We start from the raw sequence: 72089 nt of genomic DNA, 5'->3' as shown, positions 1-72089 counted from the left end.
AGTGTTGTAGACTATGTAAAGTAGGCCTTATGCCTCAATTGAAGTGTATCTTATAGATGTAGGTCTACATGGCAAGCCATGGGTTTATTATAGGCTAGACATATCTGGTGTGTGGTTGAAGCATTTCATTCCCTTATGATTATGGTATGTATGCGATGTTACAGTAAGTGTAACCTGATGCAGATGTAGCCTGATGCAGATGTAAGACCTGTTGTGTTTGTAATGTATTGTGTGTTATACTGTAGGTATAACTGTCTGAGTGTCTGTGACTGTGCCAAAATGCAGTTTTCTATGCATTTCAGGCGTGTTGAGTCTGTTGACCCCCATCAAAACACATTTTTTTTTCGGCCACCCGCCTTTGGCGGGCGGCCAGAAGGTGTCCCTTATTTGAGTCTCTGGGAGTTGGCAACCCTAGTTCTTAGCCCGACACTACACTACACGACACGACACCGCACCGCACCGCATTTTCATATGTAGGTTTTCCACTAAAGTACAATACCCCCCCCCCCCCCCACTACCCTCCTCCCCTCCGATCCCGAAAGAAAACGACGCCCCTTTCTTCAACATATGGATAGGATCTTTCTCTGTAAACACAACGGAGACGCTAACTTGCGCTAATTATTTTTAGAGATGTGGTGGACAATGTTTTAGATGCCACACACTCACACAGGTCTTCATCGAGTCTTTATAACTATAGCGACGACTAAAGTCGGGATGTACATGGTCAAATAATAACTTTATTGGCCAAACTACACAAAGAAGTAAGCTACAATGTAGATGCTAGTTGCGCTAGCATACACGCTAGCGCAGCTACAGTACAGTACATGTACTGTAGATTCTTTTCCTCATTCAACACACGCAGTTACAAATACAAACAGGAGACATCTCACTGAGAAGATCTATATAAAATATAGATTATTATTTTGACTCGCGACGATATGTCCGCTGTTTGTGTTGGTTAATATGTTCTTGGTGCTTCGTGGTATCTCAACTGCAGGGCTGGGGAACACAATTCTGCCTAATCGACCTCTTTATAAACAGATATATAAAACAAACAGGCTTTGCTTTTATATTTGATTTGCAGCCGTGACTGCAAACTAAAATCTGTCTCAAGTTGTTGTGTTGAAAGACACAGCTCAGCCGTGAGACAGATTCTCCGACCAATCAGTATCAGCAGCGTGTATACGTCATGATTTGGCCTCACTTCGCCCAGCCCGGACCCACTCTAGAGTGGAGCCGTTTTAGTACCCCATTTTGTACCCCTTTCACACCTGCACTATACCCAGTTCCTTGTAGTGGAAAACCTGACACAAGTGTGTGGTGTGGGGTGGAGTGGAGTGGGGCCATATCATGCATATGGAAAACCGGCTTTAATGGAGTAAGGAGAATCATCCAGGCCCTTGGTCCTCAACCCTGATGTCAGGCTGTTTGCACGCCCCAGCTGACCTGTCCCGATCCTTCTCCCTTTTAATTTATTTTAGTTTAGGCCTCAATCAGTAGAGTTTTAACAGTATGATTGTATTAAATGTTTGATGGATAATACTTCATGTGCTGTGTCTTATCATCATCCAAAATCCATCATCTATTTTTAGCTATTTCCGCCTATAATGAGGCCTTATTTAAAAGCCAAATGATTCATAATGGAATCAAATATTGGCATTCTAGCTGTTCAGGGATGTCAAGACACTACCTGTAGACACCCTGTGCAAGTATGATGTAAAAACTAGCAGAAGGAGGTCACATGGCAAGAATTAACCCTCTTTTAGTATAGGCGTTTTTTGCAGTTTTTGATCAAGATAACTTTTGTGCACTATAGGGGTATTTTGAATATGTATGTTTGTTTACCCATCTAAAATCCTTCAGTAGGTCATAAAGAAGGCCCATAAAAAAATTGGCGCTTTTATCCGCTCCGTATCGGTACGCTTATAAACGTGCGCTAAGCCACTGCACTATATTGAAGGCCTCGTCTTGTGCTGCATCCCAGATCCACTCGGCCTCGCACTTCAGCAGGTCGTTGAGTGGTTTGATCACTTCTGACAGGTTAGGCAGGAAGCGTCCGAGATAATGGACCATACCTAGGAACCTCCTCAGGCCAGGCACGTCACTTGGTGGCTGTAGCTCTGTGATGGCGCTCACCTTTGCGGGGTCAGGCTGGATGCCCTCACTGTTGATTTGATGTCCCAAGTAGTTCAGCTGCCTTTGGCGCAGGAAGCACTTCTGGTCATTGAGCTTCAGGCCCACGTTCCCGAGGATATGCAGAACATTCTGGAGTCTCTGCTCGTGCTCCATGTCGTCTCTTCCATGGACTAGGATGTCGTCCATGTACACCTCGACTCCCTCTTGGCCTCGAAACAGAACTGACATTTCTCTCTGAAAGATCTCCGGTGCACTGGAGATCCCGAAAGGAAGACGTTTGAAAAAGAACCTACCCACTGGGGTGATGAACGTGGTCAGTTTAGCAGTGTCTTTCTCTAGTGGAATTTGCCAGAAACCGCTCGCCGCATCGAGCAGGGAAAACACTCGAGACTCTGCTAGCTTTGGCAATATGTCATCTATGGTGGGCAGAACAAATCTCTCTCTTTTCACAGCAGTGTTTAATTGCTTGAGATCAACACAGATCCTCACCTCACCACTTTTCTTGGGGACTGGAACCATTGGGGCGCACCACTCAGTTGGCTCCGTGATCTCCTCTATGACATCACATTTGAGCATCCTTGCGAGCTCCGCCTTGACTTTGGGAAGCAGAGGAGCCGACACCCTCCTTGCCGTGGTGACACTGTACGGGACGGCATCCTCCTGCAGGCATATTTTCACAGGCTTTATTTTTAAGAGGCCCAGATCCGCCCCAAACGTGCTTTGTACCTCCTCCAATCTCTTCACCAGTCCCATGGCTACTGCAACTTCACGGCCCAACAGGTTGCTGCCATGAGCCGTCTTGATCACATGGATGTTGAACTTAAACTGCTTGCCCTTGCGCTTAGACACAGCAGTGAACAGACCTAGACAGTCAAGCCTACCTCCAGGGCTATCGAAAGCTGTGCGATCACTAGATAACAAGGGCGGGTATTTGAGCTGGCGATAAGTATCATCTGAAATCACACTGGCGTCTGCACCAGTGTCAATTTTGAAAGTGACAGGAGTGTCACAGATCTTCAGTTTAACAGTCCAAGGCCTATTAGAATCTGCCACATAGAGGTATTTTGTTTTTATCTCACCAATGATCTGCAATCCACCGTAGCCATCATCCTGCTGCTCCATTGTTGCCAGTTCATTCACTCTCGCAGAGCGGCACACAGCGGCAAAATGTCCAATCTTTTGGCAGTTTCTACATTTCGCCTGCCTGGCCGCACACTGTACGCTGTTAGGGTGGTTCCGCCCACACCTGAAGCACCTTGTCTCTGTGGCACCCCCATCGCAATGCCCTGCTGCTGCCGCTGCTGCTCCCTGGAAACCGCCGCTGCCTCGTGTCCTTCCCCGTCCTCTTTGTTGTAGGAAAGGTGCAGCGCGTGCGTTGTGTCTGACTTCACTCAGGGAAGTTACGAAAGGTAACGTTACGAAAGGTAACGTGTTGAAAACTTGCTCAGCCTCCTTTCCGAGCGCATACAGCAAAGTGCTAACCTGTACGACCCCATCTTCCAGGTTTAGCTTCGTGGCTAGCCGGTAGCGCTGGAACCGTTGGCGCCACTCCGGCCACCGATCCGGGCGGGTAAAATCAAAGTTGTCGGGAGGGTTAAACTTGGCCATCTTCACCGCTTGACTTCTGACACCATGTGCAGGTTATGACCGATATAATAACTCACTATTGACAACGTAACTTTAACTACAGAGGTTGTTTATTAACGCTTCCCTCATCACACATGTTGCATCCTTTGTGTACGTGCAACAACTAACTCTTCCGGTGTGTGTACCGCCTATACAGTCCGGTCTCTTAAAGAGACATACACACACACACACACTTGTATCTGCAATACAGTAATTCACATGACAGTCATGTCCTGTCAGATCTTGTGACGACCAGCAGACCCTCAGTTGGAGAGCTGCACTGAGATACTGCAGACTTCTTCTAGACACTATGTAGGTAAGAACTGCTTGTCATTGGAATGAAAACATGGAATCCATTCAGAACTGGAGTCATATTTATATTCAACCTGGCTTGTGTATTGTTGTAATTATCATCATCATCACCTTTATTTATACTCTAAGTACAGTTGAGGGCAAGCCCTCATTTTCAATGTAGCCGAGGTTACAATACAGAACATTAACATTATGTGTGAATGTGTTGGAGTTGAGCCGAAAATTTGGTTTGGTTTGGGTTTCCAGGTCAGTTCTGGTGCGTGACAATGAGTTATAGCACACAGCGCAGCATGTACATATTTGTGCGCACACACACACACACACACACACACACACACACACACACACACACACACTAGGACAGTGTTAATACCAGTAAGACTCCCTAATCGGGAGATAAGCGACCGTTGGTCGCTTATCTCCACAAATAGGCCAAAAGTTTGTTTTACCAATTATCAAGACATACGGGCAGTTGACAGTTTGCCATGGTTACTCATTGAAGTTGAATCTCCATATATGGAGATAACCTACGCATCACACTAAGTCTGACCTCACCAGCCCATATTTGGGCATGAGCAACTTATGTCTCCATATATGGAGATATGATGACATCACACAGTCCTCAGCCGATGATGTGGCGTGATGTCATACAATACACAAACGAGCCCTACAGTATAAAGGGGCAATTCTTGCCAGGAAAGAAGCATTTCTTCGACTCAGACCTTATCGCCAGGGTTGGCTTATAGCAGCTGTCGGTAGGACCATATATGGATTCTGTTAGTGTGGATCTCCTAACAGGGCATCATCTGGGATACAATCCCTTTTGCCCATATATGGAGATCCCTAACAGAATCCCTTTCATGCCCATATATGGAGATCCCTAACAGAATCCCTTTTATGCCCATATATGGAGATCCCTAACAGCATCCCTTTTATGCCCATATATGGAGATCACTAACAGCTAACAGAATCCCTTTTATGCCCATATATGGAGATCCCTAACAGAATCCCTTTTATGCCCATATATGGAGATCCCTAACAGAATCCCTTTTATGCCCATATATGGAGATCCCTAACAGAATCCCTTTTATGCCCATATATGGAGATCCCTAACAGAATCCCTTGTATGCCCATATATGGAGATCCCTAACAGAATCCCATATATGGAGATCCCTAACAGAATCCCTTTTATGCCCATATATTATGGAGAAATCCCTGCTCTGAGTATCTGACATCAGTGTGATGTCACCTGTTTATGCCCATATATGGAGATCCCTGCTCTGCGTATCTGGTAGTTGGTTGCTAGGGTAAAAAAACATGGTTGCTATGGTAAACAGTTGGTTGCTAGGGTAAACAGTTGGTTGCTAGGGTAAAACCATGGTTGCTAAGGTGGTTGCTAACGTACACTAACAGACCAGCAACAACAGACTGTTGCCACAGCAATGTACACAAAGGTTTGTGTACACATGTGGTGTGATGTCATACTGATGCGGAGATATGAGCAGGGCAAAGGTGTGACGTGTGACGGACGGACGGACGGACGAACAGACAAATCACCAACAGCATGTATTGGATTTTACAGGGCTGTTTGTATTGGAACTCAAAAGCAACAACACAGCAACACTAGACATTCAATGACACACGCATACATTTTAAAACACCATAAAGCCACAAATAAGCCTCAGAGTCAGTTACAAACCTATTGCACATATGGAATGGATACTGAGTCCGTATCCATGACCATGATCAGCCCAGCACGCTGTCATTAAATACATGTCGAATACGTCTTTGAATGTGGATGTATTCCATCCATCACGGAAAGGCAGCCAATTCCAATCGTGCAAAAACAGAATGGCATATTAGAGAAGAAACCTTCAGTGCTGATGAGCCGTTAACATGACGGCATGAGATGCTTATTTTAATTGACAACACTCCTGTTAGTATTAGGACTATACATACAGAGCACAACGCTAATGTATCACAGACAGAGAGATATTGCAGACCCAGTCACTGCTAAGACAAAATAAACAGCTATGACGAGAAAATACCGAAATGTTTAAGTGCACCGTCAACTTTTTATCAGAGCTCTGTAGCTACTGATGCCTCTCCCACAACAACAACAGCCAAGCCAGCAGAAGGTATTTAACCAGTCCACTCACCTATTGCTGCTTTCAAACGCTGTGCATTGTTTTAAGTCACAGGAGCATGGTTTTCATATCATAAATATGAACTTTAGATTAGTCAAAAGCTTGTGTCAGTATAATCCACGTGATTCCTGTGTAGATATTGTAGGCTGCAACAAGTAGCCAATAACAACACGCAGAAGCATTTCCTGTTATAACGGTGGATTTCAAAATAAGACCCTCCCTCCCGTAATATGATTATATAGGCAACTGGTTTTATTTTTAAGTCTACTTACAGGTCAATACATGAAGTAAATGGACTAAATTAGAATGACATGACACGGACACACCGGCGAGCGCTTCAAGGGAAGCGTCCGTGTGGTCCTAGTGCCGGCCCGGCCCCATTTGAGGCTTTTTTCTCTCCTTTTTGGAATCTAGCGTTGCGGCAGCCCAACTGGTGGTCCGCGGCCCACGGGGGACTTAACGTACGTGTCCCCGGTGGGGAATACGCCCGTCAGGTTCTACTGGCCCACCAGCTTCTAGCAACATGGCCAAGCAACTGAAGAGGTCCCAAAAGGTCAATCACGGTTATAAGGAGCAACGGAGAGAGGTTGGGGGAGCGTGATCCAGCTGAAGCAGACATGATGGAAGAAGACTAAAGACAGCTAGCTTAGATAGGAAACTTGCTCAATGTCAGTATATGCTCAGCCATTGTAACTAGGCCTAATAAACATGCTTAAACATACTTAATCCATGTCTGTCATATATGTCTGAATTCTTGCTCTCGCTTTCCGTAACATCATATCAAGACGGATCTAGCATCTAAAGTTTGCATGTCTTTGCAATAACTTTATTAACATAAATCCCACAACTTCTTCAGATTCCACTCAGATTCCACACAAGTCTATAATATAATGACTGAATTCCAAACATTGCTGGTACACAATACTCTACCTGACCTGGCAGAGACCTGCTCCAAGGAGCACTTTTTCTAGTGGTAGTTTAATTTCTGTTCATATTTGATACTTGAATGACCCAACGCAATCTTCTCCCACATCTCTTCAGTGAACAATGGCAGAGTCCAGTTATCGAGTGATCGATGAGAACAGTCTGGACAAGAGCTGGAAAGTGATTGGTGCAGGTGGATTTGGGCAAGTCTATAAAGTGAGACATCTTCAGTGGAGTTCAGATGTGGCCGTTAAACTATTATGTCTGGATGACGGGTAAGTAAAGGATGCCTACTGTATTTCCTACTGTCTTACACTGCGTGTGTTCTTGGAAACCTCTTGCACACACACACAAAACATTATAGTATAGTATATTGTTTGTGATTTTTTTTAAATAGGAATAATTGACAAGTGAAAATTGGTATTATAATTGAATGTGTCATATATTATAATGAAGATGTATCAGTCAGCTTTTTCAGATTGTTATCTTGTTTATTACTATTCTTCAGGTCCAGCTCAGATAAGTACTTGCTTCGTGAGGCTGAATTGATGCGACGGGCAGAGAGCCTCCATGTCATCCAGGTCATGGGAGTCTTCAGGGGCCGTCAACCATCTGCCTCTGGCACACACGTTGGCCTAGTTATGGAGCTGATGGAGAGAGGATCCCTTGCCTCCTTACATGTCAGTTTCCCCCCTTTATTGATTCACTGATTGATTCAATGATCCAGTGATGTTGAACCATTTCCAATCTAATGGAGCTGAAACTTGATATAAACATATTCATAAGAGAAAACTACACATCACTTTCTAAAATTCATAGGCAAACTCAAAAAAGTGCTCCTTGGAGCAAAAGGGCTTCGGGATATCAGGCAGGTTATCTTATGATTATTTCATTCATGTGTGTGGGGAAAAAAACATTATTGCTACGGGACTTAATGGGCGTATCTGTGGCTACCCGGTAGGCCGGGCCAGGGCCTTCAGAAGCCTCAGCTTTTCCTTCTCCTCTAACTCCTTCAAAGTCGGAGTTTAGACCGCGACGGAGGCGCGCTGTCTCAAGCGAACTTGAGCCCCGCTGAGAGAGCTAAAGTGACCAAGTTGTCGGGCCGGGGTCCACCCATATTCCAACCGGCCGTTGTTCCGGTTAATATTCACCAGGTTAGCATTGACCAGTATCGGCAGGTTAGCATTTCACCAGATTAGCATTGACCAGCATTGACAGGTTAGCATTCACCAGCTTTGGCATTTTACATTTTCGGGGGATTATGAAAACTATATATTTTTGGAAACTTCAGAGTATAACAAATCAGAAAATCCCTAGCGGAATTATTGACAGCTGCTGAAAGTGCGGGTCTCATTCACTTACTTTACATTATACTATAAAGGAAAAACATAACCCAAAAAAATCTGCTTTAAGTAGCATGTGAGGGGTCAAACTAGGGGGTTTTAATGATTTTGAATCCATTGCAAGCATTTGTTTTGCGTGAAAAGAATTCTGTGTGCTAAAAAAGGCGACCACAAAACTGTGAAAAGTGATGACTCATCACTAAAATTCATCCTCCTCCATCATCCTCAGTTCCCCCCAGCAGCCGTTATGAGCTTGTAGATCAGCTATTTTTGGTGAAGAGGTCCTGAGCCTCCTGCTGTACACGCTGTTCACACAAGACTGCTCAGCTAAACATCTGGGCAGTCACATTGTGAAATTTGTCAACAACAAAGTTGTAGTGGGACAGATATCACACGATAAAGTATCGGAAGGAGGAGGCAGAGCTAGTGGATTGGCGTGCAGACAATAGTCTGTGTATCAATGTGGGGAAAACAAAGGAAAAGAATGTGGATTTTAGAAGGAGATGACAAATAAAGTGAACCTTTAACATAGCAGCTTTAAATGGGCCTTAATTTGTAATTACTTGCGCCAGCAGAGCGCACAAGTACCGCGCTCAGCTGCGTATGTACGTACAGTATGTAAGTAGGCCATGCATGGCCTACTTATATACGTACATACGTACGTGCCAACTGCGAGGTGTAGAATGCAGTTAGCACCTTGACATAGTGCAGTTCTTCTAGTTGTATCGGTGATTCTGAATTAAACATTTTTTGCTTTACCCCCTTCCTCACCAGAAAAAGCTAAACCACCCTCTACCCTGGTCCCTTGCCTTTCGACTGGCTCACCAAGTGGCCCTGGGCATGAAGCACCTTCACAGTCTCACCCCTCCCATCATCCACAAGGACCTGAAGCCTGACAATGTGCTGCTGGATGCAGACCTAAATGCCAAGGTGAGTCCCAGACAAATGTTTCATCAGTGATGATGGGTCAAGCATGTCCATCCTCTGGGATTGTTCAAGCTCATATTCATTCAGTTATTTGTTTTTATTGATTGATTGATTGATAGATTGATTGATTGATTGACTGATTGAATATGTTATTAGTTAAAAAAAATACAGTCAGACATTTAGGGCCCTATTCTTTTAGTTTTCTAAAGCCACAATATGGGCATTTAGCATTGCACAAGGGGTGTTCCCTTGCAAAAGTAGCTATTTTGGGGACACCTGCCTTATTTCTCAAACACCTGCACTACCTGTTACATTATGCATAGGTGTGGTTTAGGTGGTACACCAATCAAACCAATCACTGTGCCAGATGCCATTGCCTTTAAGAGACGACTGCGCTAGACGTTATCCCCTGTGCAATCTTGAGCTCTCTCCCCCTCTGCCCTGCTGTGATAGAGCGATGTTGTCTTGGAATAAAATTATATTTGAGACACAGAATTATCACTCACATATAGAGCGTTGCAGTTTAAGCCCCGCTCCATCTTCATTCTGGTCCCGGAAGCGTTTTCCCCATGCATTTCATCCATAGACATTTCATAAAGTACCGTATTTATTTAAACGTCTTTAAGCCTCGGACAAAGCCTTGTGAGGAATCATGACAATAAAAACTTTTTTGCATGCAATGATTAATTAGAAAGCTGAAAAAAAGACGAGGGTACAACACTGTGTACATAATTTTGGTCAAAACTGCAGAAACTACACTCCCACAATGCCTTGCGAATGACATTTATTTCCTGAAATATATGCCATAAACCATGCTCAGTTTAGTTATCCAGGCCAGGATATGGCCTGACATGTAGTGATTTTCATCTATGAGGCCGCTCTTATCTTCATCTTTAAAATAGCGCATCATATTTGTAAAAGAAATACTTGCTCACGAAGTTAACATGAAGTGCATTAATTTGCCGGGCCTGACAGGGGGCAGTAGCTATTTCCGAGGTAGCCACGAGCTCAACCAATCACAGACGTTGATGTGACCGGATGTACATGCTTAGCCGTATGGGTAATGCAGTTCTTCTCCGTGTGATCTTTATTAAAACATGTTTTTACTAAAACTAGAGTGATTGCATACAACTAGAGTGATTGCATACATACATATACATAGTATATAACCATTTTACAACCACAAGCCTAGTGGTAATTGTTCATTGAATTGTTACAACTTTGTGGCTTGATAATGAAATCCCCTATGGTGTAAATTAATGGGCAGTTTACTCCCGGGACCTCACTGCGATGCTCTATTGCTGGTTATAGAGAACATTAAATTACAGCAATCTGCTTGTGTTCTGCATTATTTAAACACAATGGTCTGGTGTGGTTATAGCAAACACAGATCAAACACCGTCTGTGATAAGCTTAAAGGAGAATTTCAGGGAAAAACGGCTTAAAAGTATCTTTTTGGTCATCAAAATGATGGTTGTTTTTCCAAAGAATCAATTTATTCCATTTTGGATCACATGTCCTACCCGACCAGGGCTCCATACAGGGCCGCTGCGTTGAATTGTTAATCCGGTTATTCTATTCTCGCATTTTTCACTACATGCCTGAGCATGTCATTCTTGGAGTCTGAATCCATCATTTGTTTACATCCAGCTCCACCATTATTGCCGTAAAGCTGTGAACATGATTTTTTTTCCGTTTTATTGTCATAATAATGTGACATGGGCAGGCAAAATAAATCAGCCTACACCTTTTGGTTAGAATGAAATGAAATGAAAATATATTGTACATTTCAAATATTGACCAAATAAACTACTACTACTACTACTACAAAAAAAAGAAAATTGAGCTCCCGTTGAAATCTCGTCTCTCGCGGGACTTCCGTTGTAATGCAAGCGGACGGGCTCCGGAAGTCCCGCGAGAGACAAGATTTCAACGGGAGTTGAAAAAGGGACCAAAAAGATACCAAAAAAGTAGGAGAGCCGTTTTTCCCCAAGGAATGTTTTCCTTGCAAAACAAATCCTTGCAATGGATTCAGATTTCAGAATCATGAAAAAACCCTAGTTTGACTCCTCGATCACATGCTAGATTTATTTTTTGTATTTTTTTCCAGTATTCAGCTTATTCCTGGCCCTTGCCTTTTACAGTGGGCGCTATAGAGTTTTTTTTCTCTCATCTTTTCACTTCCTCCCAAGTAAGTTGCAAGATTTTGCCAAAGAAACAAGCGGCTAGGTCTATGAAAATAAGCCCAATAGAAGTAACCAGGCTCAGTATTACTACTTTACTACGTGCAGATTAGCAAGCTCACAATATGACACATTGCGACACATTGTGAGCTTGTATACCGGTATCTGCTATTTAAATAAATATATTGAGGAAAGATATTTTGAATATTTTTAAAACATTTTAACAACACACATCTTGTGTGGAGGTCCCTGGCACCACATATTTTCAGTTGAGGGTCTGCGACTGTGGACGAATATTAATCTGGGGTCCTTGATATGAAAAGATTTGGGTAAGTGCAATAAGTGCAATAACACAGGAAAACTGTATTTAACATGCTATCTGAAATTAATTTACTACTTAGTGGAGAAGCCTTTATTTTGGACAGCTTCCAGATGCTTTTTGTATGTTAACTATTCACCCACACTGCTCAGGTGTGATTTTTGCCCATTCCTCCACACAGCTTGTCTTTAAATCTAGAAGATGCCGTGGTGCCCTTTGGTTCTTTCCACAAATGTTCAATCAGATTTAGGTCAGGTGATTGACTGGGCCATTCTAACACCTTTATTTTCTTTCTCTGAAACCAATGGAGAGTCGCCTTTGCTGTGTGCTTAGGATCGTTGTCCTGCTGGAAGATCCAGACACGTCTCAATTTCATCATCCTGGTGGATGGAAGCATGTTCATCTCAAGAATTTCCCGATACATGGCTCCATTCATTGCTCCTTCAATGATATGAAGTCTGCCAGTACCACCAGATGAGACTTGGGAGCGTGTCGCTGTTACTACATGTAATCTTTTCAACACCCGACTCTAACCCTCACCCTAACCCTAACCTCCGTGGAGTGAGTCTCTAACCCTCCGGTCGAAATGATGGTCGTTCGAAAGAGTGCGATTTCCCCATGAGACTCCATGCCATGATGTTTCCACCTCCAAACCTCAATGTGGTATAGTGTGATTGAGGTGATGTGCAGTGCCATTTCTCCTCCAAACATGTAGGTGCGCAGTATGACAGCCAAAAAGTTCAATTTCACACCCACAATAGTGTACTGTAAATTAGGGTGGGACCGAATGTTGTATGGTCGGACAAGACCAAAATCTGATGAAGATTGGGTTGATCACTAATTTTAACAGTAACTGCACCTCTATACTTGATTCCATTGCTCCATTGACTAGCGAAGTGTGATGTCACTTCCGTGAAATGGTGTGAAATGTCGCCCTCTAGGGGGTTCATGCTGGTATTGTTTTGTATTGAAATCGCCATTGGGGAATTTGCGATCACCGCATATAAGGAATGTGTTAAAAAAATAAACACACCATGCTCTCGAATTGACTCAAATGGATATGAAGCATCGACTAAGTTGGAAATGTACAGATTCACCCAAAGAGTAGCACAATAAACGCTAGAAACGAGTCAAACGGAATGCAACAACTACATTTCCCATCAGCGCGACTGATGCCCTGCCTATGAGCTTGGCGCGCATAACATACGTCACGCTCATGCTTTCTTTGCTTTGTTTTGTAATGGGAGGCTTGGGAGTGGACTCAGAGGAGCATAGAGTTATAATAATAAGTAATAGTATTAGAGGAGCAGGGGACCGTGTGTTACTTAGTGTTGGGGCTGCGTTTTAACGTTGCTTCGTAAAACTTAAACATGAACGGTACAAACGATGCAGGTACGGACGGTGCTTTGTTCCAGAGGAGAGGAGGCTACATTTCGGCATGCCATCGACCCTCACCTGAGAGAGAACCAAAATGGTTTTCGAGAGGAGAGAACAACCGTAGCACAGATCCTGGCATTAAGGAGATTAATAGAGGAGGTGAAAAAGGACAACCTAGCAGCTGTACTGTGCTTCATTGACTTCAAAAAGGCTTTTGATTCTATCCACAGAAGCAAGATGGTGAAGATCCTTGAGGCCTACAATGTCCCTCCCAACATTCTCCGGGCTATCGAGACCATGTACGCAAGAACAAGGGCCAAAGTGGTGACCCCAGACGGCAGCAGTGAGGTGTTTGACATCCGAGCTGGTGTAATGCAAGGAGACACCCTGGCCCCCTACCTCTTCATCATAGTTCTAGATTATGCGCTCAGGAAAGCCATAGGTGGACGAGAACAAGAGCTTGGCTTCACGCTAACACCAAGGAGGTCAAGGCGGCATCCCGCAGTAGTTCTGACAGACCTGGACTATGCGGACGACATCAGCCTGCTCTCCGACAGCATGGAACAAGCACAAGAACTCCTGAGCAGGGTGGAGATAGAGTGTGCCAAAGTTGGTCTCAGGCTAAATGCTAAGAAAACTGAGGTTATCACCTATAACCTACCTGATCACTCACCTCTGACAACAACAGAAGGAGCTGTGTTGAAGGAAGTCAAGGACTTCAAGTACCTGGGCGCATGGGTCGACTCAACTGAGAAAGACCTCAAAGTAAGGAAGGCACTCGCTTGGAGGGCCCTGAACGGCATGAACAGTGTATGGAACTCTAGCCTCCCCCGCCAAATCAAACTTAGCTTCTTCTTTGCAACTGTGGAGTCTGTTCTCCTCTATGGCAGTGAATGCTGGACCCTGAAGCCAACCCTGCAGAAGTCTCTAAATGGGTGCTACACTAGAATGTTGCGTGCAGTACTCAACATCAACAGGAGCGCACATGTTACCAACAGGAGCCTGTATGAGGGAATACCAAGGGTAAGCGAGAAAAATTGCCACCAGAAGAATGAGACTTGCAGGACACTGCCAAAGACACCAGGAGCTTCCAGCCAGCAAATTGGTACTGTGGGAGCCAACACATGGGCACCGGTAGCGAGGACGTCCCACAAAAACATACGTGGACGTACTCAAGGAAGACGTAGGGACACAGAACACCAATGAGCTGGCCAGATGTATGGAGAACCGAGATGACTGGAAACAACGATGGAGGGCTCGTCTGAGGACGACCTAGATATAGGCTACATTTAGCACGGAGGCTACGACGCTATGTCTACTCTAGTCTGCACTCAACCAGGACAGTTCAACACACTGTTGTCTCTAACGTTATCCAGTCAGTGAAGCTTCTTCCAGGACAAGTCGTCCTGCTGCGAGATGCCCAGCCCGGTCCTCCGGTGGAACATACTCGGCCATCACCGTCCTGGTTCTTTTGTGTTCTTGTCTAACAATGCAAATTATAACTATCAGCATGCAGCACAGTTTAAACAACTAAGCCAATTTCCATGCAAGCCATTTGTCAAGATATCGACTTGTCACAATATAAGGGTGATAACTGATAATGTTATGCTATGAAATAACTGTTATATCTGGCCGGTCGTTTTATTTATAAAATAATACCTACAGCTAAAGCCCTATTCCCCCTGGATTAACATTACCTGAGGACACGTCCTCTGTGATTATTATGGCAGATTCGGACGGGATAAGCCATGTCTGTGTTTTACTTGAAATCATGGACATTAATCCATTGTTTGTCCTCAAAACAGAAATGACCATTCATGTGTACACTGACTACACTCAGTTTTAGCATTTACAATTTACATCAACAGTATTTTTTTAATATTACAGTATTTATTCAGTTCAGTTTCAGATTGAAATAAATAATTCAGAATTCCGATCGAGAGTCAAGCCCCGTTTACATGCACGCTTCTAATCGTATTAAAAACAAGATTTTAGATAAACCCGATCTAATTCTCCATGTATACACCTAAATAAACCCGATCAAAACCAACACGATTTAAATTCTATGATCGGATGCAGAGGGGTGGTCTAGACTTTTTTACGACCCGATCAAAAGGAAAATCCTTCCATGTATACACCTAACCCGATTAGAATGTGACATGTTCTTTCAGCGCATGCTTCCTGGCCATAGTGGCACTTTTGTGATGTTTCACCATTAGTCTATTTAGTTTATAAACGCATTTTTTAATCAATCTATAAATGTGCAGAATATCTGTCTAGCCTACGCGAGCGCGCGTGTTTGCGTGCGCTCATGCGAGACTCTTGTCTCGATTGAGAACCGTAAGACAGATCTATTATAAAACTCATGAAGCATAATTGGCTGAGGAGCGCGACAGAGACAGAGAGAGGGGAGAGCGCGCGCGCACGCACAGACACACACACACACACACACACACACACACACACACACACACACACACACACACACACACACACACACACATGTACAACGCAAAAAATCACGAGAGAGAGAGAGAGAGAGAGAGAGAGAGAGAGAGAGAGAGAGAGAGAGAGAGAGAGAACTTCACGAGCGCAAATCCACTAAATGGACCTGTACGTGTGGTGTGTGACGAGCTGTGTGTGTGTGTGTGTGTGTGTGTGTGTGTGTGTGTGTGTGTGTGTGTGTGTGTGTGTGTGTGCGCGCGGCGCTCCTTCGTCCGCCTGTCCACAGCGCTGTATTCCATGACATGACGCTTAAAAAAAATATGCAAACAAGGTGATTTTACCGCGATTACGGAGATGTCGATTCACGCTGGATTAGTTTTATCAGAGGACGTCTGTAAAGTGATTATTATGGTAGGTAAAACGGCCTGTAATCTTTACCCCATGTCATCCGTGATTATTACAGACATGGACGATTCGCACAGGATTAAAAAAACAGAGGACCTCAGTGATCTTTCCACTTTACCTGGGGTCCTCAGGTAATGTTAATCCCGTCCGAATTGAGCTTAAATTGCATTCATTACAGTAGGCCTACTGTACTTTCTACGTTTATTTATTTAAATGTTTGTATGATTCTCTCTGATAATAAAAATGTTGAATGTCTGGGCTGTTATAAATGTATTATTTTTATGTATTAAGTGTATTAAAGTTATTTTATGTGTATGCTACCTCTCAATAGTATGACGCTAACTACACACAATTTATATGGGCAGGCATGTTGATTAAAAAAGTAACTTTAAAGTATAATATAATCAATGAAAACAGACGTCTAGGGCTCTAGGCCGCATGAAGCCCCGGCGCCGAGTGGTAAGTCATCCCAGAACAAGGTGAGTCTCAACCTGTGTCACCCTAGTAGTTGCGCTAAAGAAAAGCTGGTTTCCGTAGTGTAAATAACACATTGTACAGTGTCCACTGTCCAGTATATGTGTGCACAAAGCAACGGTTGGCTTTCTTTGTATATCGTGTCAAAAAAACTAGTTTGACAGCGTTATAAAACGCTTTTTTCTTTGCAAAATGAAAACGTCCAGGCAGTGGTGGAAAATTACTTGGATGTTTTACTTTAGTAAAAGTATCAATACACAATACTGCAATATAGATAGGCCTACTGTTACAAGTTACAGTATCAAAGTACAAAATGTTACTGCTTAGATCGGCTATTTTCAAAAAGCCTAGGTATAAAATGGGGCTAAAGTGGATTAATATTATGTTTTTGCGACCGTCAGGGAGCAGTTTACTATGAAAACCTCCACCGGCCGTCCGTCCGTCGGTCGGTCGGTCGGTCACACGTCACACGTCACACCTTTGCCCTGCTCATATCTCCGCATCAGTATGACATCACACCACATGTGTACACAAACATTTGTGTACGTTGCTGTGGCAACAGTCTGTTGTTGCTGGTTTGTTAGTGTACGTTAGCAACCACCTTAGCAACCATGGTTTTACCCTAGCAACCAACTGTTTACCCTAGCAACCAACTGTTTACCATAGCAACCATGTTTTTTTACCCTAGCAACCAACTGTTTACCATAGCAACCAGATACGCAGAGCAGGGATCTCCATATATGGGCATAAACAGGTGACATCACACTGATGTCAGATACTCAGAGCAGGGATTTCTCCATAATATATGGGCATAAAAGGGATTCTGTTAGGGATCTCCATATATGGGCATAAAAGGGATTCTGTTAGGGATCTCCATATATGGGCATACAAGGGATTCTGTTAGGGATCTCCATATATGGGCATAAAAGGGATTCTGTTAGGGATCTCCATATATGGGCATAAAAGGGATTCTGTTAGGGATCTCCATATATGGGCATAAAAGGGATTCTGTTAGGGATCTCCATATATGGGCATAAAAGGGATTCTGTTAGGGATCTCCATATATGGGCATAAAAGGGATTCTGTTAGCTGTTAGTGATCTCCATATATGGGCATAAAAGGGATGCTGTTAGGGATCTCCATATATGGGCATAAAAGGGATTCTGTTAGGGATCTCCATATATGGGCATGAAAGGGATTCTGTTAGGGATCTCCATATATGGGCATAAAAGGGATTGTATCCCAGATGATGCCCTGTTAGGAGATCCACACTAACAGAATCCATATATGGTCCTACCGACAGCTGCTATAAGCCAACCCTGGCGATAAGGTCTGAGTCGAAGAAATGCTTCTTTCCTGGCAAGAATTGCCCCTTTATACTGTAGGGCTCGTTTGTGTATTGTATGACATCACGCCACATCATCGGCTGAGGACTGTGTGATGTCATCATATCTCCATATATGGAGACATAAGTTGCTCATGCCCAAATATGGGCTGGTGAGGTCAGACTTAGTGTGATGCGTAGGTTATCTCCATATATGGAGATTCAACTTCAATGAGTAACCATGGCAAACTGTCAACTGCCCGTATGTCTTGATAATTGGTAAAACACATTTTTTGGCCTATTTGTGGAGATAAGCGACCAACTTATCTCCCGATTAGGGAGTCTTACTGGTATATAATATAATTGTATATCTAAAGAGTAACTTAGTTTTGTAATAACTGTAGTGGAGTAAAAGTACAATATTTGCCTCTGTAGTCTACTGGAGAAGTAAGATTACTGAAAACTGGAAAAATAAATAATAAAAATAAAATACCTCAAAACGACTTACAGTAATTAATTAAGTAAATGTGATTAGTTAATTCAAACCACTGCTTCCATGTTTAAATTAACGTTTGATATTTCGATAATCATGTTTCACTGCATAGAGTTATAAGCATCACTGACAACACAGCATGAAATCTCAGGAAAGTTTGGGTGGAGCATGACGTATTATAGTAGCGACCGTGATTCAGAACGGAAGTGTAGTTTCCGACATTTAAGGCAGAATGTATTACATTTTCTACAGAAACAGGCTATATCAAATATGAATTAATATCATAAACTATGCAGAACCCCCCCGCTGACAGAAACACGCGCATGGTGTGTTTATTTTTTTAACACAGTCCTTATATGCGGCGATCGCAGATTCCCCAATGGCGATTTCAATACAAAACAATACCAGCATGAACCCCCTAGAGGGCGACATTACGCACAAATGACGACATGGCTTCGTTTCTCTATTTAGAATAAGAACACCTAAGCTAAATACACAACCTGGCTGAACGATCATACCCGTTCCCTCAGAAGAGAGTGCAGGCGAGCGGAACGCAGCTGGAGGGCAAACCAACTGCACTCATCTCTCTCTGGCCTCAAGGAGCTGATGGTGAGTTATCAGTTAGCTGTTAAACAAGCCAAATCCAATTATTACTCTAACATCATATCGGACAATAGTAACAACCCCAGGACTTTATTCAAAATAATCAACTCTGTCATTTCACCCCCTGTTATTACACACACTGATCCGTCCCCCGAAGATTTCCTACCATTTTTCATAAACAAGATTGTGACAATTCGGCTCCATATCCCATCCTCCATCCCTGATAACTCAATCCCATCCAACGCTCCTTTTCCACTTAATCAGTTTGAACCCTCTACTGTCCCACTATGTATCAGCACAATTTCACAGATGAAATCCTCATCCTTTCAACTAGATTTAATTTCCACATCTTTCCTTAAAAATGTGTGACCCGGCCCGGAGGAAGCCCGGGCCATCCTCTGGAGCCAGGCCCGGAGGTAGGGCTCGACAGCGAGCGCCTGGTGGCCGGGCTTACCACGGAGCCCGGCCGGGCTCAGCCCGAAGAAGCTACGTGGAAATATTTTCGCCGCCACGTGGGCCCACCACCCTTGCCTGACTGCGAGCGCCAGACATCTCACACTACGTTCACTACGTTTCACTCCGGGAGAGTCTGAGATTACCAGGGCAGATTCTATTTCGGCGTGGGCGGGCTAAAGCCTATTGACGTCACACACACACACACACACATACACACACACACACGCGACGTGGCGTGACATTGCAAAAATACGTTATTTCTCATAACATATTATATGTCTGCATGTTTACGTTAGTGCAAAATGGTATTAAAACGTGAGGAAACGGCACTATTTCATAGTTTATTAATAATACGAGTCGAGTCTGACTCCGCCATGACAGTTTTCACGGACCAATCAGAGTCCACTAGACTCTCACGTGGGCAGAGGACACCAATCAGAGTCCACGAGCGAGTCTCACGTGAGCTCAAGAGCTCTGTTTGGAGGGGGCTGGGACCGGAGCATAGAGTTCACGTGCCCCAAGCATACAACCCTGATTGGCCCATTCAATGCGCCCGCTCTTCAGGCGCGTTTGAAATAGATTAAAATATGTGCAGCTTCAGTCCACACTACAAACCACCCACCAACAGGGGGGGGTGATGTGCGGACTGAAGTGTCAGGCTACCACCACCCACGTTGGGAAACAGTGGGGTCGGGTGCGCTGCCAGACGGGTGGCAGTGACAACAGGGTTTTTTAGGAGGACCGGACCTGGGCAACAGAGGCTGACCCTGGGGACGTGGAACCTAACAACGCTGATGGGGAAGGAGCCTGAGCTTGTGCGTGAGATGGAGCGCTACCAATTAGACCTGGTAGGGCTCACCTCCACACATAGCAAAGGCTCTGGAACCAAACTCTTGGACAAGGGGTGGAACTTGTTCTTCTCTGGAGTTGCCCAGGGTGTGAGGGCTCAAGCGGGTGTGGGGATACTCACAAGTCCCCGGTTGAGCTCTGCTACGTTAGAGTTTACCCCAGTGGACGAGAAGGTCGCCTCCCTCCGCCTTAGGGTTGGAGGGGGGAAAACTCTGACTGTTGTTTGTGCGTATGCTCCGAACAGCAGCTCATATTATTCAGCCTTCTTGGATACCCTGCATGGGGTCCTGCATGGGGCACCTGTGGGGGATTCCGTAGTCCTACTGGGGGACTTCAACGCACACGTGGGCAATGACAGAGATACTTGGAGTGGCGTGATTGGGAGGAACGGTCTCCCTGATCAGAACCCGAGTGGTGAGTTGTTGTTGGACTTCTGTGCTAGCCATGGAATGACCATAACAAACACCATGTTCAAACATAAGGATGCTCATAAGTGTACCTGGTACCGGAGCACCCTAGGCCAAAGGTCAATGATCGATTTTGTAATTGTGTCAGCTGATCTGAGGCCGTATGTTCTGGACACTCGGCTGAAGAGAGGGGCTGAACTGTCAACTGATCACCATCTGGTGGTGAGTTGGCTCCGATGGCGGGGCAAACTTCTGGACAGACCCGGCAAACGCAAGCGGGTAGTGCGGGTGAACTGGGAACGTCTGGAGGAGAACTCTGTCCGGGAGGAATTTAACTCTCACCTCCGGCGGGACTTCTCTAGCATCCCTGTGGAGGTTGGGGACATTGAACAGGAATGGGCAATGTTCAAGGCCTCTATGGCTTAAGCTGCAGCTGTGAGCTGTGGTCTGAAGGTCTTAGGTGCCTCAAGAGGCGGTAACCCTCGAACACCCTGGTGGACAGCGGTGGTCAGGGAAGCCGTCCGACTGAAGGAGGCCTATCGGGATATGTTATCCCAAGGGACTCCGGAGGCAGTTGCAAGGTACCGACAGGCCCGAAGGGCAGCAGCCACAGCTGTGTCTGAGGCTAAGCAGCGGGTGTGGGAGGAGTTCAGGGAGTCCATGGAGAAGGACTTTCGGGCAGCACCAAAGTTGTTCTGGAAGACCATACGACACCTCAGGAGGGGAAAGCGAGGAACCATCCAAGCTGTGTACAGCAAGGATGGGGATCTGCTAACTTCAAATGAGGAAGTCGTAGGGCGGTGGAAGGAACACTTTGAGGAACTCCTAAACCCAATCACACCAGACCCATCCTCCCTGACAGGAGCAGAGCCTGAGGATGATGGAGGGTTGACGTCAATCTCCCGGAAGGAAGTCACTGAGGTAGTTAAACAACTCCACAGTGGCAAAGCCCCGGGGGTTGATGAGATTCGTCCAGAAATGCTGAAGGCTCTGGATGTTGAGGGGCTGTCTTAGTTGATACGTCTTTTCAACATTGCGTGGAAGTCTGGGACAGTGCCGAGGGAGTGGCAGACCGGGGTGGTGGTTCCACTTTTTAAAAAGGGGGAACAGAGGGTGTGTGCCAATTATAGAGGTATCACATTGCTCAGCCTCCCCGGGAAAGTTTACGCCAAGGTACTGGAAAAGGAGGGTCCGGCCGATAGTCGAACCTCAGATACAAGAGGAACAATGTGGATTCCGTCCTGGTCATGGAACAACTGACCAGCTCTTCACTCTGGCAGGGATCCTGGAGAAGGCCTGGGAGTATGCATATCCGGTCTACATGTGTTTTGTAGATTTGGAGAAGGCATATGACCGGGTCCCCCGGGAGGTTCTGTGGGAGGTGTTGCGGGAATATGGAGTGAGGGGGACCTTGTTGAGGGCCATCCAATCTCTGTATGCCCAAAGTGAGAGCTGTGTCCGTGTGCTCGGTAATAAGTCGGATTCTTTTCCGGTGGGGGTTGGCCTCCGCCAGGGCTGCGCCTTGTCACCTCCTGTTTGTGATTTTCATGGACAGGACCTCGAGGCGAAGTGGTGGTGGAGAAGGTATAAGGCTTGGTGAGCTAAAGGTTGAGTCACTGCTTTTTGCGGATGACTTGGTCCTGATGGCACCATCGGTCCATGACCTTCAGCTCTCACTGGATTGGTTCGCAGCCGAGTGTACAGCGGCCGGAATGAGGATCAGCATCTCTAAGTCTGAGGCCATGGTTCTCAGCAGGGAACCGATGGATTGTGCTGTCCAAGTAGGGAATGAGACATTACCCCAGGTGAAGGAGTTTAAGTATCTCGGGGTCTTGTTCACAAGTGAGAGAAAGGGGAAGACGGAGAAGGAGATCAGCCGGAGAATCGGAGCAGCAGGAGCGGTTTTGCAGTCGCTGAATCGCACTGTTGTGAAGAAAAAAGAGTTGAGCCATAAGGCAAAGCTCTCTGTCTTTCGAGCAATCTTCGTTCCCACTCTCACCTATGGTCATGAAGTGTGGGTCATGACCGAAAGTATAAGGTCTCGGGTACAAGCGGCTGAAATGAGTTTTCTCAGAAGGGTGGCTGGTATCTCCCTTAGAGATAGGGTGAGAAGTTCAATCACCCGAGAGAGACTTGGAGTAGAACCGCTGCTCCTTCACTTGGAAAGGAGTCACCTTAGGTGGTTCGGGCATCTAGTACGGATGCCCCCCGAGCGCCTTCCTAGGAAGGTCCTCGATGCGCATCCCACTGGGAGGAGACCCCGTGGCAGACGTAAAACCAGATGGAAGGATTATATATCCAGACTGGCCTGGGAACGCCTCGGTATACTCCCAGAGGGAGTGGAGGAAGTTGCGCAGGATAAGGAAATCTGGAAGTCTCAGTTGGAACTGTTACCCCCGCGACCCGATTCCGGATAAGCGGTTGAAGATGGATGGATGGATTCCTTAAAGGGACTACACCATAAATGTCACATGTTTCATTTTTTTTCTTTTTTTTTGTCTTCCCAGTGTCTCTTCAAGCCCTCAAAAAAAAAAAACAATTCATTAAGTCTTGCCTTTCGTTTCAGTGATTTTCTGAATGGGTGTGTCTGAATGGTACTCTTTTGAAATCAGCCCCATTCTATGTCACAGGGGGCTCATTTCGGCTTGGAATTAGAGATAGACAGAACATGACGATTGCTTTCCATTACAAATTGTCTAGAAGTCATAAAATACATGACATACCATGGTGGCATATGGGGTAGGTTAGTTTAGAGAGAGATTACTATTTTCTATGCATTTGATGTTGATGTATTGATGTATTATCTTAATATTGTAAATCCCTTTGGATTAAGACTGTCTGCTATGTTTTTATTTTATTTGTATTTAATTGTCCATACCGTCCTCAGTTCATGTACTAACACTGATTGTCTGCATTGTGGTTCCATTACCATTTTACGTCAGTACTGTCAAAGAGAGCACTGCCTGGGATCTTGACAGTTTTATTTACACCATTATTTTTTTTGGCTTGAAGCGAGCCCACACTGTTTCGTTAGGAACAGTAGTTTCTAGTTCACTCTTAATCTCTCTTTAAAATCAAGATTAACTTGTTTTTGGACAATCTACTTATGGCTCTGTTCGTGTCTTGCTACAGGCTGAGGTCAGATAAGGAACCCTAAAGAACGGCCCCACCTCTATTTTGACTGACACTTTGATTATCCACAGCGCCTTATGGTTGACCTCACTACTTGGACTCATGTGATGTCGTCCCATCCATATGCTATGTATAATTGACCAATAAAATGTTTACATGTGAAGTGTTTTTGTTATGTATGCTATATAATAAACTAAATATCAACTATTGTACTTTAGGTAGAACCATTTTGACTGGAACTTTGTATGCTGCCTCCGTGAATGAATACAGAATTGGAATATTACACACTGGTCCCGGGTTTATTCTTTTCTAAGTGTCTCTTGGTTTGGGGGAAATGGAAGCTACATAGGAACTTCCATCTTTCCATCAAAACATCAATCAACTCTCCTAACCCTCTCTCTATTCCTTCTTCCACTTCTCTGCATGTCTGTTGCATTTATTTTCATCCCTCCATTCTCCTCTCTTATTCATCCAGATCACTGACTTTGGCCTTTCCAAGTTTGTCGATTGGTCAACATCTGCTAATAGCAAGGGGGCGGGAACGACTAGCTACATGCCTCCAGAGGCCTTCTCATTGTCCTACATATCCACACCCGCCTCTGATGTCTACAGGTATTCATCATTTTCTGTGGCATTGTATAGGCTTCATAAGTAGAACGTTCATGTTGTCATGTTGATCTTTCGGTTTTATTAGATTTGTTTTAGTTTAATTTAAGTTCATGTAGGCTAATAGTAATGTGTACAGTGACAAATACCCAACAATATGGAAATGTCATCTTGTTGCTATTTTGATGTTTTTGTTTGTGTTCTCATTTTGCAAGTTAAACATCTACTATGCTTTGTGTAAAGTAATTGCTGATGTCTCTCTTTTAATTTTAGCTATGGGATACTTCTGTGTACCATTGTGAAGGGGAAAGAACCATATGGCAAGTGATTTGATGTCTCTGCTTTATTTGTTCTTGCTTTGTTATTTGTATATTTTCAGTTCTCTCTCCATCAATCTCTTAATCCTTAAATAACACATTGCCTCTCACTCACAGATGGCACTCTTTGGCGTAATGCTCCTATAGATTACTAAGGATTCTCTTCTCTTCTTCCATCCCCTCCCATCATCTATCTTTCACTTCTCTCAGAAACCAGCCCCGCCATCATAACGAAACTGATCCCTAAGGGACAAAGGCCATTCATGGAAGGGGCTGACCCAGAGCTGGAGGACCTGGTAAAACTGATGAAGAGGTGCTGGCACCAAGAACCAGATGAACGACCTCTTTTTCCAGGTGAGAAGGCCAACATGCAACAACACTCACTTGGATGGAAAGTTTAATAGTGATATACCTCCAAACTGCACATGTCATTGACATAACATTAATTGATGGCAATTTAGGACAAAATAGTCAATAACTTGTTGAATGAAAGATAAACATGAATGATCATACAAGGCCAAATGCACATTATATATTCGAACAGTTTCAGGGGATACCCCAAAGTCTTGCGACTATCAAATAAGGGCATGTCACTATGACACTCCCCTGATGGAACCGTTTCAGGAAGGGTGGCAGTGTTGTTGAAGGAGAATGTATCCATATGTATCTTATGGGTTTGTGTTATCAGATCGTTGTGTGCACTCCCTCTGGTGTTGTGGCTGTAGTTGTCGCTAACCTTTTGGAGGTGTTTGCTCAGATATGCGGGTACTGAGGGGATTGAGGGCAGATTTGCATTGACTATTTTGAAAGTAAATCCCATTTTTAGTTCAGGTTCAAGGTTGTACTTTATTGTTACGTCTTTTGTACTGGTACATAAGAGTAAAACATATTCTTTTTTCGGCTTCCTTAGAGACAATGCAGTGGTATATAAAATAAAGCAGAACAACAGAAAACAACACATCTAAAATAATAAGTAATAATGACTTAGGAAGAAAGAGAGTGCAAAAGGCAAAAGAGCAAAGAGAATGAAAAAAGCATCCTCAGCTGTGCATGTGCATACAGTACAGGGGGGGGGGGGGGGGGGTAGCGATTCCTTTTGCCCTGGACCGTTCTTGTCTTTGACAGTTTGTTCATGTGCCTGATTGTTTGTGGAAAGAAGCTCTTTTGCAGTCTGTTGCTAGTAGCTTTGAGACTGCGTAGTCGTTTTCCATGCGGCAATATCTTGAACAGACTGTGGTTGGGATGGTGTAGATCTTTGATGATTCCCTGGGCTTTTTTGACACAGTGTTCATCGTACAAGGCTTGGATGGGGGGGAGATTGCATCCGCTGATGCGTTCGGCTGTCCTCACGACCCTCTGCAGTGCTTTGTGGTTGCTGAGGTCAGTGCAGCTGCCATACCAGGCAGTGAAGCAGCCATTCAGGATGCTCGCCGTGGTGCCCCTGTAGAAAGCTCGTAGGACTTTAGGACCCATCCCAGCTTTCTTCAGTTTCCTGATGAAGTAGAGGCGTTGTTGTGCTTTCTTGACCACCTTTTCTGTCTGCACTGCCCAGGTGAGATCCTCAGTGATGTGTACTCCCAGGAATTTGAACTCTTTGACTCTCTCCACTGCAGCACCCCCGATCTGGATGGGTGAGTGGACTTTAGGAGGCCTCTTGTAATCAAAGATAATCTCTTTTGTTTTGTCCACATTGAGAGATAGATTGTTCTCCTGGCACCATGCTTCCAGATTCTCCACTTCTCTCCTGTAGGCTGTAGGGATGGAGCCCTAAACAAGGGTAGCTCGATAACCCGATAACAGATTTATTGAGTACCCGGTATCAATAAGCTTTGGGCTTATCAAGCTTGTTATCGAGCATAGTGGCCCATGACGTCATGTTTAAACAATCAAGACAAGAGGCCATCAAGAAATGATTACAGTACTATCCATAATATAAAGCCATTTAACACTTATTGTACATTAATGAATGATTGTTTCAATGATATTTAATATTATTTGTTACTTTTGTCAATTGTCATCTTTTAGATGGTGGTCAGCAACAAACTCACAGTCGCAAACAACTGGCCAATAAAAAAAGATATCAGTTATGTACAGAATTTGTTTTCTCACAGTTTTCCAGAAAATATTAGAAAACGCTCAATAGTGGGCTTGATAAAAGCCCGGCTCAATAAGCAGGATCAATAAGGTGCTCATTATCAATAAAAATGTATGAGCTCCATCCCTAGTAGGCTGTTTCATCATAATTGGTGATCAGGCCTATGTTTAGCCCTGTCTTCAACACTGAGTAGATCAGTAGCTCTGTGATGTAGGGTGGTGCTAGTCCGTTTAAAGCTTTAAAAACAAATACAAGGATTTTAAAATCGGTTCTGAACCTGACTGGCAGCCAGTGGAGAGAGGCCAGCACCGGGGTAATATGGTCCCGTCTCCAGGTGCCAGTCAGAAGCCTAACCCTAACCCTAACCCAAATTTCAGGGATGGGTCAAATAATACACCAAGATTTTTAATATGTGTTTTAACGAAGGGGGATAAGGATTCAAGGGAGGTGGAGATCTCAGCGGTTTTATGTGGGGGCAGAAGAGTGCAATTTCTGTTTTGTCATCATTTAACCTAAGGAAGTGTGTGGACATCCAGGATTTTATTTCAGAAAGACAATCAAGTATAGGTTTCAGGGAGTGAGTTCTGTCGGGCTTTAGTGGGATGTACAACTGTGTATCGTCTGCATATAAGTGGAAAGAAATACCATATTTACGGATGATGGGCTGGACAACTGCATGTTTGAAATATGGGGGGACTTGACCTGAGCTAAGACAGCTGTTTATAATTGACATGATGCTAGGACCTAACGTTTCAAAGGCCTCTTTGAGTAGCTGTGAGGGGATAATATCAAGGGAACAGGTTGTAGGTCTCATGTGGGAGACTAAGTCCTGTAAATGAGGGAGGGACACAGGCTCGAACTGGCGGAAAAAAGCTCTAGGCGCGGGGGGTGTGGGGTGGTTGTTTATGGATGATGAAATACCTGACCTGATGTCAGTTACCTTTTTTTACAAAGAAATCGAGAAACTGTTCACAGGTGATAGGGGACATTGTGTTAGTGATTTGAGGCTTTAAGACTGAGTTGATGGTATCAAAAAGGACTTTTGGTCTGTGGCAGTTTTTGAATATTTTAACCTTTCGGTTTCAACAATGTCTTGGTAATTAATTAGGATTGCTCTCAGGCTATTGTAAAAAACTTGTAGCCGGTTTGCTTTCCACTTTCGCTCCGCCTCTCTGCAGTCTTGTCTGGTGGCCTCGTTTAGCCAAGGCTGAGTTTTGGGTTTGGGCTGCCTGGATTTTAGGGGGGCAACATGATTCAGGATGTCTAGACGTGTGGCCTTTCTCGTGAGTGGAGCCATTGACATTTTGGACTAAATTGAGAGAGTCGATAAGATTTTTGAAATCTCTCACAAGGGGACTGGATGGGCAATCAACATGGATGTCAAGGTTTACTCCTATTCCTATTTCCTATGTCCTTCGAGCAGGCATAAGAGACTTGACACAAGGGAAAAAAATGGCCTGTAGGATCTCAGATCAGAATGAGACGCAGCCTAGGAATCAACTACACTCTGTCTGATAAGCTGAATCTACTGTTCCCAGAATGCACTGCTGTGACCGAAGCCCTATATGAGAAGCACAAGCCTGGGATTAAGGATGCAGTCCACCAAGTGGAAACAGAGCTGGTAATGAACGCACTCAGTCAGCACACACTTTCATACTTTAAAACAATGCTGTTACCCTTTACTACAGTATATGGTAATCAGTGTTAGGAATAACGGCGTTACGTAATGAAACTACCTTTCTCTGTAAATAATAACATAACTCGTTAAGTGTGCCTGCCTTGCAATGGCAAAACACTTTTTGTAATCCGCCATACTAAAGTAAGTAATTAAATACATTCCCTTGCAAATTTCGGCACATAATAACTGCCGCACGATTTACACCACCCCCGCAATATATACATCAAAACGTGCGGCTCGGCCGGGAATGGGGTGCTATTACTTTTCTTTTCTGATCCGCGTTACCATGGCGACGTAATTTGCAAAAAACAACGCCAAAAAACCCCATTGACTTTGAATGGAAAAACAATAAATACTCTGGCATACTTTTGCCTAGCAATGGGATTTAAACGTTAAAACGCTCACACAACTTTGGACTTTTTCCGGCCAATAGGGACGAGCTGTAATTGATTAAGCCCTGCCCCCTCTGTATTCCTATTGGCTGGGCTTTAAACATCCATAACTCCAGTTCACAGCATGGTACCGTCTTGAAACTTGGTGTCTGGATTTAAACGGCCAATAGGGACTTAAAGTTATACCATGTAACTTTTTTTATAAAACAAATCTTAAAATTGTCCTAACTTTTAAATCGCTAAAGTTTTAGAATCCCCACTCCGTTAATTTCAGCTTCTAAAGCCTTCTCTTTATATGTTTTCTATGAGCCGTGAGGGGGGGAGAATTTCGCTGCAAAATGACGTCATCTGCATCATCTGTATACGTTGGCCAATCATATCGCGGATCATAAACACATGGTACACTACCGGCCAATCACAGGCGTATCTGCCGTATTTTCAGGAAGTAGCTTCCCTCAGCTACAGTGTTTAGCATGGTGAAGGATCTGAAGGATTCTTAACCTCTTAATCCCCAAATCCTGTCCAGAAAATTACGTTCTACCATGGTTCTACCCCTCCACGGATTCGTATCATCGCGGTGGTTTGCGGCGCCGCTCCGGTGGTCCGCGGTGGTGGTCCGCGACGACTCCGGGCGAAAAACGTCCGAAAAAAGCAATACCGCTACTGACCACTAGTTTAGCAACTTACACAGTATAGCTTTAAGACGTAAGCCCTCTTAAGCCCCGCCCCTATCTTCCTATTGGCTGAGCTTTAAACAGCTATAATTAAAGTTTGCAGCATGGTACCCTCTCGAAACTTGGTGTTTACTTAGATGGCCAGTACGGACGAGCTGTAATTTATTGCTAAGCCCCGCCCCCTCTGTCTTCTTATTGGCTGGGATTTAAACAGCCACAACTCCAGTTCGCAGCATGGTACCGTCTCGAAACTCGGTTATTGGACTTAACCTGGCCAATGGGGACACATCATTATTGCTGAAACCCCGCCCCTCTGTCTTCCTATTGGTTGAGCTCTAATAAGCCATAACTCGTGTTTTCAGCATTGTACTGTCTCGGAATTTGGTGTGTACTTACATGGCCAATAGGAATGATCTGTAATTGCCTAAGCCCCACCCCCTCTGCCTTCCTATTGGGAAACACGTTACTGAAAAAAAAATCGCCATAGCATGTCACCCAGAGTCAACCAAACAGACCGATTGAAGTTGTCTTGCTCCCTTAAAAAAACGAAAAAAATGAAGTAACTGACTTTTCCCCTCCACAATGCATCATTTTTATTATATCTTTTTTTTTAAGTTAAGTAACTAATTACTAGTTACTTTTATAATTTAGTAACTAAGGTGTCTGTCTGTCTGTCTGTCTGTCTGTCTGTCTGTCTGGCATGCAGTAACGGCAACACATTGGGAAGTGCATTGGCAGTTGTTTTAAAGGCTGAAAAGATCTGAAATGTACTTTTCTGCACTGATGAAGATGAGAATAATCCATAAGGATTCTGGAAAGTTTCAAATCTCTAAATTCTATCCTGCCCCTCATCGGCACTGCCACACAATCTACACTGAGGCTTGTACCATCACTGAAGAGTTTGAATGTCCCTCCACTATTGGGGGACACAATTGCGATTGATTGGTCTATTTATTTCCCCCGACCGGCGCAAGGCCTAGCAGCAACCCACCATTCCCATTGTGTTGTGTTGCGTTGTGTATTGGCTGCATGCTGCAACAGAGCTTTGACTGCATGCTCTGTTGCTGGCTGTGGCTGTGTATGATGGCTGTGGGTGTGAAATAAGAACAGCCTTCCGTGTGTGTTTTTTTTTTCTTTTCTTTTCTTTTAATTTCTTTCTTTTTTTTTTTTTAAGTCGGCTCCACTCAGATTTGAAACCTATTTCAGGGGTCCATTAGGGTTAGGGTCTGTCATTTTGAACCGGTGGAAAGCTCTACAAGTAGCTTATGTGTGGTAATATATAATCTATTTATTCTGACTTTGTTAGTATTAACTACTATTACTAAGTGATGTTTATTGAAATGCAATCCAATGTTTCATGGTAGTTATTTTTACTTTCAGCCTAAGCTTGAATATTCCCTAAATAGAAAGTCTAAAAATCGCTTTCATATTTACAATCTCGTCTTTATCCAGAGCTTCTTTGTGTGCTTAAGCTATAGTTAGTTAATTAAATTCCGGTGGCTCTTTGTCCATTTCTTCTGAGCTACACCAAAGCTGGCAGTGAACGTAATGACGTCACAAAATAATTTGTTGGATGAACTTCCCTTTAATCAGCGTTCTAAATCCAAATTACTAAGTGCAAAGCAGGTGGGCACAATGGTGTTGCCTGTGATGAGAAAATAAGGAAAAGAAGAAAAAATGCACGTGCTTTCTTTAGATTTTTTCTTCCTGCTTTCTATAGGACCAACTGGAAGATGACATTACAGAGTGTGTTTCAAAGATGGACATCTATCAGCCAAAAGGTCTGTGTTCATTTCCAAAGATCATCTTTGTAAATACTAAGAGTTACCATGATGTCCCTTATCGCTGCTACCATCAGGTTCATTATGAGACACACCTGTTAAACAGATCAACTAATTTTGACTATTGCATAGAAGTTCCCGACTTCCCGGTACTGAAAGGAGCAGAGGAGAGATAAAATAGCTTTTGGTTTCATAGTTCTCTCTCCTCGGTGTGCACATCACTTCCTCTCCTCTCATTGCTGTGGTCTTAGTTTCTCCTCTTCGGTCAAGAAGAGGGAAGTGAGAGTGGATGGGCCAGCAGAAAATAACCCTAACCCAGCAAATATATTGGTGCTGATAACTGCTACCGAGAGCAGTATATACTTATAGACAGGGGGTTCGCGACACCGGGAACCCTTTTCAAGACGGGCTATACACAGAAGCGTAGGACAAGAAACTGGAGGGGGGAGGAAGGGGGAAGCACCTCCACCCACTTTTACCCACCTCCATCCACCTTCACACACCGCCACCCACCTTCAAGTTTTGCCTATTTAAATAATAAAGTCTATTTAAAATTCCTGCTGGGGAAAGTAGGTTTCAGCCTTACACAGTTGAGGTGGTCATATCTATCACACAGGAGAGCAACTATGAGATAACACTTTCGAACCCTTGACCTTTGGACCTCACATGCTGCCAATCTTTCCTTTGACATGGAGCAATGGCCTCCTTTTCAGACTATAAACAATGTCCTTCCATTATGAACCAAGCTACTTTAGATTGGTTCCCAAACCTTTTAGCCTGAGACATAAAATAGAAATGTGAGGGACCCAAAACTAGTGAAAATAGCCAATCTACATAAGCTCACATGTTGCTATCAGAAAAGTTGTGAGACTGTGGATCAGCTGTTTTGACAACAAAGTATGTCATGCATTGAAAATAACTACTCTCAAAAAAGCATTTCATGTTATCTTTAAATATTTGTCATTTGTGTACAATGCAATTTAAATAAAGCCTGCATGAGCTAAGCCACTTTGTGGCAAGACATTTTAACTGGGCAGGGCAGGAGGTGTGTTCCTTGAGATTTCAAGGCATGGAGACGGTACAGCCTGTAAAGAGAGGGGGTGACAGAGATATGCTGCTCTTACAAAAAGAAGCCCGTTGGATACACAACCTACAGACAGAACACACCAGAGGGTTCAATGAGTTCTGCTATTGTTTTTTTAATAATATGAAATTATGAGATTATGAGTAGTTTTTTTTATTTCCCAAATATGGATGAGCTGGGATGAGGTGTCACGCACTGTGACGTCATTGTGACGTCACGTCATAGTATAGATACCAGTAAGACTCCCTAATCGGGAGATAAGCGACCGTTGGTCGCTTATCTCCATGAATCTCCATATATGGAGATGACTGACGTATCTCACCTCACCTCACATTCGATATCTCCATATATGGAGATATCTAGCTGCTGACCTCATCAGGGTGACATCACGCTAATATCACATCGTACACAAATGAGCGGCCCATATATGGAGATGTCTAGTTAGTGACCTCATCAAGATGACATCATGCTGATGTCACCTTCATACACAAACAAGCCCTATAAATAGGAGCCTTTGACACCGGAGAAGAGAGAAGCATTCCTCGACTCAGACCATACAGCCAGGAACACCGAAGTCTATAGCCCTATAGCTTATCATCACATCCAACCATCTCAAGATCTTCAGGTAGTTCTACCAGCAAGACTTCAGGGCCTTCCATACGATTCAAGGCATCTCGGTTAAGTTCTTACCGGACACCACTGCGGCGGGTCCTAATCCTAGAAACCAGTCCCAGACGTTGGCGGTGCAACCAACTGTTTACCCTAACAACCAGCTGTTTACCATAGCAACCATGTTTTTTACCCTAGCAACCAACTGTTTATCATATGGAGTTATATGTTGTTCGTGTCCAAATATGGGGCTAAACAGTTGGTTGCTAGGGTATTTGTGTACGGTGTGATGTCATACTGATGTCAGCAGTGTGATGTCATACTGATGCGGAGATATGAGCAGGGCAAAGGTGTGACGTGTGACGTGACGGACGGCCGGTGGAGGTTTTGATACTAAACTGCGACCTTACGGACGCAATAAAAATCGCACCGTGCGAAATGAGCGGTGCAAACATATTTAGGGAGTATGATATACTGTGGATAATCATATATGCTTTTCCCTTTTAAATTGAAGATATTAAATAATATAAGAGGTTTTTCAAAGGCTGTTTATTAGTGGCCAAGACCACGAAGTGGCCAAATGGCCACTTATTGATATTGGACTTCAGCACTATTATTATTCTTCCGCCACTTTTCCTCTAGCGGCTAGACCGTGCAGTCGCTTTTTACGAAACTCGGCAGTATGGCAGAGGACTATGCCAAGCGGCTAAAACGCGAATCTCGCAACAATCGGCCAAAGGGTGGCGCTGTAGGAAGCCTTTGAAAAATGCCAACTTTGAACAGGTAAAGCTCATGCTCTGTTTCAGGTCCAGCCATGAAACCTGTATACACTTATGCATCTCCTCATGCCAAACAACTTTTACACACTGACTTTTGAACTCTGACCTTTACCTCTCCCACAATTTTGAATTATATGAAAAACAGTCAAAATCTATCTCCTCCTGGGATTTTCGCGTAACGTGCGCGAAACTTTTTTTACATGAACTTTGGACCAATACGGTCAGAGAAGTTAGGCGGATTGTCTTTAAAGCGAAACATTATTTTTTAATAATTCACTCAATGTTGCAGTTATATGCAAATTATTCTTCTGCCTCTAAATCATACATGCAAAGTGACACGTTCATGGCATTTGGCAAATATGTAGAGGGTTAGTCCAAATATCACTGAAAGCAATCTTACTCCAATTGGCCAAAGGGGGGCGCTATACGGAGCGTTTGAAAACTCAAACTTTAAAGGGGCATAAGTCATGCCTCGTTTTGTTTGAAGACATGCAACTTGCTTACACGCGTGCCTTGACTCAAGCGGAAGACATCTGTGTCTTTGTTAAGTAAGCTCCGCCCTTAGATTTTCCGCCATTTTGAGCAGTTTGTAAAACACTTAAACCCGCTTTTATTCCAGAACTTTCGCGTCACGTGCACGGAACTTTTTTTACATGAACTTTGGACCAATATCTAAAGATCTGTCGGATCGGATTTTTTAAAAATTGAAACATGCTTTTTTAATAATTCAATGCATATTGCGGTTTTATGCAAATTATTCTTCTGCTTCTAAAACAAACATTTAAAGTAATATTTTCTCACTGTGAAGAGCTGTGCATAGTTCACCTGGTATGGTCTTTGTCTATCATTCCAGAGGTCCCCTGTTCAAGCCTTACCTCATGCATTTAAAATACATTTTACAACATTTTGCCGTGAAAACCCTGGTATTGCAACGAAACATGGCAACCCAACCAAACATGGCAACCTTCTTAAGCAAGGGTATAAATAGTGGTTGAGTTGAGGCCACTTCCTCCTCACTCAGTGTGTTTGGAAGCATGGTTGATGCTGCTGGTTGCTGACTTCAGTAGGCTATACATACTCAACGGTGAGTTAACATGATGATTTATATGATTTATTGTCAATGGCTTGGTTGGTTGGTTGGTTTTTAAAATATGTTGAAAGGACTCTGTTAGTTTGATTTTGCAAAAAGGCTGACTTTAACATGGGATTTCCTCATTTTGCTAAAACGCTAGTATTTTGAATGTAATAGTTTGTTTTGAAGTAGTTGATTAGATTTTGAAGTAATGACTTGAGTTTCTTTATAAAGTAATGATGTTTGAGTATATAATTATATTTATATATGCATTTATTTATTGATTCATTGTGGCAAACCAGGGGAAACTCAGCCTCTCATGCCAGTTGACTGGGTGTTCACACCTGCAGGCCATCTGACAATCAGCATAAGTACTCATTTCTCTCTCCCTCCTCCACCTAGGCTGGCAGGGCGCCAACACCCTGGGGGAAAGTGGAGTCCCCCCCCCCCCCCCCCCCCAAATTGGAATTCATAGTCACTGCTCTCTCTGCTCTGCTGACAGGACACCAGAGCCGCCTGTGAGCCCCTCAAGTTTTGACCCCCAGCTCCTTCCCCTCAATGTTTTTCAAAAAGACAATTTAAAGGAGTAGTTCACCCCAAAATGACTTTTTTTCTATTGATTAGTCACGCCATGGAGAGTAGAGTTCAATAATATTTTTGGGTTTTTGTCACATTCCTAAGACATCGAGTAAATTTACCCCCATTGATTCCGGACATCCGGAATGAATGGGGGTAAATTTATTATCACATTTTTGTCTTAGAAATGCGACAAAACGAAAAATATCATTGAACTCTAGTCTCCATGGCGTGACTAATCAATAGGGAAAAAAAGTCATTTTGGGGGTGAACTACTCCTTTAATTTTGGTTAAGTCTGACTCTGCTAGCCACTTACAGAAAACAATCCTGCTATAATATTTTGTAATTGCCAATCCTTTGTGTAAATAAACTGAAATTCATACTATTATATGACTATTTCTTTATCATGTTGTACAAGAATCTGGTTGGATATAATATAATTGGGTCTACAATGCCAGTGGTGTAAAAGTAACCAAGTACATTTACTCAAGTACTACCCTTAGTACAATTTTTAGGTATTTTATACTTTACTCTTAATTCTAGGCTACTCCAGTACATGCTCACGTATTGCATTGTGAGCTTGTAGATCTGCTATTTTCAAAATCTTTCAAGTTGATGTCAATACCTTTGTACTTTTATTCAAGTACATTTTGAATTCAGAACTTTTACTTGTAACAAATATTTCTCTCTATACGTTATTCCTGGCATTCTGTTCATATCCTGAAAGAGGCGGAGGCTGAAAAAGCTGGCATGAAAAACATAATTTGGTTTCCTGTTGTCCTTGCATTAAAGTGTCAGTAGGTCAGTTGGCGTTCTGGGCTCTGAATGTACCTGGGTTGCCATGTCTGCTTATAATAAGCAATTTGTGTCTCTTTAAGATTTTTATTTATCCAGCCCCCACCATGCAGTTTTGTACAGTGAAACCCAAAATTCAAAAATAGCAAAAATACACTTTGCCAAAAATCTAAAAATAGAGAACTCGGGAACGGGAACAAAAGGCAAAACTCAAGAAAAAGGCAAAAATAACAAACACTGCACTAGGCTATGGGGCCCTTGCCACTAACCAGGAAACCAATTACCTTGAAATGGCTGATATAGCAGCTTACAGTCTCTCTCTCTGAATACATTACCCTTTCAATAAATGTGAAAGTGTTTTACACTACATATTCAGGTTGGAATTCATGTACAGAGCTGTTAGAAAAACTTTGCTCAATGTCTTTGTCTAACACCCCCCCTCCTCCACAGTATTGGCAACCTCCACCCCTATTTAAGTGGAGTGGTACAGCCCTGTTCTGTTTGACTTGCACTGTCACGACCTGGCCCGTAGGCAATGACAAATTGAGGAGGACACATGGTAGGGGACGGGGTATAAATAACAATAATGTATTAACTAAAAGGGTTAACTCATATTTACAAGAGTATGAGGTGTGTAAGTCAGTAATCAGTAGTGTCAGCAATGCATGTATGTGTGGTAAGTATGATGATGTGGGGTGTTGTAAAGAGTGTAAACTCAAAGGAACTGCAAAAACAAAGGGTGCTGTCGTCTGGGGAGGGAGAGAGAGACTGGCTTTCCACCCAGTCTTTTATGGGGAGCCAGGGAGCACTGGCCAGGTGCTCCCAATGCACCTAATCATCATCAGGCTCCATTGGCCGACACCCATAGGCTCTGTGGAAGAAGCACAAATACAGGAATCCACCATACATAGGGCTACACAGGCCAGGCCAAGGGGCTGTGACATGCACATTCAACAGAGGTGTGTGTGTGTGTGTGTGTGTGTGTGTGTGTGTGTGTGTGTGTGTGTGTGTGTGTGTGTGTGTGTGTGTGTGTGTGTGTGTGTGTGTGTGTGTGTGTGTGTGTGTGTGTGTGTGTGTGTGTGTGTGTGTGTGTGTGTGTGTGTGTGTGTGTGTGTGTGTGTGTGTGTGTGTGTGTGTGTGTGTGTGTGTGTGTGTGTGTGTGTGTGTGTGTGTGTGTGTGTGTGTGTGTGTGTGTGTGTGTGTGCGCAATGTCTTTAAGCAGATTGCATATGTCTATAGGGCACGGGCTGCCCCGTGACAAAGTGTTTCCCAAATCCTACAGTCTTTTGCATACATGTTGTGTAGAGGCCAATTTGTGCTTTTACCTATAACCACCGATTAGTGTAAAACTTTGTATGCACACTTCCCAGAGGCCAAGGAAAAACCTGTGCCCTGCATTTTTCACATCTGCCATTTATAGCGCAACCAGAAGGCAGACTTACAGTATGTAAAACACATTCTTCGATATTACTCCTTCAAATTGTATCCGAAAATCACACAAATCAGTACACAGTATCTCTACAGTGATGTGATCATGACGGATTTGTCCGATATCATATTCTATCTAATTGGCTAAAATTGAATTCCAAGGTTTGCAGGATTGCTCCTTTTTGAACAAATTGTCTCAAACGCAGCCTGCTATGTGTGTGAGATTTTGCACACCCATTCCCACTAGGCCAAGGAACGGATGCCACCCTTCTCACATTGGCCTGTTATAGCACCACCAGCGGGTCAATTTTTGCAAAACACATTTTTGGAACAACATGTCTCAAATCCCGCATGCAGCGTCCGATTGCCGTGAAATGCCCACGAACACGTGGTACCCTTTTCACTTTGGCCTATTATAGTCACCACTAGGCCAAAAAAACCAAACAAAAAACACCTGACCTGCCGGAGACCTGTTCGGAAGAACACTGCTTCCAGTTTTTCTTTGATTTGTTCTTTGCTTTCCCTTGATGCTTTTTTGCTTTCCTGCTTTTTCTGCCTTTGGCCACTTTATCGCTGCTTGCAGCTATATTTATAAATTATTATTATAAAATAACTACAAATGCAAAATTTAACAAAATGGTCACTTTAACAAAGTATTATAATTATATTCTCCACACTCGTATTCTCCCCATCTTGACAAAATGGTATATTCCCAGGTTCTGCAGGTCAGCTGTACAGGTGCAATGCATTATTGTTAATTGTGGCACGTTTACTAACAAGTTTAGCTTGCACACAACCGTTCCAGGCTGCCATATCCAGCCCAAGAAACTGTAGAAACGGGGGGGGGGGGGGGGGGGGAATGTACTTCTTAACATAAATGTATCATGCATGTTGCTAAGGTATGGCAACATGACTGGTGTCACACCAGTCATGGTGTGAGCTCGGCAGCTCGCCCTCCTCACTAGCACCTTCAACGCCTGCCTGGACCCGTTTGTCATCTACTTCTCCACCACTGAACTCAGGAGAGCATTTAGAGTCCTTCTACAGAAGAGACTGGGGACGCTGCGGTGTTGCTCTGCACTGCCCCTGGATGTCCAGCTCAGGACACCACCATGCAACGCAGAATGCAGAAAGCTCAAATGACGTGTCGACTACTTTCACTTCCGGTTAGCCTACTGCAGTGGTTTTCAACCCTTTTCACGCCAAAGACCATTATTTATTTGGTATTTGAGCCAGATACCACCATTTTGTTGAAATTTTGCCTCTCAGGCCCGAAACGTAGAATATTTTGTCATCGTTAGATGAAGATTTTGTCACCAATTCCATGCTGTATTGATGTGGATAGATAACAGGAAAATGTTGATCAAAATAACAATTCTTCCACATTCTCTAATTGTGTAGACTTAGTAAGTAATGCAGATGTTTAACAATAATTTAACTCTGTCCATTTGGTTTCACTTTACGCACTCAAAAGTTGAAGATCTATAAGGGTCCATTTGGTAGCCAACTCTCCATAATTTAGATGGGGACCACCTGGAACCCCCTCAAGGACCACTGGTTGAGAACCACTGAAAAAAAAAAAAAGAAAAAAAAACAAGCGTGAATGTATGTAAGCCATTTACCATGAGAGGGAATGGGTTGTTGGTTGATTTACCACTGTTTCAGGGTTGTGCCACGAGCTGCAGGCGAGTGGCAAACAACCCTGAAACAGTGGTAAATCAGCCAACAACCCACAACCTCGAATGGTAAATTGCTTTTCTACCACTTTTTCCATATACGGTAAATGAAAGAAAACACAGTTGCAACTTGCAAGGATCTTTAGTTACAATCATTAATTGTTTCAGTGGGCGGGGTCCATGAGCCAACTCAAGGTTGTTGGCCCATTTACCACTGTTTTAAACCAATCAGAATCCAGTATTTGAACATGTGACTAGAAAAAGTGGTAGAATATAAGATTTAGCGTGACTTTCTCTTCAGCGCTCTCTGTGACGTCATCACCTCAGCATATAAAGGACTGTCATTTCTTGTTTTATACTAGTCAATCAATCAAGTACATTAATCATTGTTATCATTTTACATTTTAGTGCAGCCCTCACACCTACTGCACATCGCACACCGCCAACCTAACTGATATGCCCATATATGGAGATCTCTGTATCTGTCAATCCTTGTCCCTTTTATGCTCATATGGAGATATCTGTATCTGTCAGCCCCAGTCATTTGTATGGTCATATATGGGCATGCCCCTTTTGTTCCCATATATGGAGCTGACTGATTTGTTTGCTGATGCTGACAGACGTGTCCGTGGCAAGATTTGTCCATGTCTGTGGCACATTTTGTATTTTTGGTATGTGTAGTTAGTTAGTTAGTTTAGTTAAGTGTGCCTGCCATGCAATGGCAAAACACTTATTGTAATCCGCCATACTTAAGTCAGTAAGTAAGTAAGTAAGTCATGTTCTTGCAAATTTCTGCTCGTAATAACTGCCGCACAATTTACGCCACCCCCGCAATATATACATCAAAATGTGCGGCTCGGCCGGGAATGGTGTGCTATTACTTTTCTTTCCGATCCGCGATACGATTGCGACGTAATTCGCAAAAAACGACGCCCAAAAACCCCATTGACTTAGAATGGGGGACTCCGAAAAAAAACCAGAAACTTTGGCGCCACATAACTCTGCCATACTTTTGCCTAGCAACGTGATTTAAACTTTAAAATGCACACACAACTTTGGTCTTTTTCCGGCCAATAGGGATGAGCTGTAATTGATTAAGCCCCGCCCCCTCTGTAACAGGAAGTGTCCTTCGCCAAACAGGAAGTGCCTCTATAACTCATGAACCGTTTGTCGTACAGACTCGCGGCTGGTGTCATAATTTTTTTTTTTTCTCAAAAAAAATTTTTTTCTCAATTTTTTTTTTCTCAATTTTTTTTTCTCAAAATTTTTTTTTCTCAAAAATTTTTTTCTCAAAAATTTTTTTTTCTCAATTTTTTTTTCTCAAAAGATTTTTTTTTCTCAAATTTTTTTTTTCTTAAATATTTTTTTCTCAACATTTTTTTTTTCTCAAATTTTTTTTTTTCTCAAACATTTTTTTTTCTCACATTTTTTTTTTCTCAATTTTTTTTTTCTCAAAATTTTTTTTTTTCTCAAACATTTTTTTTTCTCAACATTTTTTTTTCTCAAAATTTTTTTTTTCTCAATTATTTTTTCTCAACTTTTTTTCTCAAAAATGTTTTTTTTCTCAAATTTTTTTTCTCAAATTTTTTTTCTCAAAATATTTTTTTTTCTCAAAAATTTTTTTTTTCTCAAAAACCTTTTTTTTCTCAAAAAACTTTTTTTCTCAAAAACATTTTTTTTTCTCAAAAAAATTTTTTTTCTCACAAAACTGTCGTTAAAGTGCGACCCGTGATAACGGCCGAAAATGCGCCAAAACGCCACTAATTAGTCGAAATGGCTGTGGGTGGTGTCATATGAAGAACCATAATGTTAAAGCTTATGCAAAAAATGCTAATGTTAAAAAATTTAACGCTAATGCTAACACCAACCGCTACACAAGGTTGCACAGACTTAGCGAGCTGCAGGCACACTTAAAATTTCTTGGAAATTTTCTTTTCTAGTTTACTTTATTGACACAAATGTATATAACATTGGGTCCAAACAATAATCGAAAACCAGAAGCGTGACAAAGAAGAGTGTCAAAGAAGAGTGACAAATTAATGAGTGATTTTGAGTGACGAGTGACAAAGAGGAGTGACAAATAAATGGTTACTGTAACCTGGTGTTCGGAATGGCGATGTGTCGGAATGGAAACCCGTCACCAAATAAATGAGTGATTCTGAGTGACAGACAGGATGAGGCTGGAAATGGCAGCCATGGCAGCATTTCTATGATCCAGGTGTGTTATCTGTTTAGCAAGGCTACTACTTATTTTCAACCACAACTACTGAGATGACAGTATCGCAGTAACATTTGCATTTGGTAACAATGAGACAATGAGACGAAACATTTTAGTTTGTTTGCCATGTGGAATGGGACATTTATTTGTTCCATTCATTGTCTCCACCAGCCGAAGGCAGAGGGAGAGTATGTTTTCCCCTCCGTCCGTCCGTCCGTCCGTGCGTGCGTCCGTGCGTCCGTGCGTCCGTCCGTCCGTCCGTCCGTCCGTCCGTCCGTTTGTCCGTTACCAGCTAATCTCCGGCGCCGTTGGCCCGGTCGCTGCCAAACTGTGCACACACACTCCCTCGACACCAATTCAGAACCTCTGCCCCAAATATTTCACATGGGCCTGTTCTAGCGCCACCAGGAGGCCGACTTTTGCAAAACTAACTTTTGCCAGTACTCCTACAGATTTTGTCCAAAAATCACGTAAATCAGTAGACAGTATCTCTACAGTCATGTGATCGACATGGATGTGTCAGATTTTCCATATTCCATCCTGATTGTGGTGAAATTGTGCATGCACATTCCCAATAGAGACACACGGGCTCCTACAAATATGGCCGTCCTATTGTGATAGCGACCCGACTTCGGGTAAGGATGAACGGTGAACTGCAGCTGCCAATGCAATCCCAATGAGAGGCATAATTTCAGTGGTTGACTACTGAGGCATTAGCGATTTTTTTTGTGTTCTAATAAAGTGTCCCATGAGTTTAATTTTGCCTTTTTAAGGTGGCATATCTGTCATCTTGATACACTACCTACAATATACTTTAATATACTTCATCTGTGAGTCAAAAGTGCTAGCATTGGAAATCTTAAATTTAGGTGGTCGCATGGTACACACGTCATGGACGAATCCCTTGAGGTTTTCTATACCCAGATACGCTCGTCTCTCATGTATTAGGCTGTTTATTTTTGGGAAATGATCGCATCTCGCCTTTTCCAAACGGAGTCTTGCAGGTTATTTTTGGATTAATACTAACCTGGAGAATCCACTCTGTAGTTGAAAAGGTCGGGATCTTCAAAGTCGGCGCTCATAAACGCACAGCAGTAAAGACAGTGATGTCACTGAAAAGCGACAGGTTTTCTGTCTGCCGTTTCCCCTCTTCTCTGTTAACATTATGGGTAATCCATTCAAGTGGCAAATTAAATGTGACACACATCATGTATTTAGAAAACAAGAAGATATGTTGTCAGGGTCAGGCCATACATCTGGAAACATATTTTTATTCAAATCAAGATAGTCTGCAGTTCGTGTAGGATTATTTTAATATTAGGCTAACCACAGCTGAATTGCAATGACTTTCTATGGGCTGGCTTGCAGTGCACCGTTCTCCCTTACCCGAAGTGGGGTCGCTATCACAATAGGACGGCCATATTTGTAGGCGCCCGTGTGTCTCTATTGGCAGAGGAATAAATGCCACTTAAGAAAAATCAAATCAGCCTCATGGTGGCGCTATAACAGGCCGATTCATGTTTTCACCTATAACTCCACCGATTAGTGTCAAACTTTGTATGCGCACTCCTTAGAGGCCAAGGTAAAACCTTTTCCCTGCATTTTTTACATCAGCCTTTTATAGCGCCATCAGGAGGCCGACTTATGTAAAACACATTACATGCCTGACCTGGTGGAGACCTGTGCTCGGAAGAGCACTGCTTCTAGTTCAACATGTAGCGATGCTGTAGAAAGGGAACTTGGAAAGTCACTTTATTACAAACCATAATTAATTTGACAAGAATCAGGAATCAAGACATCTCCTGCCTAGAAAAATGGAACTGAAAACTGCAACATGCGCAGTAATGGTTAGGTAAAAGGGAACTTGGAAAGACCACATCAGACAAACCACAAATCATTTGACTCGATTTTTCCAGCCAACAGTGAGTACACGGACCACGTGTGTGCCTTAAATGAAACTCGATCATCAATTGCATAAATAATTTTGCATTATCGGTCATAACACTATTTCTATATTATCTTGTCTTTCTCATTAAACCATGGGCTTTTTTTGTGTTTGCAGCACCACAGTCTGGAGAATGTGAATCTCACTGGCCTTGAAAAATAATCACACCTGTGTGAAGTGAGAGGTGCTCACTTACAGTACAGAGCTGACTCCATACTTGTATAGAGGTGTTAAGTGGTTAAATACTAACCACCACTATACACACATAGACCTACACACGAATATGCATATCGGAGTGGCTAGCACCTCAAAAATGCCCAAAAAGCTGCCCATCCTTGTTCTATCGTACAGAAGGTGGGCAGAAAGGACAACACAACTAAATACATATTTAGCCTTTCATGATCAGAGGTGATTCTTTGAGACAGAAAATCCCCATAGGGCCCTTCTAACCATCTTGAACGAGCCTTCGTGGTGGACCCTAGGTAGTCATGTCCTTTGCCTGTTATGTTGAACTATGGGTCTTTTTGGTTCAGCTTCTCAAATTCAGGCTCTGGGAGAGTGGGTATGAGTTTGTCCAGTCTTCCAGGAACCCTCTCTGACCTTAAGGCGGACATAGGCCCGTTCAGGGATCCAGCTCTGACTTAAAGGCTGCCCATACTGTCTACGACCACCTGACTTTTCGTTGGAGAGTTTCCGATGTTCCGACTTGCAGCTTTCCGAACTCAAATTCGGGTTAATGCTTTTCAGAAGTTGTGAGTGACGTCAGTTTGTAGTTGAACCGGACCTTTCTGGCGAAAGGTTTGGTGGATGGAGACAGTATGGACAGGCCTTTAACCTACAGTATTGTGGGATTCTCTATGAATCCTTGAGGAGTAGTGTGCTTTGTGAATGGACTATGTTGTATAAAGTACAGCCCACACAGCAGTCTTGATATATAGCCGACATTAAACCTCAAATGCTGATGCTGATAATAATTGCATAATTTTTTACTGGTGTGGCAGTGGCTCAGGAGCTAGAGCGGGCCGCTTGGGCCCCCTCAGTGTCCTTGAGCTAGGGCATTCACCAAATATTCGAATATTCGAATATTCGAATATCAAAGTCGCTATTCGATTCACCAAAGTCAAATATTCGCTTATTTTTATTTTTTCATTGTTTTCTCTTTAAAAAGAATATTGTTTATAAAGCTAGTTTATAAAGATAGGAAGTCATAAGAATGAGTTGTCAATGCCCCTGGTGGATGAATTTGTTAATGCTTTATACGAGGGGTTCTCAAACCTTTATAGGCCGTGACCCCCAAAATAAACATATTTGAACTGGGGACCCCCACCCTGACAAGCACTCGGTTCCGCAGATAAATATTGTGAAAATAGCAGATCTACATGCTCACAACGCCTCGCAATGCGAGGCGTTGCAAGGCGTTAACACACAACTGGGCCGGGCTCACACTCACACATAGAGATGAAGCTATAGGTGCCCCATACATCCCCCCTCTCCCCCTCCCCCTTCCCTGTGGCATGTCGCATGACTTCTATATAGGAAATGAATTGAAAACGGATGCGCCTCCCCACCACCGTGTTCGACAGGCGACAAGTTGTTGCACGCTTATGTGTCAGTGGAAGTGGGGCCTTGCATGTTTTCCTCTGCCGTCTGTGTGTGAATGGGTGCATGTAATGCACATAAGCGCTGTATGAATGCAACAATGTTGTACTCAGCATTTATACAAATTCAGCATTTTCATAACGATGAATATCTGATCCAGTGTACGTGTCTACATCGCTCCTCCCCCCACCCACCCACACGCACGCACGCGCGCACACGCACGCACGCACGCACGCACACACACTGACACACACACACACACAGACACACACACACACACACACACGGTTTCCTGTAAATACAATAGATAAAAAGCAGACTTGAAAGCAGTACCATTTGAGAGACGTGACATACCGCTATTGCTTTAAGGCCATCCTGAATAAGGTATGCTATATCATTTCATCGCTTTTCACCTATATAACATTTTTGTTACTTCTGTGCATACAGCCATACACTTGGCTGTATGCAGCCAACAATTGATTGATTGATAGATAGATAAGAAATTTGTGGCGGCAAGTAAATAAAAACATTACTATGAGGTACTTTTACTTTACTTGAGTATTTCCATTCTTTTGATAATTTATACTTCTACCACAATAAACTCAGAGGCAATTGTTGTACTTTTTACATCAATACAAGCTTCAGTTAATAGTTACTTTGCATATTTGAACTATAATACAAAATCCAAGTACCTATAAAGGGTCATGTCACTTTGCAGAGGTTTGGGTTGTGTATTTACTTTGCCATGATAAAAAAAGAAAAGTTGCTCCATTGATTAGAAATTGAGAATTCAGAATATGCTCCTAATTGACTTACATTGTACGATGAAACAGCACTCAAAGTCATTCTTTTAGCCTGTAAACAGACACAAACAGACAGTATAAAACATCACACATTCCAGTATTTGTTTTTTTAAATAAAAAATTCGAATTCCTGTTGATTTCACAATTTGAAGTTGTGGATCCAGATCCACAGATCCATTCCAGATTTTCCTCCCAAGAAAAATAGATAATGGGGTCCTTGACTCCTGAATTATAATAATAATACTGTACATTATAGGAAAATATGAATTATATGAAGATAAGGCAAATGGGTGACGTACTCCTTAAAGTAAGAAATCTGAGGACTACAACCACCACTGTGTCCTGCAAACCCCATTTTTGGACACTGCTCCAACAGATTTTGGCCTAAAATCACGCAAAGCAGTACACAGTATCTCTGAAGTCATGTCCCATTTCCCATATTCCCTTCTGATTGACTACGATTGCCTTCTAAGGTTTGTGTATGCGACGTGACGGTCGCTTATCTCCCGATTAGGGAGTCTTACTGGTTTGAATATAAATGTAATGCTGATGTTGTTTCCACCCTTCCCTTCAGAATGCTACTGGGAGCTGGCATCCGCAGAAGCCTGGTGCTGTCTGTCTACAACGTCACCTTTGTGCTGGGCTTCCCAGCCAACGTCTTTGCCCTCTGCATCTTCCTCAAGAAGGTGAGCAGGCATGTGCAAACATAGACATCAAAGGAGGCTTGAGCCCCTGCCCTTTTATCAGTCTGTAAAAAGTACCCTCTCCAGACCATGAATGTAGTTTTTTGGCCCTACTCTTATCCATACCAAACTTTGCACACACACTCCTTGGCTAGCAAACCACAACCACCACCCCTGATTTCTCACATGCCCCTCTTCTAACGCCACCATGAGGTTCTTCTTTTGTGTATGCTTTTTGCAGACAACATTATCCTTATATACAATTTAGAAGTTAGCCACTCCCTGAGAAGTTAATCACGCCCTGTGTACTGTATCCCGCTGCTACACTGCAGCTATGTTAGCACAGACCCACGGCCCAATTCCCCAAACCATTTAACCAACAGCACAATCATACCTCTCGCTATTTATTGTCTCTTTATGCATTCTTTTACCTTCTTTGCCCCGCTTTTCTGCCTCAGCCACGAACGATGCTACGTCACATATCATTCTTCCTGAAAGGTCTGTCCTTCTTCCTGAGACGACAATCACTTATCCTTTACAGTCTCTCCTTCTTCCGTGTCTCTCAAGTAAACGTCCCTGACGTATGCGGATGCGACGTGCCTTTGCGCAAGTGGAACCTATACTTCTCTGCCGGAGCCGCCGCTACGTCACTGACTCCACCTTTGCCTTCAGAACCCATGTCGCCTCTCGCGACCGAGTTTTTCCCGGTGAACCTAAGCGCAACGGTGGGGGCTTGGGAGTGTGGGGAACACGCACCACTGACTACTATTGCTAATGATGGAGAGCTTATATAGCTTAGCCTTTGTATTGAAAATGAGAGGCACTCTTGCCGATTTATTAAGAGTCGAGACTCGTCGCCAATTGCAAGATATTTAAAAGTTATTTGGGGCCATGATGATGATGATATCCTTTTCTTCCCACAACTAGACTAAGGAGGATTCGCCCGCCGAAGGCGGGCGATATTCTAGTTGTGTATACATGCGACTTGTGCGGTAGCCGCTGGCGCGGACACACACGGCCGCTTAGACATAGATAGGAACAGAGAACACACACACACACACACACACACACACACACACACACACACACACACACACACACACAAACGCACCACTGCTCACTTCAAACTGGGTTTGATTTTTTTTCCCCTATCGTGTGGTCTCAGTTGTTATATGAGATACATAAAGGTTTCCTGTGCAAATTAGGGTTGTACGGTTTCCATTTTTTCTTAACCTCGGTTTAGGCCCTTCCCCCCCCCCCCCCCCAAAACCCCGGTACACGGTTTTACACGGTTTTACAATCTTATAGATTTTAACGTGATAAAAAAAAAAAAATCAAAGTGCTTTATTTATAAAGCAGATACAAACGTTACCCATAAAATGCAGTAAATACTATTGGGCTATACTAAAATAAATTGTAAATAGCCCAAGTCAATTTAATTTGTCATAGGTTAAAAAAGTCCTTACGTTGTCACTACACTGTATGTTTAAAAAAAAGCAGCTGGGTTGGGCTGCGATATCTGAATTTCCCCTGCGGGATAATATAGGTAGCTATTATTTTATTATATTATTGTTGTTTTGTTTACAGTTGAGTGAGAAAACAATGTTGCACATTAAGTTAATCATTTGGGGACCACCCAAAATCATTTTGGGACCTCTCTGGGGTCTCGACCCACAGATTGACAAACGCTGAGGCATTTGCGTGTACTGGGTCAGAGGTGTCAATTGGGTATGGCAAGCTATGGCAGCTGCCATACCCTTGGCTACAGGGGGAAATAATAAAATGTACTGTAATCGTGCCCATTGCTAAGGTATGGCAACCTGACTGGTGTCTTGCACACGCGCGAGGGCGCGCATGCAAGACACCAGTCATGTTGCCATACCTTAGCTTTTTCTGAATTGACGCCGCTGTACTGGGTGCTGTGTCAAGCGGCAAGCGCACACACTGCATAGTAAACACTGATGGAGTAGAAGACTTCTTAAAAGTTTTTAGATGAATATAAGACAATTTGCTTGCATACAGCCACGTGCCGTTCTGCATCGATTCACTGACGTTACATAATTGTTACTTTTAGCCTACGTTTGTTGTTGTTTTTCCTCCTGAAGGAACGTGGCTAAATCGTTAGCATGCTAGCGCTTTAGCCCCGTTCCTTTAGCCTTGGAGGAGACGAGAGGCATACAAAAATAGCTGATCTACAAGCTTGTGGCTCGTCGACCGTGCAACGTGTTGTGAGCTTGTAGATCCACCGTGTTTAGCTTCAAGCTAAGCCTCGTGCATTTCTTTAGAGACCAGGTCTCCCTCCAGTCCAGCTGCTACTATTATCTCTGTGTCTCCTCCTTCAGGAGTGATTTCTGCTGCTTCCGTAAACACGGCAGATGCGGCAGAGGCGCACATGTCACGTGACGGTTTTCGGTTTTGGCTTACGAGACCGTCAACATTTTATAACACCATTTTATAACACCGTATCAAACCGAAACACCGAAAAACCGTATAACTCTAGTGCAAATAAGCCGAAAAGCTTACTAGGATCTCCTTTTAGTTGACCTTGTACCAGTGAACTTTGAAACTGTACCTTTTCCTATGCAAACTTATAATAGTCTTCAATCAATCAAACAATCGGGATAGATAGCACCTTAACTCTGCAGCCGCACTGAGGCGCTCCAACCAGTTATTTTAGAGTTGTGCATACTACCAGTATCCACCAAACGTTTCCTCAAAACTCTTAAGTGTAACCACTAACCAGTCATTACAGACAGCAACGTTAGCTTAGCTTAGCTTAGCTCATGTGAATATTTGAGAAACACTACAAACACTAATAATGTCATTTCCTCTTCAAAGCACAGACTGCAGGGCATAGCATGAACCATTATGTATTCTCCACATATTTACCTGAAACAGGGAGAAGAGTGAATGGAACAACACAGATGTCTTCTCTCATTCAAAGGTCTGTAGCATAGCAGACTCCATCTCAGAGTAGGTCATTACAGGCATTACTAGCCGTCAGCCGATTCTCTTCACTATAGAAATACTATGAAATACAATGAATCAACTAGGGAAAAAGAAGGAAAGAAGGGGGCACTGGTAAAACCACTCATACATACACACAAACAAACCTCCTCGCTGATGGGGAGGAGAAAAAAAGGTTCTGGGGAAAAAAAGCATGCTTGAGCCTTGAGGATGGTGCCCCCTTGTGGTTGATGATGCCTCGTGCTGCAGCACCTTCAGCCCGTGCATAAATCCCGCGCTGACCTCCAGGCTCACAACGCGTCACGCTGTGAGCTTGGAGGTCTGCTATTTTCGATATTTTCACCAAAAGGCCCTTTTAGAAATGTCAGCCCCTGCCTCTCTAACATTCTCTGCTCATTCTCCCTGAAGGTGAGACAGAAGGCCAAGCCCATTGACGTCCTGCTCCTCAACCTGATCATCTCCGACCTCCTCTTCCTCTTCTTCCTGCCCTTCAAGATCCACGAGGCCGTGGACAACATGGAGTGGAACATGCCAAAGTTCCTGTGTCCGCTGTCCCGCTTTGTGTTCTTTGGCACCATTTACAACAGCATCTTGACTCTGACCGCCATCAGCGTCGACCGCTACCTCGCAGTGGCCTTCCCCGTCAAGTACAAGCTACGTAAACGGCCTTTGTACGCCGTGCTGGCCAGTCTATTCTTCCTGGTCCTAATTTTCACACATGGCAGTATCATTTACATCATGGATTCGCGTTCTCAGTCTAACCGCACCACTGATCCAACAGATTTGATCAAGCAGGTTTGTTACAAAGGGTTTTCACCACAGCAGCTCGACGTATTGTTGCCCGTGCGATTGGAAATCTTCCTGCTGTTTTTTTGCGTGCCATTTCTCACATGCAGCTTCTGCTACATCAGCTTTGTCCGAGTGCTGTCCCGGAGGTCCAACATCAACTCCAAGAAGCGCGCCCGGACGATCGGCCTTGTCTTGGCGACGCTGGTGGAGTTCGTCGTCTGCTTCGCTCCGTACAACCTGTCCCACGCCGTGGGGTATGCACACTGGAACAACCCCTCGTGGCGTGAGCTCGCCCTCCTCACTAGCACCTTCAACGCCTGCCTGGACCCGTTTGTCATCTACTTCTCCACCACTGAACTCAGGAGAGCATTTAGAGTCCTTCTACAGAAGAGACTGGGGAGGCTGCAGTGTTGTCACTGCCCCTGGATGTCCAACTCAGGACACCACCATGCAACGCAGAATGTAGAAAGCTCAAATGACGTGTCGACTACTTTCACTTCCGGTTAGCCTACTGCAGTGGTTTTCAAATTTCAACCCTTTTTTATTTGGTATTTGACTCTCTCCATTCCGACATGCCACCATTCCGACAGTGACTTCTTATTGTCGGAGTGGCAACACGTCCATAGAGGTTAAGGTTAGGGTTAGGGTAAGAGATAGGGTTAGTATCTGTCGGAAAGGAGACATGTCGGAATGGAGAGATGCACGCTTGAGCCACATACCACCATTTGTTGAAATTTTGCCTCTCAGGTCCGAAACGTAGAATATGTTGTTATCGTTAGATAAAGATTTTGTCACCAATTCCATGCTGTATTGATGTGGATAGATAACAGGAAAACGTTGATCAAAATAACAATTCTTCTACATTCTCTAATTGTGTAGACTTAGTAAGTAATGCAAATGTCTAACAATAATGATTGCTTCTGGGGTCCTCTGTGCATTTGGTTTCAGTTAACGCTCTCAAAAGTTGAAGATCTATAAGGGTCCATTTGGTAGCCAACTCTCCATAATTTAGATGGGGACCACCTAGAACCCCCTCAAGGACCACTGGTTGAGAACCATTGAAAAAAAAAAAAAAAAACAAGCGTGAATGTATATATTATAAGATGTCACGTGACTTTCTCCTCATAGTCCGGTAAAATTAAGGCAGAGGTTGGACAACATTTTATTATTTAGTTTTTCAACTGATTCTGTTAGGAAACTAGAAAAATATTGTTCCTTCGAAACAATTGTGGGCTCGCTTCAAGCCGGAAAACAATGGCTATAAAAGTATAAAATGTCAAGATCGCAGGCAGTGCTCTCTTTGACGTTACTGACGTCAAAGATTGGTCCATTTTGTTCCAAAAATGTGTTGTGCAAATGTTGACCCGCTGGTGGCGCTATAACAGGCCAATGTAAGAAGGGTGGTATCTGTTCCTTGACCTATTGGGAATGTGCTTGCAAGATCTCACGCACATTGCAGGCTGTGTTCATGATTTGAGGTGTTTTTGGCTTTGGCCACTTTATCGCTGCTTGCAGCTATATTTTGTATTTTAAACTTGTATTAGCTGCCTGTCATTTATAACCTGTGAAGGTATCCACAGTCTGTCTAAAAGTGTGATTATTTTCTCCGCTTATGGGTGATATTCATCTAATACAATTTTGAAATTCAAAATCAATGGTCTGTTCAGTTTGGTCAATTCATAACACATGGACGGTAGATATTGGCTAAAGCCAACCAATCAGAGGTATCTGTGCCTCCGTGTTTATGACACTATACTATTTGAAGGCAAAGCCATTCGAAAACCAAAGAGGCCAGAAGATGAATATATTAGTAATATCGCATCTACACCGAGACCTTATAAGAAGTTTGGACCAGCTCTGCTACCAAAGCCTGAGGACTCTGGTGGTCCTTGTCGTCAGTTAGACAACCAAGTCACAACGATAAGTGACCTTATTTGCCTCTAGAGCTCAAGGCCAAGACTAGACCTATAAGAGGATTTTCAAAGGCTATTTATTTGTATTTTAAACTTGTATTAGCTGCCTGTCATTTATAACCATGTGAAATTATCCACAGTCAGTCTAAAAGTGTGGTTATTTTCTCTGCTTATGGGTGATATTCATCTAATACAATTTTGAAATTTTAATTCAATAGTCTGTTCAGTTTGGTCAATTCATAACATGAACGGCAGACTCTGTGTCTATGACGAACTATTCTTTTGACTAAACGCATTCTTTGATTGGTCTTTGCATGTATCCATGACATTATGGTCAAGTAAGCATTTGATTGGACACCATGTTTATGACACCATACTATTTTCTCCGGCCTAAAGTTTGAACCAATCGGGTGCCTCTGTACCTATGACATCATTTTTTATTACGTATTTTCTCCGGCCTAAACGCGTTCTAAATCAGGGTGAACTAATCGGGTGCCTCTGTGCCTATGACATCATGGACAAATCAACAGAATCGAAGTGTTTCATTGGTCTGGCTAACTCATGTCATCATCATTAGTGACATCATAATTTTTGTAAAAAAGCGGGACATAGGAGCGGTTAGCACCGCTCAAAAATAAGTTAAATCATTTTGGGGTAAACTACTCCTTTAATTCTGAGGTTATGTATTCTGAGTGGTTTAAGTTTCCCAAAGGTGTATACTTTGTCTATTTGTTTGTGTTTTATTTGTATTCATGTTGTATTTGTCACTGCATTCCTGTATACAGAAAGCAAGGGAATGCACATGCATATACATGTAAGAAGTGACTGCCAGGGCGCACGGAAACAACAGACTTAAAATTAGGCAGCGTTAATCTGGCAACGTACACACACACACACACACACACACACACACACGCACACGCACACGCACACGCACACGCACACACAGACACACCGACACATGGGTTGCAGACATGGATGCTTGTGTCACTCACACAGACTAAGAGAGAGAGAGAGAGAGAGAGAGAGAGAGAGAGAGAGAGAGAGAGAGACACAGAGACAGAGACAGAGACATGGGATTCAGAAGAATAAAATAATAATAATAATTAAAGCTGCAAGCAGCGATGACCGGGCCCTCGCAGCTCTGCCCACGTCACAAGGGGCAGCAGTTACACTATTACACTTATTACACTATTACACTTATTGCGCTATTACACTATTACACTTATTACACTATTACATTTTTTACACTATTACACTATTACACTTATTACACTAATACATTATTGCGACCGTCAGGGAGCAGTTTACTACCAAAACCTCCACCGGCCGTCCGTCCGTCCGTCCGTCCGTCCGTCCGTCGGTCACACGTCACACTTTTCCCCAACTCATAGATACGATGACATCACAGAGTCCACAGCTGATGATGTGGCGACATCACAGAGTGCACAGCTGATGATGTGGCGTGATGTCATACAATACACAAACAAGCCCTATATAAAGGGGCAATTCTCACCAGGGAAGAGAGCATTCCTCGACTCAGACCTTATCGCCAGGATCAACTAAGCTTATAGCTTATCATCACATCCAACCATCTTAAGATACTCAGCTAGTGGGGAATGCTCTCTTCCCTGGTGAGAATTGCCCCTTTATATAGGGCTTGTTTGTGTATTGTATGACATCACGCCACATCATCAGCTGTGGACTCTGTGATGTCATCGTATCTCCATATATGGCCATCTCCGTATATGGAGATATAAGTCGTCCATGCCCAAGTATGGGCTGGTGAGGTCAGACTTTGTGTGATGCGTAGGTTATCTCCATATATGGAGATTCAACATTCCAGGTGTAACTATGGCTGCCCGTATGACGTGAGAGGTGGAGGTTGTGGATTGGCAGGCAAGGAGTGTGTGTGCAAAGTTTGGCATGTGTATTGTATGACATCACGTCACATCATCAGCTGTGGACTCTGTGATGTCATCGTATCTCCATATATGGCCATCTCCGTATATGGAGATATAAGTCGTCCATGCCCAAGTATGGGCTGGTGAGGTCAGACTTTGTGTGATGCGTAGGTTATCTCCATATATGGAGATTCAACATTCCAGGTGTAACTATGGCTGCCCGTATGACGTGAGAGGTGGAGGTTGTGATATTTGTGGAGATAAGCGACCAACGGTCGCTTATCTCCCGATTAGGGAGTCTTACTGGTTACACTATTACACCTATTACACTATTACACCTATTACAAACCATTGAAAAGATATAGCAAATGGGAACTATCAATTATCGGCCAATCAGAAGAGAGGGTGGGGCTATGTTAAACCAATTAAGGACAAGGACATTGAAACAAGTCAAATGACACCACCCCCCAAGTTTGTACGACAAACAGTTGATGAGTTATAGCCAAAAAAAGGAACAATCCAGTATCGACCAATCACAAGAGGGGGCACTTCCTGTTTAGAGAAGGAAGTTTGACACTTCGCCACGGTCACACCGTTTTACGAAAACTCACGTTTTGAGCAACTTTTCAGTCTTGTGTATGCTGAGCGAATTTGAAGTTGATCCGATTAACGGCCAAAAATGAAACCGTATAGTTGGGCTGCACATGGCCGCAACTACCATTGAGGACACCGAGGTCATATCTTTTTTTTTGCGGAAAAGCCATTACAACATAAAAATTACGTGGGAGGTGACATGCTATATATGTGAGTGCGCTGTGCCTTTAAGAACATCATGGCACTGCCGTAAAGCAGGTTCGTTGCTATAGTGATCACGTCACCCTATGCTGGTACCATGCTGTTCTGTACTGTAGTGTTGTTGTTACCCTAGCTGCCCAGAGCTACACAGTAAAGCCTAGTAGCTTACGTTTGGATTATTACTTTTGTGTGGACATTGAAACTCATTACAGAAGCTTGACAGATGCATCGTTTCAGAAAGATGGCCAAGTTTAACCCCTGATAAGAACCTAGATGCGCAGGTCGGCACCAAATGAACCTCGCTGCCCATAGGATACAATGGATAGCGGTCACGTTTAAAAAAGCATTCCATCAAACTTTCAGATGCTGTTTTTCTCCCAGTGTGGAGAAATAATGTTTAGGATTTTTACTGGGATTTCTCACTCTTGAAATAAGTAATCCTTAGTTTTGTGTTGATTGTAAACAATAATAGCGATTCAAAACAGTTGCCCTTCAAACCCCACCTCCATTCACCGTCATCAGAACAGAGGGAGCGCTCCTCATCACGGCGCTACCAGAGCGTCTACTCCTCGCCCAGCTGCAGTCCATGAAGCCTAATCGCGCGCAGACCTCCAAGCTCAGAACGGTTGCATTGGTGACACCATGTGAGCTTGTATATCAGCTAACCCTAACGCGCAATACCGTTGTGCAATGAAGTATATATGTCTCGATAAGTGCCCACCCATGGGCATGGACTAGCCAACACATAAGGAGGTTAATGAACTGAAACGAGCACTCCCCAAAACAACAGGTTTGGGGATCTGTTGGGAATTGATTGTATGATACAGTCACCTGTGCATTTAGTCTGAATGTTTGTAAACAAAAATGGGTCTATAGTTCCAGTTAAATAAGGCTACAGTCTCCTTGGAAAGGTAGTCCTTGTCAAGGGGCCGCTGTGTGTATCATTGTATAGCCTGAGAGCAGACAGTACAAAAGACTTTCCCAGTCTCTCGCATCTTCGTCCTGGGTAGGCAAAACAGTCGTTTCCTCTATTACTCCAGTAACTGAAGATCTCCAGGTGGAGGGGGTGGGAGGATTTTTTCAAGATGGAGTCCAGCTTCCTAGCCGTTCGCACCCTGGCTACTTCCACCACCCCCTGCAAAGAGGACCCAACGACAGAGCCCGCTTTTCTCACCAGTCTGTTTAGGTTAAAGGTGTCACCCACTCTGTTGTTGCCACCCCAGCAGGTTATTAAAAAATCAAACCTCGGTTCGAAGTGAAGCGGTGGACAGATAAAACCTCTATTCTGAATGTATTTGTGGCTTACTACATTTTTTAAACCCTGAAGGCCAAATTATCATGTGAAGCTTGACCAATCCTCAAAGTATCCATTCATCTAACCGGGAGGGACATCGACATTTTGCTTTTTGAAAAAGCCTATTCATTCTGGACTGATATTTTACACGTACGGGACAGGAAAAACCTGTTCATTCTGGCCTGGAGTGACCATATATGGACATAAGGTAACATACTTTGTGTTTTTGAAAAACCCTGTTCATTCTGGACTGAGATCACCATATATGGTAATTAAACGGACATTCTGTTTTTGAAAAAGCCTGTTCATTCTGGACTGAAATGACCATATATGGGCGTGATACACACAAAGCCACTCATTGGAAGCGGTTTTCACCGCTTCAAAAAATAATAATAATAACACCATCTGTAGCATCCTATTGCACACACCAAACGATCTCAGTCTTCTCAGGAAGAACAGCCTGCTCTTCCCCTTACCACGTTGTCCGACCAGTCCAGTGAGCTGTTCAGGTGCACTCCTAGGAATTTGTAGTTGTCCACAAACTCCACCACCTCTCCATTTCTCTTGGATGTGCGGAAGTCCACCACCGTTTCCTTGGTCTTGCTAGCGTTGAGCCTGAGGTGGTTAGCTTCACTCCACTGCACAAAGTCCCTCACCACACCATCGTGCTCAGCCGTGTTGTTTCCCGAGATCCGACTGACCACCACGGTGTCATCTGAGAACTTCTGCAGATATCAGGTCTTGGAGTGAAGGCGTCTCCCTTGTCTCAAGGTCGCCTGAGAAGGCGCGCCTCCGTCATTTCTGCCGAAAACAAGTGCTCCGGCATTCTGGCGATTCTATACATGACAGCTAGGGGGAGAAAGCGTACAACTAAATGTGTCTACCGTGGACGCGTTTAGCTTGTTTGATGTGTCATGGGTTAGACGCAATGGGGGGCATCATCCGCAAGTCATACATCTGACGCATGTGGGTGAGAACGTGTAGCATATTATAACATGAACAGTAGAACTTCAATAATACTTCAATGCCCTTAAAGTATAATGAAACTAACCTCCATGCTTTGTTACATACAATCAGTGGTGTAAAGTAACTAAGTACATTTACTTAAGTACTGTACTTAAGTACAGTTTTGAGGTGTTTGTACTTTAGTATTTCAAATTTCCAAAACTTTTACTTAAAATAAATAAATTATACTATTGCAAAACGCACATTAATCCACTTTAGCCCAATTTGATATCTTAGCTATTTGAAAATAGCCGATCTAAAAGCTCACAAAGCATCGCGTTGTGAGCCTGTACAGCTGCTATTTTCAAACATGTTTGTACTATAAGTATATGCCAATACTTTTGTACTTTTACGTACTCAAGTGACATTTTAACCCTAGAGTCATACTTGGATTATTTGAGCAGACATTTACGTGAACGGATCGCGCACGCGAAACGCACGGGGAGACGATGTGTCGGCCGAAACCGCCACTCTAAGCCAATGCAGATGGAGGAATTCCGCTGGGGACTGTGGTGAGAATACAATGGGGATCGCCTGATGGTTATGGGGGATGAAGACCACGTGATATAGCGCTGAAGGTCTTGTAAAATGAATGCGGTTCAGATCATAATATAATACAAGAAATTTCACGGCTAATCTACCAACTAGCCATTCTATTTCGGCTGGCGAAGTGTTAAACACAGGCCTTTACTTGTCAATCAAACACCATTAACCTGTGTTACAAAATGGGACATCAAAGGCACATTCAGTCCACAAAATGAACAGCATTTAACTAGGTAACACAGATTTACATTATAGCATAAACGCACACAAACTTGGAAGGCATAAAGCACAACTTCTTAATAGATCATCTGTGTGACACTTCTGAGTGAGTTCTGACTGTCTGAACCAACTTGTGATGCAAACGCTGCTTGCACTGACAGATTTAAGAAGTGCTGATTACCCGCAGGTGCGAGCACGCACCAGACCTTGTTCACAGTCAGCCTTTTGTTCAATAAATGGTGGGGTAGGGTATTACTTTTATAATTATAATGATTTGTTAAATGTCCATCTTGATAAGGGCAAGGGATGTTGGGCAGGCAATTTAAAATGCTTTTTCTTTTTTTTTGCCAAAGGGCAGGTGCCCAAGCACCCAAAGCCCCCCCTGCTGCACGTGCCCAAGCACCCAAAGTCCCCCCTTCTGCCTGAGGAGGACAACCTGAAGACTGTTGAGCCAATAACAGCAGAGCTGCTGTTGGATAACTACAAGAGGAAAATTGCTGATGAGGGAAGGCTATTCTTGGATGAGTTTCAGGTGAGTTCATCCCCACTGGGCTCACTTTAGGTGAAGAGTAGCGTGGAAGTGGTACAATATTCTCCATGATACTGATACTGATGCCACTCACTAAGCCTTTATTTAATTTCAGAGCATCCCCAGAAACTTTTCTAGTCACTCATCAAAAGAGGCCAAGAAGACCTTTAATGCAGTCAAGAACCGCTATGTGGACATTCTGCCATGTGAGTAGCCAGCCAAGTTTCTACTGGCTTCATCTTTATAGGTAGAAGTAGCTACAGTTACTCAGCTCACTCATATGCAGTGGGGAAATCTTGCTCTTTCGACGTGTCATTCTTTCGACAACCAGCATCGGCAGGTTAGCTACTCGCGTCACAGTTACTGAGGTTAGGGTTAGGTTTAGGCATAGAGGTTAACATTCACCCGTGTCGGCAGGTTAGCTACGCACCCGCGTCGGCAGGTTAGCTTTTCACCAGGTTAACATTCACCCGCGTTGAAAGAATGGCCCGTCGAACAGATGCTATGTCGCAATATCGACACGCTCCCATATGCAGTATGCACACACATATACACACATGTCATGGTGTACGTATGTTTTTATTAGCGGGTGTGGACTACCACATTTAAACCCACTACAGTGAGTTGGTATTTAAAGGTTATATGACATTTACACTGTGTTTGTATCGTTCCAATTTACCATTTACCATTTACCTGTTACATTCCGCTGTGTATCATTCCATTTTTACCATTAACATTTATCACTGGTTGTGTTCCAAAAGCCGGGACAATTAACAGGAAAGTTCCTGAACTACGATACCTACAGGAGAACACAGAGAGAAAAAATCATGCCACGGCTCACTGGAGTGGAGTTTTCAATTTTAACATTTTAATACATGTTTTAAGGCTCAGGACAAATACTGTTATGATTGGTAAAAACAGCATGTTATAAGACTTTTAAGCTGGTCTTTGAAGCTTTTCCGAGGTCCACTTCTGTCCCGCTTCCCCTGACACAGCTCACTGTAGAAGACTGCTATCCTCCATTTGTGAGACATGCCCAGTCCAGCGCAGCTGACAAACCAGCAGGGTGGATTCCATGCTGGGTAACTGGGCTCTCTCCAGGACTTCCATGTACAACAGCCCTGTATACTTGGATTTTGGTGGTCAGCCGCAGTGAGCCCCACACCTGTTTGCGGAGCCTGCCAAATGCACTGTTTGCTTTGGATAGTCTATTGTCAAAGTCATCATTTGAAATTACACTGCCCAAGTAAGAAAACTGGTTCACTTCACTTAGACAGGTAGTGTCAATGGTGATGGAGGGTGGGTTGTACTACAGGGTGGTGGCTGGTAGAGTACTTCTGTTTTCTTGAGACTTATGGTGAGTCCATAAGCCTTTGCTGCTGCCGAGAAGCGGCAGCAAGGGCGAGATCCGAGAGTGTCCCAGTCCTAAGACGCATCCTTCCTTCACACCCTCAAACTAGTAGGGAAAAACCTGCTTGCAGCATCTCACCAGCGTCGCACCGTCTTCCCGTGAAGACGGGCATCCTCACGGGAGGACGGAGCGTCCGCAGGTTAGCTTTTCACCAGGTTAGCATCACTAGCGTCGAGCACCGAAAGCATCGGCAGGTTAGCATGTCACCAGCGTTAGTTTTACTGAGGTTAAGGTTAGGGTTAAGGTTAGGTTTAGGTGGTAGGTCCTCCCGTCCGGGATGTTAAACTGGGAGTCGGGGACTTAGCCAGTACGCCACTGACACCGGTGCCGAGCTGGGGCATTCGGACGGTATTAGCTGTGTACAAGTCCGCAGAGTGGTCTCATCCGCGGAGAGGACACATTCAATCCGCTCCACGGACGGGATGCGTAATTAGATACGGACGTGTCTAATTTGCATTCCGTCCACGGAGAAGACACGTCTAATTTGTGGGTGTACGCATCTGCGGACATGGACGGCGTCGGAGCTTGCCCTCCCTCAGAAGCGGCTCACAATGAGCTACAGTGCCTCCTCAGTGTGTGCTAAGAGGGCAGTCATCTGCAAAGAGTAGTTCTGTAATGTTTCTGTCAGTGGTTTTTGTCTTTGCCAGTAGCCGGCGTAGATTGAAAATACCACCATCAGTTCTGTATCTGATGTAAAGTTCTTCTGTTACACTTGCTGTAGCCTTTTGAAGCATCATGCTAAAAATATATGGCAAATAGGGTTGGTGCAAGCACACACCCTTGCTTCATCTTGTTGTTGATGGGGAAGGACTCTGAGATGCTGCCAGTGTGTTTGACCTGGCCTTTCTGCTCTATATGAAGTTATATGGTAAGGAACTTGTGGGGGCAGCAGAGTTTGTACATAATTTTGCAGAGGCTCTCCCTGCTGACCATATTGAAGGCCTATGTGAGGTCGATAAAGGCAGCATAAAGAACTGCTCCCGACATTTCTCCTGAATCTGCCTCAGGATGAAAACCATATCTGTGGTTCCCCTCCCAGCTGTAAAAGCGCAATGGCTTTCGGGGAGTATTTCTTTGGCAATAGTAGGTGTAATTCTTTCAAGAAGGACACTGGCCAGAATTGTTCCAGTGATTGAGAGCAGGGAGATACCATTAGTCAGACTTATCCCCTTTGTTTTTGTTTAGGGAGACAATCAGTGCATCTCGAAAGTCGTGGGGGATTGTACCCTTCTCCCAATAATGCTGTGAACAGGTCTGTGAGCCTGTGAAGAAGTGTGTCGCCCCCCCTGCTTGTAGACTTCTGCAGCAATCCCATCGCTTCCAGGTGCTTTGTGTGATCTTAATTTGCATATGGCAGAAGCAATTTCTTTCTGGGTTGGTGGTTTATCCAGTTCAGACCTTGTTTCAAGCTGTGATATCCTGTCCATCGATGTCTCTTGGACAATCCTCATGTCTTCAAAGAGGCAGTTGAAATGTTCAGCCCAACGGTTCATAATGGCTTCCTTATCTGTCAGAAGGGTTGAACAATCTGATGTCTTGAGTGGTGTTTATGTCTGGTGGCTGGGACCATATGCTGATTTTAGAGCTTCATAAAAAGGATCTTGTGTCACACATATCATCGTAAAGTTGTGTCTTCTCCGCAAGAGCCGTCCACAAGGATGTCGTCCAACATATGCCAGTGCTTGGAGCGTGGATGTCTCAAAGTGGTTTTATACCTGGCTTTTTGTTGGAACACTGTTGGAACACTCATAACTGTTTGTTATGATGGAACAAAGTTCCAGTAACACTCACCCATTGTTATTGCAGTTGCCAATCCCATGCCTTCATAGGACTCCTTTCCAGAGATCATGTTCTTGGCCAACTATTGCATTGAAGTCTCCCATTATTAGGAGTTTGTCTCTGCGATCAGCTGCCTTGATAAGCATTCCAAGATCATGATAAAATGCTTCCTTTGTCCCTGGATCAGCCTGTAAGGTGGGTGCATACACGTGAAGCATACATGATTATGGTGGCAAATTGGTTGTCTTGGATGGGTAGACGGAGGGACATCAGGCAGTCTGAGTGGCCAGTTGGAAGGCTTTGGAGTTTGCCAGCAATGGTGTTCTTAATCATAAAGCCAACACCGGAGAGCCGCCTCTCATCTTCGGCTTTTCCTGACTAGAAAAGAGTGAATCCTGCTCCGTGTTCTGTCAGGGATCCTTGTCCTGCGAAGCAAACTTCACTTAGGGCAGCAATGTCTATGTTAAGTTTGGCAAGCTCTCTTGCCACAATTGCAGAGCGTCTTTGTGGGCGGTTCTTGTAATCTGCATCGGTCATGGTCCGAATTTTCCAGCTTTTCTTTTTTGTTTTTAACCGCAAGTATAAGATGCCCGTTGACTGCGGTCAGCCAACTGGGTGGATTGAGGCAAGCTTTCTTCAGGTCACATTTTCTAGATCTGTCTCCATGTGGAGCAAGCAGTGATATCCCTGAATAGGGCTGCTTGGTCGCCTTTAGCCTGGGACTGCGTGGGCCCAGTTACCATGTGTGGCCACTGGGAGGCACTGTAGGAGTCTTGGTGGTGGAGAGGATGTTTACCGGCAGGAGGAGACTAAAGCCCTTATCAGAGTCTGCGGTGAAGAGCCTATCACCGCAAATTTTAGATGTAAAGCTATCCACCTAAAGTGAGAAAACAAGTGGAGGCCATCATAGTCAGTCACGGTCAAGTACTATCATAGCCCCATATAGAACCTCACCCGTCGCTGCATACTGGAGCACAACAGTATGCAGCGACGGGTGAGGTTCTATATGGGGCTAGTACTATCACATTAGAGATGTGTCTGGGTTTGCGGTGGAAAGCTCTTCACCGCGAGTAATGACGTAATGTTGTAGTTTTATGACTTAAAAAGACTACACCGCAGTGGATAGCTTATCACCACGGTGCCTACTATGATAGGGGCTTTACGCGCTCGGCTCCTTTTCACCCCCCAGCAGAGCATAGAATCAGCAGAACAGCAGCATGCAACATGCACAGTCACACACGACTACTACCAACTACTATTAACATTTGCTACTGCACAAGACGCATCACACGCACAGTGTGTGATCAAACACACACACACACACACACACACACACACACACACACACACACACACACACACACACGCACACACACACACACACACACACACACACACACACACACAGAATAATGTCTTTCTTTGTTGTCTCAGATGACTACAACCGTGTTCAGCTAGTAACAGGAAAACCAGGATGCGACTACATCAACGCCAGCTTCATTGATGTAAGAATAATTAAATTAACAAAAAAGAACAATAATTAAAGGTGGAGTTACAATTATAATTTATTATGCATTACAATGTGCGTATAAGACATTATAACACTCAGTGCTGGTCATCATGCATTATAAGCTCAGTGGAACAGCACATTAAACTACCTTAAAGGGATTTTTATTTTATTTTATTACTGACCCATGGATTTAATTTTTAGTTTTTGTCACATTCCTAAGCCAATAATTTGCTGAACAACAGCGGTTCCCTATGGAGACACAAAAGAAACTCTTTGTGTCTCCATAGGAACTGTTCCCATCAAATTATTATCTTGAAACAAAAAATAAAACATATCCATTAATTCAAGTCTCCATGGGGTGAGTAAGCGATTTTGAGGGTCAACTACTCCTTTAACTTGGTTCGTTATAAAGTGTCTTTGTTATAAGTTGTTATGGATAACTATTAATTATCAGTATTGTAAGTGCATTATAAATGTGGTTATAACATTTAGACCCAACCTTAATATCAAATCTTATGATTAATATTATTATAATTGTTTTCTTATTTATTTTACTACAGGGATTCAAGGAGAGTAAGAAGTACATTGCAGCTCAAGGTAAAGTATTGTTCCATATTCTTCATGCAGAAAAACAACTGCATGAACATGTTTCCATTTAATGGTAAATAAATATGTTTCATAGGACCCAAGGAGGAGACTGTGAGTGACTTCTGGAGAATGATGTGGGAGCAACAGTCTTCTCTCATTGTCATGGTGACACGTTGTGAAGAGTCTAATAAGGTTGGAACCACACTTTATTTAACTGATGGGCAATCACTCGTACACCATCATCTGTCTGAACATATATATGCAAAATAAAGCTTTGCATAATAGTCATTGCAAAATTGAAAGGTGCCATGAAAAGCTCAATTGACCTCCACCTCCCTGTTTAGAATGTGTTCTCCTACCACCTCAGTGTGAATATGTTAATGTTTATTAGCCATGTTTATAATTGTATATATAGGCCTTCTCCAGTGTAAGGTGACTGACTTTGCTTTATGACAGGTGTTTTGAATGTTCTTGATTGTATATTGACTGTCATGGATAATGAGGTTGGTTGGTTGTTCTCTGCCACAGATTAAGTGTGCCCAGTACTGGCCGTCCCCAGAGCGAGAGACAGAGCTCTATGAAGAGTTCATTGTCAAGCTGAAAGGAGAACACCACTGTCCTGATTACATAATTCGTCGACTCAGCCTGGCTAATGTGAGTTTGTGTGTGTGTGTGTGTGTGTGTGTGTGTGTGTGTGTGTGTGTGTGTGTGTGTGTGTGTGTGTGTGTGTGTGTGTGTGTGTGTGTGCGTGCGTGCGTGCGTGCGTGCATGTTTGTGCGTGCGTGCGTTTGTTTTTTAACATTCAATCTGGCGTCCCTATGTTGGGCTTGTCATTACAGGAGAAAGTTTCCTAAAATATTCAAAAAGAATATCTGATCTACAAGCTCACAAATGTGTAACAATTAGAAGCCATCGAGCGCTTGTTTCCGTTATTCGTCAAATGAAAAGTGGAGGACATACAGTAGGGCATAAGTGGTTCATCTGTGTGCAAGTGTTGATGTAATGCATGTCCCAATACATACGGTATGTGCATGTACAGAAGAGGGACAGCAGCTCTGAGAGGGAGGTGAGCCACATCCAGTTCATCAGCTGGCCAGACCGTGGTGCGCAAGAGCCTCGCCTCCTCCTGAAGCTCAGGAGGCGGGCCAACGCCTTCAACAACTTCTTCAGCGGACCTATTGTCATCCACGACAGGTAAATGACTGCATGAGGCTGTCTGTGAGTGAGTGAGTGAGTCAGTCAGTCCGTCACACTTTTGCCCTGCTCATATCTCCACAACCGTTGCCCCCATCCATGCCAAATTTTGCACACACACTCCTTGACTGCCAAACTACAACCTCCAAGGACCCCCAGAGCCCCAGGGACCCCCAGGTCCCTGGGGGACCCCCAGATGTAAAAAATGACCAAATGTGCTCACACGTCACACGTCACACTTTTTCCCTGCTTATATCTCCGCACCCGTTGACCCGATCCATGCCAGATTTTACACACACACTCCTTGCCTGCCAAACTACAACCTCCAAGGACCCCCGGAGCCCCAGGGACCCCCAGGTCCCCCAGATGTAAAAAATGACCAAATGTGCAAAAATGACCAAATGACCACCCCAACGGGGCTGCTCACGGGGAATTCCCAGGGACCACCGACTCCTGGTGCTCCAGAACGGATGCAAAAGTGGTGGCGCCCCCAGTGGAGGACCCCCTGCCACTGCAGCGCACATAAAATGCTGTAACTCGGGCTAGGAGCGTCCGGGAGAGCCGGGGCCGGTACCTATTCGTCCGCCAAGGCAACGCGGAGACCCCACCCCTCATTTCTCACATGGCCCTATTCTAGCGCCACCTTCAGGCCGATTTTTAAAACACATTTTGGGACACTGCTCCTACAGTTTTTGCCCTAAAATCACGAATATCACTACACAGCATGTCTACACTCATGTCATCAACATGGATCAGGAAGATTTTGGAAAAAACACATTTTTGCCCTATTTGTGGAGATAAGCCACCTACGGTCGCTTATCTCCCGATTAGGGAGTCTTACTGGTTAATTAAAGGTGACAATAAACGTGTGTGTGTGTGTGTGTGTGTGTGTGTGTGTGTGTGTGTGTGTGTGCGCGCACGCAGTGCGGGAGTAGGCAGAACAGGTACCTACATTGGCATTGATGCCCTGTTGGAGGGTCTGGAGTCAGAGGGGAGAGTTGATATTTATGGCTACATAGTCAGACTTCGCAGACAGAGATGCTTCATGGTTCAAGCAGAGGTATGTACTGTACCTAGACCACATGTTTTAATACTTTGTGTGATCTTGTGCAAGCATATATCTTTTGCAAGTTTGTCCATGTGTGTTAGGATCAGTGTGGCCATGTCTGCAATAATGCCATGTACCTGTGATAACTTTTGCAAATATGTTTGTCTTTATAAAATAGGGTTAAAATTTTGGTTTAAAATAATAATGCACATGCACACTCCGCCTCTTACATTGACAATCATATACAGTATATATACTTACCTCTATTTTCTTGCTGTATGCAGGCCCAGTACGTACTGATTCACCAGGCTATGATAGAGCACAACCAGTTTGGAGAGACAGAGGTTGCCTTGCCTGAGCTGCACAGCAGACTGGCAACACTAAAACACCAGTCCATCTGGTGTCCATCCATCCTTCTGAAGGAGGAGTTCCAGGTCAGGAGGCTTTCATTGTCTTATTTTCTTTATAGTCAGGGGATATTAATAAAACCTGGGAATACATTCCTTACCAAACAATTTCTTCGCCAATGTGTTCGTAAAGGTGTCTAGTAACATATCTAGCAAAGTTTGAAAATCAAAATCCCTAGGAGAATTCATTCAAAACGATGGTTTAGTGATGAGTCATCACTTTTCACAGTTGTATGGGGTCCATTTTTAGCCCAAGGAATGTTTTTCGTGCAAAACAAATGCTTGCAATGGATTCAGAATAATTAAAAACACCTATTTAGACCCCTCACATCCCACTTAAAGCATATTTTTTGGGAGTAATTCTTTCCCTTATAGTATAGTGTATATAGTAAGTGAATGACACCCAGAATTAACCTAGCTGTTAAAGATTCTCCTAGAGATTTTGAATTTCAAACTTTGTTAGATATGTTACTAGACACCTCTACAAACACAATTTTGAAGAAATCGTTCGGTAAGTAATTTATTCCAAGCTTTGACAGGTATTCTGATAATATTCCCTGACTATTAGTCCACACACCTACAGTGTGCCGCACCGCCAATCCAACCAATATGCCCATACCAACTGTGAGGTAGAGGTCTTCACGGGGGGCCCAACCCCGAAATTACCCAAGGACCCGAGAGACCCCTACCGGGTTTGGTCAGTGTTTTGTCATAGTCACTCGGAGCCGGGTCGGAATGGTTGCATCTCCCTTGGAACACGGCTGTCAATCATTATGTGTATTACCCGAGATGACCCGTACTATGTGTGTACTTTCTGCTTTTTAATGCAAACTGTAAAGCAATCTGGCGCGCTATAAGGAACAGACTACTGGAGTTCGGTTTAACGCGTGTGCTGTGTTTAGGCTGATCTAGGATCAGATCCATTAGCGGTGAGGCAGCGAGATGAATGGCTGTGTAACTGTGAGATGATGCTGGTCTAGGATCAGTTTAACAGCGGGAGGAAAATATCTTGGTGCAGGCGTAATGCATGCGTGATGCGTAGCTGATCCTGCTGCCAGGTTGATGAGAAAGCACCCGCGACCTCGTCAAAGTTAAACTTTGACAAACAAACCGAAAATGACTTACCTTGTTTCGATCTTAATATTATATTCTTCTGCTTGTCAATCAGTTAACAGCGCAAGCCGCACGGATGCAGTGAGTGAGGGATCTCGGTACATGAGGGTTTTAATAATGATTAAATGGTCGGTCTCTCGGAACCTCAGAAATAAAAGGATTTCGGTACAACATGTCACGGGTTACGGTCTGTAAAAACAAAATAAAGTCAGAATGGGATGGAATAGGACGAGACCGTTAAGGGGCCACTCGGGTTTGGTTTTGTAATTTGATTATTATTTCGGAACAGGTCTGAATTGGACAAAATTTGACGGTCCATTTAAATTTTGGGACAATCTTTTGGACCCGTGAAGGTCACAGTTACAGACCTGTAAGGGTCCATTTGGAACACTCTCAAGGAAGCCATAGGGTCTCTACTCTCTACACCCGACTTTGAGAACTACTGCTTTATATGGATCCCTCTTTAGGAAGGCTGCCTCTTCTTTTACTATATGAAATTGTCAGAAGGCTGGCATTGCACTAGTCCACCAGGGTGCCATGGCATTGGTCCAAAGGTTCATTAGTCCGAAGGTTCATTAGTCCGAAGGTTCATTAGTCCGAATTTGTTAAGAATACTATGCCTAACCCTAAACCTAACCTCGGTAACCCTAACTAAATTCGGACTAATGAACCTCCGGACTTATGGGCAGTCCCCCCTAAAAATAGACCCACATCCTCAATACCAAAGAAGACCTTCCTCAATAGTCACAAATGTTACATCTATTCTTAAGAGATGTTAAATATATTCAGTCAACGCACATTTATATACGGTGTGTGTTGATGTGTGGAACATGCAAATACAAGTAATGTTCCCCTCCACCTTACATATATGCCTGGTTCCCTTCCCTCCATTATTTATTTTACTCTGAGCGCCTTGTTCAATTTTCTTTTCCCTCTGTACTCAGTTTTCCCGTGCCTCATTTCAACCCCCCTTCATGTGAATATGAACATGAAATAAGAGTTTGTATTAATGCCTTTCTTCTGGTGTTCAATTCAGAGAGTCCCTCTGTTCAAGAACTGGAGGACCTTCAACACAGGGATCATCGAGGAGAACAAGAAGAGGAACCGCTTTCCTTCTGTCATACCATGTGAGTTAAGTGTCAATACATTTTAAAAAGATCTAGGCCTACTTATCAAATACAAGGGAGACCTGAACGCAACAGCACATATTCAAGGATATAAATCACCCTAAGTAAGATAGAGTTAGAGAGAGAGTGAGAGAGAGAGAATGACACAGAATATAAGGAATTGAAGAAACTTACAGGAGAACTAAAACCATCACAAAAATAGATGAATATCAATTCTCAACAAACTCATCGTCCATAATCTGAACAGCAGCTCATTGCCTATTGCTGTATAATGCGTTTAGGGATTGAAAGCAGAAATTACTCATGACAAAAGAGTCTAAATAAAATAACTCCAGCTACACTGTCTGTCATGTTTATGTTTAATATGACGCCATGAATACTGCATGTTTGCTGTCGGTTGGAAACCTTCTCATGTCCAAAAAAGTAACTTTTTGAGAAATGGAAAAAAGACCTGTATTCCAATGGATGCACTATAGTTATTATTTACTCACAAACCCTTGTTTTTACTTTTCAAATATTTATAAAACCCAATCCAACGCACCTCTCCTGCTATCAACGGTCAGTTCATTATCAACATATAGAATCACTTCCTTACATAATTATACATGATTGACTTTCAGACGACTTCAACAGAGTGCTGGTGAAGTTAGAAGATGAAAGCAGTCGCAATAGTGACAGCGATGGTGGTGATGACGACGATGACGAATATGAGGACACGTCTGATGAAGATGATGAGTCTACCAAATACATCAATGCCTCCCACATTGATGTATGACACATTAACGCTTTCTGTTGTCCCTTTTTTTGTCCCTAGAAAGGATTTTAGCACAGTCTTCAATGTAAGGATTACAATGGTTAGTGCTCTGACCATGTGGTTGCAATGTCTTCAGATGGAGCCATGTGTTGGGCATCTTTTTCCTCTCTACACTCATCTATCTAAAGAAGTAAAGCAAACATAATAATAAAGATAGATTTAAGACAAGATATAGGATACAACATAGGAGTCTGCTGAGTCTTTCAAAAACACAAGAACCAAATTCGCCCATTTCACGAAACCAGTTGAGATGATTGAGATAATATCCACTGTACGTCAGTGCACAGTATAGGTACAGTAGGCTCCAGAGTGTTTGAGGTGTTTGTCTTGTTCCATGCAGGGCTACTGGTGTCCCCGTGAGCTCATCGTGACCCAGGGACCCCTACCAAACACAGTGGCTGACTTCTGGATGATGGTTCACCAGAAAAAAGCTAAGACTATCATCATGCTCTCTGACTGCGCTGAGGGCGATAAGGTTTGTGTCTAGGTTACGACACGACTACACATTAAATGCTGATACATAGCAAAACAAGTGGTTCTATGGTTTGTATCTTAAAGGTGCTAATTGATTGATTGATTGATTAATTGAATATTGCTTTAGACAAAAATGTAGAACAGCACAAGTACAGTCAAAACAAAACATAAAAGTAGTACAGTACAAGTAGCCTACTGTCAAAACACCTAAAAAGAACACCCAAAAAAAGTCCTTGCGGTCTTTTTTCTGTTGAAGGTTCTTTCTTGGTATTCAATTCATCAACAAAAGTGCTTACAAATACAATCCAAGTGCAACAGTGCACCTTTGTCAAATGATGCTACAGTATATACTATATAGAACCATTACAACAACCATGTGTGTACATGTACACAAATGCAATTCCTCATTAAGATATTAACAGATGCGGACATACAGTAGTAAAAGTCTTTCAGAGGTAAACACTAGTTCAGAGTTACCTGTATGTCTATTATGTACAGAGTTGGGTGTTACACTACTTTGGTTGGTAATGAGTAATGTAATGACAATACTCCTCCAAATTGATTAATCACATTACTAGTTAGGGTCGTTTCACACTCTAATAAGGAACCTAACTAATTTCGGTTCGGGAGGGCTCCCCGACCCGAAATTATTTAGGTTCGGGGGGAGTTCATCCATACTTTCTTAACGGCTAGTGCCGAAGTCGCTTGTAAATATTGGAGGTCCGTGGCATGACAACGTTTGTGGCCGATGAATGAGCATTGCAGGGCGGATACATATTTGACTTGCCCTCGCGCTGCACGCTGAATGACTAGAGGTCCAGTGAGTAGCAGCTCCAGTAGGCAGCAGCACCAGCAGGGTCTCTTCTCTCTCTCTCTCTCTCTCTCTCTCTCTCTCTCTCTCTCACTCACACTCACAAATGCTCGATCGAGCTGTCAAAAACATTTAATTTACAACAAGCTCACATTATAGACGTGCCGCCTCCCTTGCTGCATGCAGTCACAACTCGTAGTGGAAAACCTATCAACACGGAACACTAGCAATTAGCAAAGTTGTGTTTAAGCACTTCTTTTGTCTTTAAAACGGTCGGCGACGCGTTAGCGATACACGCAGCAAAGCTGTGTGTGTGTGTGTGTGTGTGTGTGTGTGTGTGTGTGTGTGTGTGTGTGTGTGTGTGTCTCGCGCGCGCGCCTCCCAGCGAGAACCTGACAATGTATCCGCTCTGCGACGATCAATACACGGCCAGACAAGCATTGGAAGCCGGCGTGCCTCCCTCCCAAACGACCGCTGTTTCATTGGCTTCACAGCCGAGCATATGAACTTGGAGCCTGGATGAATGAATGAGAAGACACCGCTGAGTACCGAAATTAAGTCGGGAGGTCACAACATTTCGCCAGCACCGTGGAGCCGAATTTAGTCGGTTGACGCCCCCCCCCCCCCCCCCCCCCCCGAACCGGGGGATGCGAACCATATTTGGGTTCGCCTAGTGCCGAACCGAAATTAGTTAGGCTCCTTATAACGGTATGAATCGACCCTTATCAGTTTGACATTGTTTGAGCTGTTTCTGCTGCACGCAGAGTCAATCTCCTCATTGCAATTCATCGTTTTCACCTGCCGTGCTGACTGAATCATCTCCGCGAGGTTAGGTTGTCCACCCCTGGCCTGTAAAATTCATAGTAGCCAATTGGAATGAAATCTGCTCAAACTGACTAATCTGATATATGGATACAGAACCATATATAGGCTATATAATGTCAGTTGATGACCTTGTATGTCCATAAATAAATGAATAAACTCATGCGAGTACAATGTTTGAGCTGTTTTAGGTGCACAATGGGAGTCCTAAACTGCAACGAGGCCCCAGGGGCTCCTAAATAATTCAATTATTATCATTTATCATTATTTATTATCATTTTATTTCATTGAATATAATGTTGACAATGCATCTCAGGCAATGTTATATAGTAAAGCAAAA

General features: G+C 43.5%; 2 protein-coding genes across 2 annotated transcripts in view; both read left to right on the top strand.

The window, feature by feature from the left end:
* Positions 1-25068: 25068 nt before the first annotated feature.
* LOC308295406 (free fatty acid receptor 2-like) lies at positions 25069-55651 on the top strand (the record flags this gene model as incomplete). The annotated part of the gene is made up of 5 exons (XM_080738461.1): positions 25069-25159; positions 26091-26259; positions 46585-46696; positions 50069-50951; positions 55584-55651. 5 exons carry the CDS (start codon positions 25069-25071, stop codon positions 55649-55651), a joined length of 1323 nt encoding a protein of 440 aa, XP_080594587.1.
* Positions 55652-57319: 1668 nt separating this feature from the next.
* The window catches only part of LOC308295405 (receptor-type tyrosine-protein phosphatase C-like), a gene marked incomplete at both ends in the record, with an annotated part of 21920 nt that continues 7150 nt past the window's right edge, over positions 57320-72089 (top strand). Inside the window, 13 exons of the mRNA XM_080738460.1 lie at positions 57320-57325; positions 58481-58654; positions 58767-58857; positions 63276-63346; positions 63912-63948; positions 64034-64131; positions 64468-64593; positions 64982-65133; positions 66058-66193; positions 66466-66615; positions 68738-68828; positions 69449-69597; positions 69983-70117. Of these exons, the coding sequence (XP_080594586.1) occupies positions 57320-57325; positions 58481-58654; positions 58767-58857; positions 63276-63346; positions 63912-63948; positions 64034-64131; positions 64468-64593; positions 64982-65133; positions 66058-66193; positions 66466-66615; positions 68738-68828; positions 69449-69597; positions 69983-70117 (1416 nt within the window). The remainder of the gene's footprint in view (positions 57326-58480; positions 58655-58766; positions 58858-63275; positions 63347-63911; positions 63949-64033; positions 64132-64467; positions 64594-64981; positions 65134-66057; positions 66194-66465; positions 66616-68737; positions 68829-69448; positions 69598-69982; positions 70118-72089) is intronic.

Source organism: Nannobrachium achirus (genome assembly GCF_963921795.1).
Source record: "Nannobrachium achirus genome assembly, chromosome: 12".
In the NCBI taxonomy this organism is placed as follows: Eukaryota; Metazoa; Chordata; class Actinopteri; order Myctophiformes; family Myctophidae; genus Nannobrachium; species Nannobrachium achirus.
The sequence above is the reverse complement of the archived record's forward strand: the minus strand, read 5'-3'. Positions and strand labels throughout refer to the sequence as shown.